Raw genomic sequence first — 66,923 nt, 5'->3', positions numbered from 1 at the left:
TTCTGTTGACCAGGACTGACATATCTATCTCAAACAGTAACAGTAAGAGCATCCATCCTTACCTTATTCTATATCTCAAACAGTAACAGTAAGAGCATCCATCCTTACCTTATTCTATACTCGATGGGCATGTATAAACTGTTTCCATTAATTATGACCAAGTAACAATTTGCTATAGGTTTTTGGTATATAGTTTTTTCAAGTTTAGGATAACTTCAATTTGTGAAATTCACATGGTTTATACAAAATCACAGATTGACTATCACCAAATTAATTTTCTGCATCTATTGAAGTAATTCCCATTTTTTTCTTTCAGTTTATTCATATCATGATTTACATATCACCTCTATGTCATACAATAATAGTCCCCAGTTCCTTGGGTTTTTATAATAAAAGCACTTACAAATGCATCTGCACATAATAATCAATAATACATTAATTATCCTTGTATTATTATTAGTGAATTTAATAAAATTATTTAAAGGCATAGATTAATATTAATTAATACATATTACTTTGATGGTTTTCAAACTGTACTCTTGGAGTCTTCTTAAACTCAATGAGGGACACTGAAGAGATTGTCCATTATTCTCCTTGCAAAACAATAACTTCAAACAGAGAAACTCTCCTCTTTATTTGTTTTATATATGATGCTCCTGTGTGAATTTTATTTATCAAAAAAATAATAGTTGAGTATTAGTGGTTTAATTAAATGTGTACATCTTTAATCAAAGCATCATTATTACAATTTTACCCATAAGAGATGGTTCCAGAATGAGATGAAATAAATAAATTAGGTGTAGCCTACAAGACACAACATTGCATGCATCTATCATGATGATGTTGTCTTTGTAAATATTTTCAATGCATTTCAATTAAAAAACTTGTATGTGAATTCGTACTCCCTTACCATGTTTAGATGACACTTGAGAAGTCGATCCACAGATGTTCTCCATTCTTCACGAGGTTATGGGCACCACCTGGACCAAGGGGACACCAGGCAGGCAGCTGCCAGGCTTGGCCACATGAGCTGCAGCTTGACTCTGATGGGCAACTTTGCCTCCAGGGGTCCTATTTCATACATAAGAAAAATATTAGAATTTATTTTACAATTGCGTATAAAGCAAATGCACTGATATTGTATTAAAACCACAAAGTTCTTCTATTTTCCTTTTGATTTCAGAAAAATGAAAACTTTTTCACCTGCTCCAAAGTTTGCTGAGCCAAAGGGATATGTTGGCAACCCAGCCCTGGGTAAAAATTCAAAAATGCATCATATCCTGTCAGGTATAGAAATGATTGAAACCAATTTTGTTTAGTTATTAATATTCACCTCCTGTGACAAGCAGACAAGAAAAGAAGAGGATATTATGGGGGAATGTAGAGATGATTCTAATCCATGGGCCAGCTGTAACTTAATCCATGATGGTAAAGGGCCCAATTTTTCAATGATTCTACTTTATTTGAAGTGAAGATGGAAATCCAGATTTAATATATCACTTGTTTAAAATATTGACCTCTAATTCAAATTTAAACACAATACAGGTAATCACGCTAAACAAAGCACTGCCTGCTGGATCTAGACTGTGGGCCTCTGATTTGCAGCCATATTTAAACAACAGAATGAGTAGGAAGGTCAAGAAACTGCTTTGGGAGCCAAAGGACAGTCCTATAAACAAATGTGCTGTCTCTGGACCTTGGAGAAGTCAGGTTCAGGGTTCCTGCTCTGGTGGTCTGGGTTTCTGATAAAATACTTGTTGTTGTTATATGTTGTCTCCAAACCCAGGCTCAATAACACGGAATATGATAGTTAAAAAAAGGCAGCTCTTGTGGACACTGTATTCACAAATTCCTGTTTCTCATCCATAGAGTGCCTGTTGGGAAAAAGCATATGTGACATGGAAAGGACCAATGATTCGTCTGGACAGAATTCATCCTGGTCGGGCTCTCTGCCCACCCAAAGGTCCAGGCACTTCTCTCTTGCTGGTTTTATGGATGTACCTGATGATCCTGCTGGGAAATGGAGTCCTCATCTCAGTAATCATCTATGATTCACATCTGCACACCCCCATGCCCTTCTTCCTCTGCAATCTTTCCTTCCTGGCATATGCTACACAAGCTCCTCTGTCCCACTAACTCTTGACAGCCTCCTGACAGTAAGGAAAAGTGTTTCCTTCTCTGGGTGCTTCTCTCCTATGCCATGGGGGCCAACAAATGTGTCCTCTTGGGCATGATGGCATTTGACCGCTACGTGGCCATCTGCTACCCACTGAGGTACCCCAACATCATGAGAAAGGCTGCCTATGTGCCCATGACAGCTGGGTCCTGGGTCCCTGGGCTAGTGGACTCCATGGTGCAGACATCTCTCACAATGCAGTTACCATTCTGTGCTAATAACGTCATTCACCACTTTGTCTGTGAAATCCTGGCTGTCCTGAAAATGGCCTGTGCTGATATTTCAACCAATGTGGTCAGCATGGTGGGCTCAACTCTGCTTCTTCTGGTTATTCCATTCCTAGTAATTTCCATGTCTTACATTTTTATTGTTGCCACAGTTATGAAGATACCTTTTAGTGAAGGAAAATGTAAGGCTTTCTCCACCTGCTTAGCCCACGTGACAGTGGTGATTATATTCTATGGAACCATCTTCTTCATGTATGTAAAGCCCAAGTCTAAAGATGGTGTTGGAAGAGATAAAGAAGATACCACTGAAGCCCTCATCTCTCTCTTCTGTGGAGTAATCACCCATCTGCTTAACCCCCTCATCTATAGTCTGAGGAACAAGGATGTGAAGGCTGCAGTGAAGAACATGCTGGATGGGAAACTCTTCTCTGTGGAGTAGGAGCTGACTGTGGGACTCGGCATTCAGAATTGTGGCAGACATGAAATTCAGAAAGGGGAAATCCCATGTGTCGTTCAAAACCATATGACAGAGATATTTTGTTCCTGTTGTTATTATTAGTTTTCTGTTCAACTAAACATGGTCAGGATTGTAAAATATGTGGAAATACAAAATGCTAAAAATACCTCAAGAATCTCCAGTGAGAATGAATCACTTTTTAAACTTTAGAAGGTAAACAAGGTAAAAGTTGCCCTAAAAAAATCTTTTGTGCCCTATAAGTGAGTACATGATTAATTATGCAGTATTAATAATCAACACATGACATTGTAGTACATATTCACTTTTAATTTTTAATTACTTTACTGTTTCTGTCTCCCAAGCTTATCAGATCCCTGCTGTTAGGAACCTGTGTGTTTATTACCCTCCAGCCTCCCAAAGGCCTAGAACAGAGTCTGGCATATTTTAGGTGCTCAGTAAGTATTTTTTGAATAAATAAATGAGTCTCATAATTTATGAAACCAGAAATGGATGGCTGTCATGATGAGGTAATATGTTATTCAAAAAGAGTTGACTAAATATATTATTTTCAAAATGAACTATATTGACATTGTGTCATATGAATAGCAGTCGATAGGGCATTGCCTTTTATTTGTGTGTGTGTGTGATGTGTACTGTAATGCAGAGGAACAACTTTATCCACCAGCTACCACAGCTTTTCTGAGATTGGTCACATAATAAGACTAAAACAGCTTAAAGAGTTCCCTGATATTGCACCCTAAGTTTTAACCTAATAAAATACACACTACATGGTAGCAGCGGTTCCTCTTGGATTTGAGAAGGGACTAGGTTGTAATTAGACCTTTTTTCTTCTGCATTCATCACAATATCTATCAAATGGCAAGCAGGTGACTGACAAAAGTTATAGTATGAGGGCAAGCAATGGCCAAGGAGAAAGGACCAAGCTGCTCTATGGACTGAGGAGCTTCGTGGTTTGGAGGATTGGAGACAAAGACAGAGAGGCCCAAGAGGGAGATCATCTTTATTGACTGAAGGTTGGTTCCATGTGACTGCACCAATCTGGAGAATGAAAGTTCCACTTCCATTGAGGAAATTGAGTCAGATATGCCAATAAAGGAAAGAAGCACTCTTCTTTATGGAAATATAGAATACAAATATAAAGTAAAAGACTGTACCTACTTCTAACTTGTAAGGGAAATTCCATAATATCTTCCTGTCTTGTTAATAGGTAATTATTGGTATTTGATTAGTTTGAGTTAATCCATGCATAGCCATTGGATATTTAATTAATATTAGTGTTGGATATGCTTTAATTGGTCATAAAGCATTAGTAGGCACAAATTGTCTCCTACTTTTTATGGAACAACTTGACTTTTCTATTTTCTCAGCTTAAACCCACTTTCTATTTTCTGCTTTGCGAGTTAGAGTCATGACACCAAAAAACATTTTTCCCTTTCCAGCTGGCTTCCATCAGACTCTACCAAAAGAGACAGAAGGAGATTTGAAGATTTGGCAAAGATATGGGACTTGCCTCTAACTTGTTTCCTGTTCCTGTCAGCATCACCCAGCTGTGGTTTTCCATTAGGGAAGTGGCAGCTGCTCAGCTGCTTCCAGTGTTGGTTTCAGTTTGCATTTTTTCCATACTCCTGAACCAGGAGCCTACCATTGCCAGATCTTCAGAGGTTGGAGTCTGTCGTTTAGCTTTCACTTCTGGTAAATTAACAGTACCATGAAGACTTTATCTTGAGGTGTCTTTAAATGAGATATTAATATACAATTCTCTGCTTGAGAGATGCAGTGAATCAGAAGACTGAACAACAGATTTGGTCAGACTATCATTTCCATACACAACTAAATATCAGAAGGAACTGGAGAAGACATTCATTTTTCTTCTGAAGATGTTTTCTTATTTCTAAAATGTAGATTATGAGTCTCTTTAGCATATCTAAAATAGCATCTTCATAATAATCACATAATCAAGAGAAAGAAGAAGATTGAACAGTTTATAAATACCCAGGAAAAAGGATAATCTTTGGACCTTGAGGAAAATAAACAAATAAACACAAATATAATCAGTTTTCTTCACTGATGAATTCTTAGTACCCACCTAAGTTCAATGCCTGGAACATGGTTGCTATTTCTATAGATTTGTTGAATAAGTGCATAGGTAATAAACAATAAAAAAAAAAAAAATTAGGAGTGTATGTATAGTTTCTAACACAAATTCCCATGTTTATATTACTGGACCCCCATGAAATCTCTTCAAGGAATTAATATTTCTCCAACTTTACAGAGAGAAAATGTAGTATCAGAAATGTGAAAATATTTGAATTCACAATGAGAATGTGGGATGTCTAACATTTGGACTCCAGTTGTTGAGTTTCCAGTTGTCCAGTTTCTCAGAAACTCACCCAAGACCCCTACTATATTAAATACAATACATAATATCCTAATGACTAATATAATTAAATATCTATTAACAGACTTCTGGGGAAGATGGCAGAGTAGGGAGCTCCAGGACTCAGTCCTCCTCCCAAAACAACTATTAAACAGGCAGAACTGTCTGAAACAACCATTTTGAAATTCCAGAGGCCAGAAGAACACTGCACAGCATCCAAGAAGAGCAAGAGGAAGAGGCTGATAAATTACGGTAAAGCTCTATAAATTGCTCTCTCTCCGTGGCAGCTACAGGCCACCATGGAGTCCAGCCCTTGGCTAGTTGCTGCTGCAGAAAGGACAAACATCCTTTCCCATGAACAGGAGAGAGCAACAGCCCATCACCAATCATGGCTTTTGATTAGCAAATTCAGATCGCTGGGTCCTGACTCTGGGACACTATTGTTTCAACTCTTCAGGACACAGGCAGTGGCAGCCATTGTTTCAACCCCCCCAGGACAAGGCAGAGGTGGTGGAGATTCAAGATGCAGGGCTTCCTCAGAGCGGTGGGGGAAAGTTAGCTGAAGGGCTGCATTTGCTGGGCAGGCATGGGAAGCTGGGCTTTGGGGAGCTGTCAGAGTTGTTGGCTCCCTTCCTGCCCCTCCACAGGACACTTTGGAGCCGGTCTGCCTCCCATTCATGGGTCGCTGGCTCTGTTTTGGCTGGGAAAGACCCAACTGGGAAAGTCCTCCCCAGGGTGACCCTCCTCTCAGAATTTGCCTTCTGGGTAAAGCAGCATTGACAAGAAAGAGTGCAAAAAGCTAGAGGCAGACAGTCTGGGACAAAGGCCTGCTGGCTTCAGATTTCCAGGAGAGGGAGGTTCCTGATTGGAGGGCTGAGACTCAAAAAAAAAAACACCTCTGAATTATCACCACTGGTTACAAAGCTAGGAAACAGACATTCCAGGAGTAAATCCAGAGTTGACATTTTAAAATATTAAAATGTACAATAAAAGAGTACAAAACAAACACAGAAACATCCCTTTGGCCCATCCAAAGGAAGAGGATAAAAATACAGAAAAAAAAACAAGGAGAAGACAGGGTTGTTCATTGCTAGTAAATAGAAATCCAGTTGATTTTTCTATATTGATCTGGTATCCTGTAAGCTTACTGAACATATTTTTTAATTTTAATAGTTTTCTTTAGTGAATTCTTTAGGATTTTCTCTATACAAGATGATGTCATCCACAAATAGAGATAGTTTTACTTCTTCCTTTCTAATCTGGATGCATGTTATTTTTTCTTGCCTAACTGGTCTAGCTAAACAGCCAGGAAAGCTGCTGAACAGAAATGAGTGTTACACAAATTGTTATTCTCCTACACAAAACATATCTTTGTGGGGGACATGATTCAATCTCCAAGCCAGGAAACTTACTGGTGACATTCTTCAAGTTCTGAGGCTCCTTGCCAGTCCATTTTCTTCTTTCCACCTTTCAGAGTCATTTTATGATTGTCTATTGAATAAGTTCAGGGTACTTAGTTGATTTAAAGGAGCAGGAACAGGAAAATGAATTTCTGCCATCTTGTTCCAGAACCAGAGCTCTGGGGTATATTACCTAAAGTAAATCCTTAATATGTGGTTGAATTCCATATTAAAATGGGAAAAAGAAAAATTAAAAATTAAAAATATAGAAATTTTCCAGAATGCACCCCCAAAAGACAAATAGTTGAAGACGAGGTAAAAATGGGAAGACTGTCTATAGTGGTGATTACATTCCTAAAAAGAAAGACTTGAAAGGAACAATGTAATGAAGGCTGTGGTTTGCCTTCTGCTCTCCATTCAAGACCAAAGTACTCATTCTGCAGCTGCTCAGACTGTTGACAACTGGTAGCTCACAACTGGGTTCCTCTCCAGAGATTGCCTTTGTCTAAAAAGACATGCCTTACCCAAGTTCATGTCCATTTCCAGGGTTCAGGCTACATGCAATGACTGGTTGATGCAGGAATATAAAAGACCCTTGCCTCAGTTTGGGGCAGTTCTGCAGAGCCATCCGAGCTCTAGAGCTCCCTGTGCAATCAGAGAGGCTTTGTTGTAAATATTTTCCAGCCAAATTCACTCACATTTCTCACAGGTGTTTACCCTATATATTCCCCCCAAAACTTCCTGCATGATAATCTCCCTTTCAGAGTCCAGTTCCTGGGCAATTTGATCTCCAACAGTGGAGGAAAATCAGCTTTTTAAGAAACACTGCCAAGAATTTTCTAAAATCAACCAAATATATGAATACTCAATTCAAAAACATAGTGTCTCCAAACTGAAGATGTAAATTTGCATATACATATGTGTGTACTGTGTGTGTGTGTGTGTGTGTGTGTGTGTGTGTAGGCCTAAATGCATCACAGTGAAATGAAACAATAAAACAAAGAAAGTATCTTAAAAGGAACTATTATCTACTAAAGAATGACAGACTTACAGAAAATTCTCTACAACAGTAATATAAATCAAGTCACTAGAAGAGTATCTTCAAACTATTGAGAGAATATCTAGAATTATGTACCCATCAAAGCTTTTTAAAATGAGGTTGAAGAATTTTAAGGAAATACTAAAGAAACACTTAATGGAAGGAAAATGACCCCAAATATATCATCTGGGATGCAAGACTAGAATTGTAAGGATGCATTAAATATAAATAAACATTATAAAATGGTAGGAGGAAATTTTGCCACCCAGGGGACACTAGGCAATATACAGAGAAATTTTTGGTTGTTACAACTGGGGAGCTATTACTAGCTTCTATGGCCAGAGACCAGGCAGGCTGCTAAACGTCCTGTCCTACAATGCACAGGCAGTCCCACCACAACAGAATTATCCAGCCCCAAATGTCACAGTGCCCCAGCTGAGAAACCCTGGTATAGAACAACAAAACAACAATGCCTGATTTGATAGAATTTTTTTAAAAGTAAACTAAAATACTGGGAAACGATATTATAAGGGAGATGATAGCAATTAAAGCCTTCTAAACCTATGCAGTGTCTGTAATGGAGGTTGATATTTTCCTTTAGACTTGTTTAAGCCTGGTTGTTTTGCGAGATTTCAAGAGTAACTACAAAAAAATAGAAAGTGGATTTATAACTTTCTGTAAAGGAAAAAATGGAATAATGAAGAGGCAAATTAACCAAAAAGAGCAATCAAAAAATGGCAATGGAAAAAAAGGAGCATAGACATATGAAAATTAAGAAGTAATATGGCAGAAATAAGTCCAGATAGATCAATAACCACAATCACTGTAAATGGACTAAACTCAGCAGTTTAAAAATAGTATTGTTCTACTGGATATGTAAGAAAGTTTAGCTTTCACATAAAGGCAAGTGGAGTAGGGAAAATGGAAACTAAACAAGACTGGCTCAAATGGGCTCCACGGTTAAAGGGAAGGAGAGAGCCCCTGAGTAAGCCCAGAGTTGGCTAGCTATAATCAAAGGCGGCAACTCTCGGTGGGAAATTTAAACTGGATGAGCTCTCTCTGATAGGCTGTACAATTTAAAATCCCAAAGGGGTCTAGTTAGCTCTCTCAGATAGGCTATACCCTCTGGAGTATCCGCCAATGGAGAAACAGGGGAGGGACTTGTGTGTTAGACTTAGGATATAAAATGTTGCTGTGTTTGTTGGCCTGCCTGCCACGTTTTCTTTGGTGGTGTGCCCACTCTTGCAAGATCGTGAACAAATTCTTTTCTCCTTCGGAATTGGGTGAGCTTTTTTTTTAGGTATAGTGCTTGTTTCTAACAGACATAACTATTTTTAACCTACAAAGATGTTATTTACAAGAGACATCTAATGCATAAGAAAATATACAGGTTAAAATGAAAGAAGAAAAAATAAACTAGGCAAATAATGTGGCAAAAGATTTTAAGACAAAAAAGCATTATTAATAGTAAAAGAAGTAGTTACATTATGATAAGGGGTTCATTTCACCAGGGAGATGTGTAATTCTAAACTTTATCCACATATAAAATTGCCTGAATATATAAACAAAACTTGCTTTAACTATCTCTCTCTCAAATATTGAAAGAACAAAGAGATAAATAGTTGCAAGAGTATTAAACATTTGAACAAAACATCTAACTAGTTTAACAAGCCAACTACAATGGAATATATGCTTCTAAGCATATTGCAAAATATATAGAAATTGATATTACATTAGGCTGAAAAGCAAGCATCAACAAATTTCAAGAAATCTATTAAACAGTCCACAGTCTCTTTCCTAAATACAATTAAGTTAAGGGCAATTTGTTAATTAATTTTAAAGATCATGCACTGGGATTTTTAAAACATACTTCTAAATGACTCATGAGTAGCAATATTCAATACATTTAACCACTGCTATGCCAAGTGCTCGATAAATCAGAATGCATGCCTGCCATAAACAACCAGTATTGCTGCCTTAATGTGTGCCAGCTAAATATTTGCCCTGCTTACTGGTCAGAAATAAAGGACCATGAAATTTAAGAGCACAAAGAACCAGCTGTGCCCACTGGTACAGCATGATAGTTAGTGACTGGTTGGTAGCTGACATACACAATTTTTTAAATACTTTGAATATCAATATCTTAGCAGAGATATCCATAGTATCAGGAGGACAATCCTAAGAAATGAAAATAATTGAATACTGCATATTAAAATTTGATGGAAACAGAAAAATCAGTTTTTTGAGGGAACTCTTCATTCTTAACTTCTTACAGGAGACCTGGCTTAAGGAGAGAGAAGACAGCAACAGGGAAAGGATGGCAATGAGAAGAAACTGTCTGGAGAATTTCACTGCTGTGCCAGTATGCCAGAAATTGTATTTTTTATTCACATCTGTTTTCCTCATTAAATCTACACAATAATCTTGCAAAGGATGTCTTCTGCTCACAATTTATAGATGAAGAGACTTAAGACTCACACAGGTTAAGATCACAAAGATGGTGAGTGGTAAAGCTAGGCTTTTAACCTTAGTCTTTTGAGTGCAAAATATATATTCTTTCCTATAGATGCCTACTCATTGGGAGAGAAATATCCTGAAATCTAGCACATCTAAGTTAAGAAAAACAATGCAAAGGTGTTAGAGGGCAGGAAAGGTAAGACGTCCTCACTGGATTTAACCTCAGCATTTCTCCAATGTTGTCAACTGGATCTATAGTGATCTCAGGGGACTGTTGTGATCAGGTCCTGCAGTGATTATGGGAGAGGTTCATGAATAAGAGTGGATGACAATTTTTGACCTTGATTTGACCCAGTATTGCATTGTCCCCCTGAGAAGCTCATGAAAATCCCTGTGCTAACAGATAATGGACAGGAAGTGCTAGGAAGCAAGGGCTTTAACCAACCAGAAAACCTGCTGAGTAAACCTAAGATCGTGGGTTTTCAGCATGATGCACTTGAGTGAAGATGAGATGGTTTAAGAATTTTCAGTTTGTTAAAGGATGCAGAAAACCACTAACTGGAGCAATCATACAGTCTAAGTTGGAATCTAACCTCTACATCGACGTCACTGACCTATAACCTATGTCAGTGATTTCACCTCTCTGAACCTGTTTTCTCATTGGTTATGAGGATTAAATGCACTAGTTCTTTCATCCACAGTTTATAGCACTTCTCTCACTCTAGAGGAAAGGTAGAAATTAGACAAACCAAGGAGGAGAAGGAATAGGGGGGAGTTCAATTATAAACAGGTGTGCGGACCCAGGGCCTGGACCCCACCTCCATTGTGATTTCACATAGCCACCTGCTTGACCGGGACAGAACTTAACAGTCATGAGACCTCCCCAGGGGAGGAAAAAATGTATTGTAAATGGATCACTGAAACTCCCCTCCCCTGATGACTGTTGATAATAAATTTCCCCACCCTTGTATCACAAGACCCTGCCAAAACTCTGCTCTCACACCCTCCTTGTCCTAACGCTTGTAAACCAAACCTGGCACCCTGTACTTTTGCAGAGAGCCAACTTTCATCTTTCCCAGCCTGCCGCCACCATGGAACAAATCATCTCCCATATGTAAGTCCTATTAAACTCAAGTCTAACTCTGTGCCTGGTGTGTACTTCAGTTTGGGAGCTAAGCTGGGTTGTAACAACAGGTGTTGCTTGGGTTGTCAGAGGGTGGGCATGCAGCTGGTATACAGAGGTGGAACATTAAACACTCATTATGAGCATTCAGTTTGGTGCTGGAGATAGGGTAATTCTTGGTACAAACATTTATAGATAATGTCTTTGCAGTATTTGAGAACAGCAGAGCAACAATTACAAACCACACTCCACTTTTAAGGGAAGAAAGAAAGGGGAATACTAAAAGGAGATGAATAGGCTTCCTAAGAGGTAGAAAAACACTGACTGTGTACTGTCACTGACATCACAAATGGGAGAGTCTCAGGGAGCCTAAAGAGGGACTTTAGGCAAGTCCAAAATTCTCAGAGGAGCAGGAGAACCCTAACCAAAGAGGAAAGAGCAGTGATTTTACTGAGCCTGCACAGCAAACCATATGACTATCGCTGACAACATGCCTTTCCTGTTGCAGAATAATTCAGGATGATAAAACTTCAGTGATCCACATTTTCTGTAGCTCAAGGAAGGCACCACATTAAACATCATGTATGTGGCAGATGCATTTAATCCTCATAAAAATCTAAGGAGATACATGATTTTATACAATTGGTAAAGTAGAGTCCAAAGAAGTTGTATGAATTGCCCTAGGACACATAGCTAGGAAGTAGCCCAGTGGGGAGTGGAGCGCAACTTAGACCCCAAAATCCATGCACACTTCCCAATATCCCATCATATCTCTCAAGGTTCTCCCTCTATTAAGAGATCTACCAAGACCTTCCTGTCTATTTCTTTAGCAAACAGACAATGACAACTTTTAGGTCTACATGACCTTCAACTATGTAAAACAGGATGTTTCCAAAGAGGCCAGGAGGCCGGGGAAGGCATTATTTCTCTTCTGCTTTTTACTACATAGGCTGGTAATCTCCTCCCGCAGGAATACACAGCACAGTCTAACATTTATTCCTGAGCAGGAACCACGTCTCAGAGGACATCATTAAAAGTTGACTGACCCACTTCTCTCTGACATCAGAGTGCAAATAGGGAACATAGGAATGAGGTCCCTTGTGCCTGACACAGTCTAAAACCAAGCATGTTAAAGTAAACTTGTAATTTTTAAACAACACGTTTCCCTCCACAAGTTTTCTGGAGAGTATCTGAGGCTGTTCCCAAGAGATCCGTTTCTCCTCTTTAGTTACAACCAAACAAGAAAGAAAGAGCAGGTGAGATCATCATGTGGAAAATTCTAAAAGTGGAATCACTTAATTTTGAGAAGAGAAAGCAATGTGCTACATGCTGACAATACCAAGTCATGCAAAAGATGTAATCAGAGTGAAAAAGACATCTCCTAATGAAAACATGGAGCAGAGAGTCAGAGGTAACAGATTGGTGGGAAAGGGAATACGACAGCATGTGAATTTTGTAGCTACATGGAATTAAGGGATTTGCCACACTCTTCACCCCTCCATATTGTTTCACACCCAATCTGTTTTACTCAAATACATTAATTATATAGTAGTAGATATAGTTGAGATTGTGACTCCCAAAAGACATGAAATTATGCAGTCAGTTCATACTCATCTTGGGAGATTAATTGAGAGTCCAAACAATTAATGTTGTGATTTAAAAAGTAGAATTGTTAGAAAGTAGAATGATGCAACTTTGGAAATGAAGAGTTCTTTCATCTGCACTGTTCACATAAATCCAGGGCAGCTGTGGGTTAGGACACTACAAGGTGAATTCTGCAGCCCCCAGAGTAGGAAACAATAAATATTTAGGGTATTCCCTAACACTGAATTTATGTCAACTACAGTGAGATATTTAAAGATGGCACAAAGCAAGTGTTCAGGGACAGGAAAATGATGAATGGCCCATAAGTAAAGAATGGTAAAGAAATGATCATACTAATCTGAGCACCTTTGTAGCATGGCTATTTATCACATCCATTTAGAATCATGCTGCAATAATCTTGACTACCTCAAAGAGCAACCTGTTCAACTAGAGTTCTCTTAGAGAAGACAGATAAATTCTCTGTATCTAGTGAGCTTTGTGAGCATCTATTAAAGAAATGTTAAGACGTAGGTGCCTAAGGTTTTAACAGTGGTCACATGGTCAGATCTCCATGAGATAATCCATCCAGAGTCTATCTGTGCTGCAGATGATACAAATATGAGGCCGAGGACCAGGGTCAATTCAACCACCTTACCTTTGTTGGGAATTTTTCATGATGGTTCAAAATTGTCATGTAATTTTAGAGGACTTAAATATGAACATCCCAAATGAATTTACTATTTTTAACATGACTTAGCACCAATCATGATTAAAATTTTTCAGTATCTGTTTCCTTGACCCCTGGTAGCATTGGATACAGGCACCTGCTGTGAGAAGGCAAATGGGCCATGCTGACCCAGGAGGAACTGTGTTCTCTTATCAGACCCCTCCGTCTCACACTCTGCTCACCACATATCCCCAGTCTCCACAGAGCTCCAGGAGAAGCAGTGTGTGCTAGCTCTGCCCTGGATGCAATAGAACACCAAAGGTGAGCATGGAAGTGGTTTGAAAGAGCTCATGTCTTTAGGGAGCTGAGAAACAGCTGGACAGGCTTGAAAAAAGGTGGACACTTAGAAAAGTCTGGAACTTTGGATACAAGGCAGCAGACAGGAAACAGAATCTTAATTCATAACAAAGGGTTAGAACCAGGTAGCCACCCAGAAAGAAGAAACTGGATCAGGAGCCCATATCTGCCAATAAATATAAACATACTTTGCAGCAAGTAAAAGAAAACCTGACTTTCAATGGCTTAAAGCAATAAGGTTTATACATCTTCTCCCCCCATTATACATCACATCACACATCCAAACCAGTCAAAGCTGAAGAGAAAGAATGACAATACATATGATTCTTCCAAGCCCAGGTATACTACTAAGTCAATAAGAAAAAAAAAGAAATCATAACTTTTCTGATTCCCTGGTCATCCTCCAACCCCCATGACAACATAATATTTTCAAAACAAAGAAATTCAAATGACCAATATGCTTTTAGAATAATTTTTCACCCTTACTAGTATTTTTATAATTAGACAATAATGAAATTTAAATGTATCAATAAACAAAAATGTATAACATGCATTAATAAAAGCTAATGCTTAAACAGAATGTTCATAAGAACATAACGAAACCAGCATTGTACATGGATCATGGATATGGGATTTTTGTTTTGTATTTGTAAGAACTTCCTTTTATAACAAATGCAGCACTAATAGTTAGCCATATGTATACCCATTATTTAAGGACCGCATCCTTTATGATACTGGAGTATTGGTTCCAATATGGAAAAGGTACTTCTTTCAACAATTGCTAATTATTTTTAGTACTCCCCCTGACATAGCCTCAGCAGTAATGTAGGTCTTACAATGCTGATTTTCTAAAGAAGCTCAGAACATATGATAAATAAATCATAATCGTCAAAGGGAGCCAATCTCCTGTTCAAAAGGATTAGAATTGGACTGTATCCTTTCCTGAGTTCTAACCGGTATCTGATTACATGTCATAACTTGTATATGAGAAGGCAATTGGGCCATGTTGATCTATTAGATCCTGTGTTGTTTGTCAACCCATCCCACCTCCATACCCTGTTCTCTAAGTACCCTCCATCCACCACGGAGGGCACTCCCCCAGGAGAAGCAGGGAGTCCTGGCTTGATCTTGGCTGAAGATGAAAAACCCAAAAATGGTTTGAAGTACTTCTTTGTCCTGGTACTGAATATAATGAAATTAGCACATCCTCTGTATGGAGAACAGTTTCCTTCTACCAGCTTCAAAGAAATGATATCATGAAGCAGCTATTGCCAGGAAAGGAAATGTTCATGATGACAGAAAGCAAATCTATAATTTGATTCATTTGACATCCAGAAGCTAATACTCAGCAGTGGCACTCAACCTGGTACCTAGTTTACAGCAGGTCACACCAGCAGGTGACTAGGATAGTGAGGAGTCCCAAGGCTCAGAATGAAGACACCTGGCTTAAGGCTGTTTGGCTTTTCTGTGGTCACAACTTGTAAAGATTTATCTACTTGCTATTGCTAAACTTTTCTCTCCTTCACGTCGTGGATCTTGCAGGTAGATCAGAGAAAATAAAGTTGCCATGGTCCATGTTTTTTCCTATACATTTAACTCCCTTGTTATTATCAAGTTTAAAACTGGGCCCTGTCCTAAGGTATTAATTAAAAAGAATTTAACAAACAAGGTAGAGGCAACGACCAATCAGAAAAGAAACAAGATGATGTGACAATAGTGAATGTTAGAGAATTCACAGCTGTGACCCTTGAAAGCATACTTCTTCCCAATATTTCCAACTTCCTTTTTAGGAATGTGCACTGCACATTAAATTAGAGAACACCTAGTTAGATTGCAGCTTCCTCTCATACTTGAGACAGATTACACTGTATCTGCTGATAAGCCTTACAAGTGTCAAGTTGCAGCCACTCTCCTGTTTAGTATGGATGGAATTTCCTATGTAATTTTTGTTTTTTTGGTTTTTAAATGTATTTTGGTGGATTTTACAAACACTTTTTAAGGAAATACTTCTTCATTTCATCAGCTTTATCAGAAGCCTCTAAAATTTTAATTTAAAATGAACTCAAGCAGGTAGCCAAAGCTTTAATTCACCTTGTGTATTATCCTAGTTGAATCACTGCAGTCTTGACTGTTATGAATTGAATGACTTAGAACCATGGAGATGATCTAGGATCTGTGATAGTAAGGGACGTGGCCTAGCAAGGGCACTTCATAAATGGCTGTTCAATCTAGATGTGGTCAAGATGAATAGGCCATGGTGCCCACTGCTTTGTTGGGGTCACCATCATTAGGAAATATCCAAAATCTATCAGTCAGGGTTATCTAGGAAACAGAACTGACATATTTATATATAAGATTTTGTTACAGGAATTGCCTCATGCAAGTGTGGGGATGGGTAAATCCAAATTCTGTAAAGGCAGGCTGCAAGCTGGGAACTTCAGTGAAGGTGTCTGATGAATTTCCCAGGAGTAGCTGGGGGCTGAAGTAGAGATGGAGCTAATGGGATATGAATCTCCACAGTGCACCAAACTACTGGACCTTTGCCAGATTTAGTATATTGGTCATTTCAGCCCTATGATGACCATACAGTTTTGGAGATACCTAGGCAAATAAAACCATATTTGTCAAGTGGGAATCCCTCTAGTTGTCTCGGAAGTGAATGATTAAATTGATATTTTTATCCTTCATAAAGAGATTGGATTCATTTTGCTTGCCATTTTTTTTTTTTTTTGCATTTTTAAAATCAGGGAGAGGTACTGAATTTTGCCAAATGTCTTTCAGATATCTGTCAAGTAGAATATATTTTTCTTTTGACCTATTAATGTTGGAATCTTATTAAAATATGTCTAAATGGAAAATCATCCTAACAGCCCTTCAATAAGCCATACTTAATTATGGTGTATCATTCCCTTAATGTATCTATATTCAATTTAATATAAGATACACAGGTTTTTTTGCTGTATCCCTGCTGATTTGAGGTTGTTCTTCTCTTGTCTCCAAAGAAAAAAGGTGCCAATTTGACTTGGATTCATGTTATTGGATCAAAATATTTTCCATCAAAATTAAATGTGATAACCCTTTACTCCATTCACGAGACAGAAGAGAACCCTGGGGAGAGTCTGGGCTTCAGAATCCAGTGTCTAGGTTGCACTTCTGGGGAGCAGGGAGAGTTCCTTCAATGAAGTGAAAGTTTGTCTCCCTGTGGCTTCTCACCATCTCTAGGTTCTTTTCAGTTCCCAACAAATTCCAAGACTAACCCTGACTCAGTCTCTTGAGTTTAAATCCTGATTTAGTCATTCATTTACTGTGTTGCCTTGGGTAACTTCTTTAAATCTCTGAACTTTGATTTACCCTTTACCTCACAGAATTGTAGAGGCATTAAATTACAGTGGAAACTGCACGGCATATTAGAGAGGCACTAAGTAGTGGCTAGATCTACAAATAGAGTGAAGGTAAATAGGAGTTGTTCGTTAATATGATGTTAACACTGCACGGGAAAGTAAAGGCTTCCAAAATTTGAGCCCACCGTCAAAGAAAATTGGTGCCATCAACAGATACAACAGAATCAGGAAAAAGAGCAGATTTTGAAAGAAAAAAAATGAGTTTGAGAGAGGATGAAAGGACCAGAGCAGATAGGAGACAAGTGTAGCGTTTAGAAATGAAAAACTATCTGCACTGAAGTGATGGAAATTGATGAGTCTAGGAACTGCTCTTTCGCGAGCCTTGGTCCCCAGTCGGATCTGGGGAAGCGGAGGAGAGACTTCCCCACACGCTGGCTGTGGTGTGGGGCAGGATTGGCTGCCGCACCGCCAGAGTTCCATCCCGGAAGTGGTTATTGGTCTTCTCCATGCGCCGGTTCCTGGGCTTCCTGGAGCCTAGGCGTGAGACTGCGGTCGGGAGACAGAGCCTGGCGGAACGCTGAGCGCTCTCTGCTGGGGATGTGAACCAGTCCGCCTGCGGGGCTGGCCCCGGCGCCTTCGTGCTGCTCCTGCCAAGTGTTGCTGGCGGCCAGCGCACCACCGTAACCCACGTTCTGACCTCTGGAACTGGAGGATAAGAAAGAGTTATCAAAGGAGTCAGAAGATGAAGAATTGCAGTTATATGAGTTTATCATGCTGAAAACACTGATCCCAAAGACAGGAAGAACCAGAAATTATATTGCAGTTCTTGGATTTGCGCATGTAGATAGAAAGCTACACAAAAGACAGATCAAAGCAGCTCATAAAGCAATGGTTTTAAAACATCATGCAGACAATGGAAAGCAATTGGTGAACCAATAAAAGAAGGAGACAATGACTACTTCACTTTGCATAACCAAAGGTTATGAACTGTTGTCCCATCCAGTGAAAAGACAAGCATTTAACAGTGCAGATACTACTTCCTGATAACTAAATTCCTCCAAAAGTGAAGCAAAGGACAATTCCTTTGAAGTTTTTCCCCCAGTGTTCAAAGGAATTCCAGATGGTCAAATAAGAAAAATGTTTCCTCAACTGGTGGTATGAATTTGTCATTTGAGGATGTCGATGCATTTTATTCCTTCTGGTGTATTTTGATTCCTGGAGAGAATTTTCTTATTTAGATGAAGAAGAAAAAGAGAAAGCAGAATGTCATGATGAGAGGTGATGGATTAAAGCAAATATAGAGCAACAAGGGCACAAAGGAAAAAAGAAGAAATGAACAGAATAAGAATGTTAGTTGATAATGCATATAGCTGTGATCCAAGGATAAAAAAAAAAATTCAGGGAAGAAGAAAAAGCCAAAAAAGAAGCAGAAAAGAAAGCAAAAGCAGAAGCAAAACTGAAGGAGTAAGAAGCTAAAGAAAAACAAAGACAAGCTGAATTAGAAGCTGTTTGGTTAGCTAAGGAGAAAGAAGGGAAACTAGACAGCAAGCATTGTTGGCAAAGAAGAAAAAAGATAACAAGAAAAATGCTGTTAAAAAGGAAAGGTAAAACTTTGAAATTCATGTAAGACCTGGAATCACTTTTCTGAAATGAGGCAGAGTGGGTAAAAATGATGGAAAAACTGGAAAAACTTTGTGATCGATGAGCTATCAAGCTACATGCTTGAATGAAACATTATGAAAGAAGTAGGAAAGGCTGCTCTGAAAAAACAGATAGAAGAAATAAATGAGCAAATTAAAAAAAAGAAAGAGGAAGCTCTCATACATGACAAGCATCTAGGAATGCTGAGAACCAATTGGCAGGGATGGAATGGCAGAGAAAATTGGTCAGAAGAAGATCTACAGTTACTGATTAAAGCTGTGAACCTCTTCCCTGCTGGAACGAATTCAAGATGGGAAGTTGTTGCCGACTACATGAATATACGTTCTTCTGGAGTCAAGAGAAGCTGCCAAAGATGTTACTGGCAAACCAAAGAGTCTCCAAAAACTGACCCTCATCAAAAAGATGACATAAACACAAAGGCTTTTGATAATTTTCAAAAAGACATGAAGAGGTGCCTCAAGCAGACAATGCAAAACCTTCAGAAGATTTGAAGGGCCATGGATAGATTCTAACCCCTTAGACTACAGAAGAACAGAAACTTTTGAAACAGGCTTTGAAACGTGCTCAGTGAATACACCTGAAAGATGGGAAAAGCAGAAACAGTGTCTGGCAGGACAAAGAAGGACTGCATGAAATGATAAAAGGAACTCTTGGAAATAGTAAAAGCAAAGAAAGCCACTCAAGAGCAAGTACCAAGTGCAAGTAGAACCAAGAAATGATTTAATGACAATCTTTGATGGTGTGCATTTTTGTAATAAAACTGAAAATATTGTAAAAAAAAATGTGATAGACGTTGTTGTATTATCTTTTGGTGTTGCAAAGAAGAAATCTAACTCCAGTCTAATTTTTCTTCTTCCTTTGTTAGTGTAGCAGATATCTGTTATACTTGCCATTTCAATGCCTTTGGACTCTTACTTAATATTTTGGCTGTTTCCCCATTGTTAATTATAGTTTGCAAAGACTGACTCCAACAAAAAACTATAATTACCAGGTTCCCTTGATTCAAAAATGAGTGTATGTTTAAGTTATGTTCATCTTATGCATCTGTATAAATATTATGTTGGCTCTAATTCTACGTCAAAGCTAGTACTCATATGATAGAGGGTGGACTATCTTGTTTTCTGCTGGTTTACAATTTTTTCATTTCTGAACTAGAAGGTAGACGGGGACAACAGGATGTGTTCTGGTTTGCTAATTTTTCCGTTATGCAAAATACCAGAAATGGAATTGGCTTTAATAAAGGAGGTTTATTTGGTTACAAAGTCACAGTCTTAAGGCCATAAAGTATCCAAGGTAAATCATCAACAACAGGGTACCTTCACTGGAGAAAGGCCATTGGTATCTGGAAAACCTCTGTTAGCTTGGAAGGCATGTGGCTGGTGTCTACTTGCTCCCAGATTATGTTTCAAAATGCCATTCTCCAAAATGTTGTTTTTGGGGCATTTTGTCCTCTGTTAGCTGCAGCTCTTCTCCAAAATGTCACTCTTAGCTACTCCAAGCTCCTTCTGTCTGTGAACTCTTTTTATAAGGACTCCAGTGATTTAATTAAGACCCACCCTGAATGGGTGGGGTAATACCTCCACAGAAATTATCCAAGGGTCTCACCCACAGTTGATTGAGTCACATCTCCATGCAAACACTCAATCAAAGGTTCCAATCCAATCAACACTAATACATCTGCCGCACAAAATTGCATCAAAGATAATGGCATTTTGGGAGACATAATACATCCAAACTGGCATAGGGTGGGAGGATAATGATGAAGGGCCTTCTAACTTTCTTTCTTCCTGAGAATTATGTTCTATGTTATAATCAGAGGTACACACATTGTCCCACATAATGTGGAACATACTTCTCAGGATGAGAGAAAGTAAGTAGGCCCACATCACCCTCCATGATATGATTCCTCTATTGGTATATATATATATATGAGATTGTTCATATACTGTACAACTATCCAAAGATCCAAAGTGTACAAAGTGTACAATCAATTGCTCATGTACCATTGTACAGCTGTGCAGCCATCACCACAATTAATTTTTTTCAATTTTTTAGGACATTTTCATTACTGCAGTAAAGAAATAAAGACAGAAAAAGGAAACTCAAATGCTCCCATACCCCTAACCCCACACCCCCTCCATTATTGATTCATAGTTTTGGTATAGTACATTTGTTATTGTTGATGAAAGAATGTAAAATATGACTAACTGTAGTATACAGTTTGCAATTTTTCCTATATGCCTCTCTATTATAAACTTCTAGTTATAGTGTCATACATTTGTTCTAGTTCATGAGAGAGACTTCTAATATTTGTATATTTAATCACAGGACATTCTCCACTACAAGACTCACTGTTTTATACATTCCCATCTTTTACCTCCAACTTTCCTTCTGGTGACATACATGACTCTGACATTATCCTTTCCAACACCTTCACACACCTTTCAGCACTGTTAGTTATTCTCACAACATGCTACCATCACCCCTGTCCATTTCCAAATGTTTAAGTTCACTCTAGTGAATATTTCGCTCATAATAAGCAACCACTCCCCATTCTTTAGCCTCATTCTATATCCTGGTAACTTATATTTCATGTCTATGAGTTTACATATTATAATTAGTTCATATCAGTGAGAACCTGCAATACTTGCCTTTATGTGTCTGTCTTATTTTACTCAATATAGTGCCCTCAGGGTTTCTTCATCAACCCATTTCTTTTAAGATGCTTTTGTTCACACACCATACATTCTGTCTAAGTAAACAGTTGTTGATTCCCTGTACAGTCACATATTTATGTATTCAGCAACCATTGCCACTATCTATATAAGGACATCTCTATTTCTTCCACAAAGAAGGAGGAAAAGTCAAAGAAGGCAGAGAGACAAAAGAAAAAGAAAGAGAAAGAGAGAGAGAAAAAACAAAACTTGACAGCTAGAAGAAAGCAAAGGAAAGATAGCATTAAACTAAAGTAGAATAAAGAGTCAGACAACATCACCAATGCCAGGAGTCCCATACCCTTCCCCTATATCCCCCCATAAGCATTTAGCTTTGATATATTGGCCTTTATTATATTAAAGGAAGCATAATACAATGGTTTCTGTAAATTATAGTCTCTAGTTTGCATTGATTGTATTTCCCCCCATCCCACCCTACTTCTAACACCTTGCAATGTTAACATTGTTCTACCTCACGTAAAAACATATTTGTACCTCCTATTACAATTGTTGAGCACCCTAGGTTTCCCTGAGTTACACAGTCCAATCTTTATCCTTCATCTTCTGTTCTGATGTCCCACATGGTCCCAACCTTTCTCTTTCAACCATACTCACAGTCATCTTTGTTCATTGTACTTACATTGCTGTGCTACTATCTCCCAAAATGTGTTCCAAACCTCTCACTCCTGTCTTTTCCTTCTGTCTGCAGTGCTTCCTTTAGTGTTTCCTGTAGAGCAGGTAACTTGTTCACAAACTCTGCCATTGTCTGTTTGTCAGAGAATATTTTAAGCTCTCCCTCATATTTGAAGGATGGTTTTGCTGGATATAGGATTCTTGGTTGGTGGTTTTTCTCTTTCAGTATCTTAAATATATCACCCCACTTCCTTCTTGCCTCCATGGTTTCTGTTGAGAAATCTGCACATACTTTTATCAAGCTTTCCTTGTATGTGATAGATGGCTTTTCTCTTGCTGCTTTCAGGATTCTTTCTTTATCTTTTGATGTTTAATAAACTGATTATTAAGTGCCTTGGCATAGGCCTATTCAGATCTATTCTGTTTGGGGTACGCTGCACTTTCTGGATCCATAGTTTTATGTCTTTCATAAGAGATGGAAAATTTTCATTGATTATTTCCTCTATTATTGCTTCTGCCGCTTTTCCCTTCTCTAATCTTTCTGGGACACCAATGATATGTACATTCTTGCTTTTTGTTTTGTCCTTAAGTTCCTGGAGACATTGCTCATATTTTTCCATTCTTTTTTCTATCTCTTCTTTTGTGTGTAGGCTTTCATGTGCCTTATTCTCCAGTTCCTGAATGTTTTCTTCTACCTCTTGAGATCTACTGTTGTATGTTTCCATTGTATCTTTCATCTCTTGTGTTGTGCCTTTCATGTCCATAGATTCTGCCAATTGGTTTTTGAACTTTCTATTTCTACCTTATGTATGCCCAATGTTTTCATTATACGGTTCATCTCTTTTGCCATATCTTCCCTAAACTTTTTGAATTGACTTATTATTAGTTGTTTCAATTCCTGTATCTTAGTTGAAGTGTAAGTTTGTTCCTTTGACTGGGCCATAACTTCATTTTTCTTAGTGTAGGTTGTAGTTTTCTGTTGTCTAGGCATGGTTTCCTTGGTTACCCCAATAAGGTTTTCCCAGACCAGAACGTGCTCAGGTCCGAAAAGGAAGAAATAGTCAGTATCTGGTTTCCCTGAGGTAGTGTCTTAGAAAATTGGTACACCCTGTGATGCCTCAGGTCACTGTGCTTTTCTGTCCAGCAGGTGGTGCCTGTCAGCCTATAACTCCAGACTGGTGTAAGGAGGTGTGTCCTGTGGCTTGTTTTCCCCCAGGCTCTGGGGTCTGGTTCTGAATGTAAGGCAGGTAGTAGAGCTGGGCCCCACCCCTTTCCTCTTAGGGAAGATAAACCCCCCTAGGAAGAGGTAATTAGCATTTGAATAGACTCTGCCTGTGCTGTCTCCACCCTTGTCTGGGTCAGAGCTCTGGGAACTGAAAATGGCTGAGGCTTTCTCCACTGAGCCAAAACAGGGACAGAAAGTCCCCTTCAGGGCTAGTCTGCAGCCACTCTCTGGCTGTCCAAAGTCAGTCATCACCCAAAGCCTCTGTCTGCTTGTTGGGGATTCATAGCTCTTAGCGAATTATATTCTCTTAGTGGGGGAGAGCTTCACTCTAGTACCACAAGGCTTTGCAGCTCAAGCTGTGGGGGAGGAGGGGTATCTGGGCTTGGATCTGCAGTTTTTACTTATAGATTTTATGCTGCAATCTCGGGCATTCCTCCTAATTCAGGTTGTTGTATGATAAGTGGACAGTCATGTTTGTCCCCCCACAGTTATTCTGGATTATTTACTAGTTGTTCCTAGTGGTTTATTAGTTGTTCCAGGGGGACTAGCTAGCTTCCACTCCTCTCTATGTCACCATCTTAGATCTCCTCCTCAATTGGTTTTATTGATCCAGTTTTAATAGAAATCTCTATTGTAATCTAGTAGAACTTAAACTATCAGTCCTGATTTTTTTTGATGAATTTTTATCTTTTTATATTTTCTCATATGCATTGGTTAGCAAGATTAGAGAGCTTACCTGAGAGACCTCTAACCGTAGTCATTCATCTATTCAGTCAAATATTTATTGAGAACTTACTGCATGCCAGACACTGGAGATGCATTAGACAGCTAGATCTCTACCTCTATGAAATGCTCAGAAAATGGAGGGAGGTTAAAAATAAATATAGAAGTAAATCAAAATACTGATACAAAGAACTAAACAAAGAAATAGAGTGCTAAAATGGAGGATAATAAGAAAGAAGAGGGTAGGGACTGGCAGGGAGGACAACCTTATTTGAAGGGGGTGCAGAGAGAGCCTCTCAGAAGAGATACACCCAATCTAAGACTTGACCATGAGAAGAAGCCATCCATGCAAAAAGTTGGGAAAATAATATGCATAAAATGGGATTGAATTTAATCTGGATTTCAGGGCCTGATCCGAGCTGTGCATTACTCATCCTTGTGTCTCCCATGGCCCTCTGGTTTGCCAATGGGCCTGCTGAATTAAATTGACTTGGATAGATTTATCACAAAAATGAGCCTCCTCTAATTTAGATGGAAATATCTTAAATAACTTGTAAAGACACTGCATAATCAAATTCATTAAGGTAGATATTTTTCTCATACAAGTAATCTGTATTTCCCCCAACTCATCAAGGAATAGATTTCATACTTGGATAGCAGTTATTCATTTTGATACTCTTTCTATTGATTTCTATAGCTTCATATTGAAGCAGAATGATTATACATCTGTTTTATTTACCAAAACCAATAGGAAGTGATTATCTGTAGCATCAACAGATTCACAGATTCATAATCAAATAGAATAACATTATTTGTCTTTTATGAAGTGCCTATTAAATACCAATAACTATGATAAGCACCCTTGAAACCTTATTACATACAAGCCCTGCAAGACAGTTATAGTACTCATTATACAGCTTAAATAGCCTACTCAAAGCCACTATGCTACCAAACCAAAAACTGGGATCCCAACCCATGTGAATCCAACTCCAAAGCCATTCTGTTTCTATCATGGTTAGATGCATATTTATATTGTTTGATATATTTAAAATAGTAAACAACTTTCATTAACTACTACCCATGCTTCCATGACTATGTGTGTCCTCATTAATCCTCAGAATAACAACACCAGCTAGGAATTTTTTGGTCCCTATTTTACACACATGGAACCTGAGGCTTGAGAGGTACAGTGACCTCCCTAAGGTCATAGAGGTGGTGCTTGACAAAGCTGGGTCTCAACACCAGACTGTCCAACATTTCCATCATCTGTCTCCTGAATGACAATGAATGCTTCAGTTCCTGCAGAGCCAGGAAAAATTTGTAACTAAAAGCAGAATGCTTAGAAGGGGCCTGATTTGTCACAAAGAACCTCACATTCCTAAGATATTTCTTCAACAATACATGTTTTTAATGATTTTAACAAAATAAGGGGGGAATGGCTGAAGGAACATGGGATTGTAACCTGGAGCAAGAAAGGCTCAGGAACAGTTGCCTATAAATCCTTGAAAAGGTATCATCGGAAAGAAGCATAAACTTGTTTTTGTTGTTCTATAGAGGTTTATGTTTCACAGGGAAGAATGGCCATTGCCATATGTATACAGTTGAATGTAAAGAACTTTCTAGTGAATAGAATCACCCAAAAATGACCTGTGTGGCTTCAAAATAAAATGCTCTAACCAGCAGTGGGGATTCAAAGCAGAAGTAAGGTTACTGACAGCATACTACAGATATTTCTGTTATTATAAGGGTTAGAACTAGGTTAATTGTAAGATAACTTCAAGGTCCAAAAACCCAATGACTTCAAAATTGACTATTTCATTGGTGTGATTGTATGTACAAGTATACATTTAATTGTCTTTCCTCCACTCTCAAAATTCATTATGGAAGTGATTTGGATTATTCCAAAATAAATAAAGTAGAACCATTCCTCTTAAAGAATAAGCTATAATTTTATTAAACATTGTTTATAAAAGTAAATACAAATATATTAATATAAATAGAATACATCATCTACTATATGACCATTATCAATTATATGTTCCCTGAGTATGTGTAAAAACATTATGATGTAACATTGAATAAAAGAGGATACAATTAAAGATAAAAGGAAAAATTTTATGACATAATATTTCTCAATTTTGTAGTTAAATTAAAATTTTTGAACCTTTATTTTTCTATCAATGTTAAAAATGTTTCAATTGATTATCCTTATATAAGATTAAAAAGTTTTAAGTTTATGCTTCCCTCTCTATCCCCTATACCATCCTTTATCTTCAACTCTACCTTCCTGCTATGTGCTGAAATAATCCAGAATTTTACGTACAGGTTGTTTTAATTGTTGTTGTTTTAATTATCTTGCATGATGAACTTTACAGTATTTTTGTGTTCTTACTTCATAATAATAATTATTTAATCCAACTATAGGGTTCAGAGGTTTTCTTTGTTTACCACCATATCTTCCATACAATCTCTTCCCTGCACTTGAGTTCCTTTTGGGAAGGTTTATAGATTGCCTTGAAAACTTCAATAAGTATTATTAGGATGACTAAGTGAATAATATAATTTTGGATTCCTTACATCAGTTTGAATATGTCTATCAATTGCTATCAGAGATTAATGAGATAAAGTAATTAAAAGGAAAAAAAAAACTATGAATCACTTCCACATCTCTCATGAATATAGAGGTGAAAATCCTCAACAAAATATTAGCAAATCAAATTGAACAAGGTATAAAAATATTTATACAACACAATCAAGTAAGATTCACCTTAAGAATGCAAGGCAGCTTCAACATTTGAAAGTCTGCCAGCGCAGTCAACTATATTAAAAGGATAAAGAAGAAAATGCATATGATCATGTAAATTGATGCAGAAAAAAGTGTTAGACATAAGCCCAAAACTCTCAACATTCTAGGAATAGAAAGGAATGTCCTCAACTTGATGAAGAACATCTACTAAAAACCTACAGCTAACATCATACGTAATGGTGAGAGACCTGAAGTTTTCTACCTAAGATCAAGGATAAGTCAAGGTTGTTCTCTCCCTTATTCAGCATCATACTGGAAGTTCTTGGTAGTGCCAGGAAAAAAATGTATGTTTTGTAAAGGAAGAGATAAAACTGCATATATTTTGAGATAGTATGACTGCCTATGTACAAAATCCAAAACAAGCAACAAAAAACTTTCTTGGAACTAATAAGCTTGTGTAGCAAGGTCATAAGATACAAGGTCAATATGTAAAAGTCAATTGTTTCCTACCTACCAACAATGAACAGTTAGAATTTGAAATTTAAAAATCAAAATCATTACTGACTGTGTGTTAAAACTTCAACTTCCATGTGAGACCAAGGGAAGAGATGTTTAGTTGGTACAGGACCTGTATTTCCTAAACAATTTACATACAGTTTGCTCAAATGTCGTAATTACATGGAACTTTGATTAGGAAGTGAGACCTGGTAGGTTTGTACAGGTTAGTGTGAAATAGTGACACATCCCAAAGCAATTTGGGCAGAGAACAAAAATATATATTCTCCTCCTGAGGAGCTGGGGGAAAATGCGGAGGTGTTGGGCCTCCTCACCTGGATTGTTGCTGATGTTCTCACAAACATTGAGGACTGGCAGTTTGGTGTGCTGAGCCCTCTGTCTCGGGACTTGCCTTTAAGAAGTTTGTTACTGCAAAGGAGAGGCTAATCCTGCTTATAATTGTGCCTTAGGCTCTCCCCCTGAGTACCTATTTGTTGCTCAGATGTGGCCCTCTCTTTCCAGCTAAACTGATTTGGCAGGTGAACTCACTGCCTTCTCCGCTATGTGGGATCTGACTCCCAGGGGTATAAATCTCCATGGCAACACAGGATATGACTGCCGAGGTTGAATCTGGACTCGACATTGTGGGATTGAGATCATCTTCTTGACCAAAAAGGGGAGGCAAAATGAAAAAAAATAAAGTTTCAGTGGCTGAGGGATTCCAAATGGAGTTGAGAGGTCACTCTGGTGGGCATTCTTAAGCACTATATAGATAACCCTCTTTAGGTTTTAAGGCATTGGAATAGCTAGAAGTAAATACCTGAAACTATCAAACTGCAAACCATTTGCCTTGACTCTTGAAGATGATTGTATAATAATGTAGCTTACAGGGGGTGACAGTATGATTGTGAAAGCCTTGTGGATCACACTCCCTTTATCCAGTGTATGGATGGATGAGTAGGCAAATTGGGGAACAAAAACTAAATGAAAAACAGGGTGGGAGGGTGGGATGATTTGTGTGTTCTTTTCTACTTTTATTTTTATTCTATTTTTACTTTTTCTGGTATAAGGAAATGTTCAAAAAATAGATTGGGTGATGAATGCAAAACTATGATGTGTACTGTGAACAGTTGATTGTACACCACGGATGATTGTATGATATGTGAATATATCTCAATAAAGCTGAATTTAAAAAATAAAGAAGTCAATATCATTTATAATAGTATCAAAAGTAAATGAAATACTTAAATATGAATTTAACAAACTACTGGATCTATATGCAGAAAACAACAAAACGCTCATGAAAAATACTAAAGATTTAACTCATGCAGAGATAATCTGTGTTCATGGATTGGAAGATTTAATTGGATGGCATGTCAACTCTTCTCAAATTGAACTATAGATTCAACCCAATCCCAATCAAAATCCCAACAAGTTCATTGGACATACTAACAGACAGATTCTAAATTTTACGTAAGAAATCAAAAGTCCTTAATAGCCAAAATAATACTGAAAAAGAACAAAGTTGTAGAACTCACACTGTTTCATTTCAAGACTTATGGTAAAGGTGTAGTAATCAACACAGTATGGTGTTAGGTGAAAGAATAGGCATATAGATCAATAGAACAGAATAGAAAGCACAGAAGTAGACCCACATTAATAGAGTCAACTAATTTTTGACAAAGGCACAAAGGAATTCATTGGAGAAAGGAGAGTCCTTTCAGCAAATGCTGTGGAACAATTCATGCCACATGACTCTAGACACAATCCTTACACAAAATTAACATAAAAAGGATCAGACACCTACATCCAAAATTACAAAATTTATAGAAGAAAATATAGAAGGAAGTCTACATTAGTTTGAATTTGGTGATGAGTTTTTAGATACAACATCAAAAGTGTGATCCATGAAAGTGAAAAATGATAAGATGGCCTTTATTAAAACCAAAAATTTTGCTTTGCAAAAGATCATTTGTTAGCAGAATGAAAAGACAAACCCAACGAACTATAAGAAAACATTTGCATAGCATACATCAGATAAAGGATTTATATCAAATATAGAAAAATATTTAGCAATCAACAATGAAAGGCCAACAACCCAATCAAAAATATGCAAAATATCTGATTGCAGTGTGGACTTTAGTACATGTTGAGGCATCCATGTTGAGGGGTAGCCAGGCACAGGTGTCAGAGAGCAAGCATGGTGAGAAGGGCACCCAAGTGACAAGGGAGCCCTGGGAAGGGAGACCTAAGTTGGGTAAGAGGTGTCTTCTTAGACAATCAGCCTGGCATGGGTTGGGTGGACAGAAATGAGGGCTGGGAAGTGTCTGTGTAGAGTAGCCAGCACAAGTGCTGGAACTATGAGTGAGCTGAGTGGGGGATCCCTGGAAGAATGGGCATGATATTGGATAAAGAAGGCATCATCAATGAGGAGGAGACTTGCATGGCATGTTGAAACCCAAGTAGGGTGGGGATGGAATCCACATAGGGAGTGGCATGGGACGTCAGAGACCAGTGTGATGGGATGTGCACACATGCTGGGGTAAGGCTCACTGTGGGTAGCCCAAGGCCAGGTGAGGTGGAAAGGGTGTCCATGCAGAGAAGCAGGTCACTGCTTTATACTGGAGTGCAGGTGGGGTGAGCATCTGCATAGGACATTGACAGGTTATCAGAACCTAAACAAGGAGAGGACAGCGCATCCACCTGGGAGGGCTGATAGGCACAGAGCGTCAGAGCCTGTGTTAGGGGAGAAGATTTAAAAGTACAAGTGAGTTATAGAGGTCTTCTTTGCTGGGGGAGGAGGCAGCATAAAGTGCTGGAACCTGAGCAGGATAAGGAAGGAGTCAACATGGAATGGAGACCCCATGCAGGGTCAGAAGGTCCCCCCACAGGGAGGTTTTTTTTCCCATCTAGGGTTTGTCGGGTTGTCAGCGTCCAAACATGTTGAGGGGGGTGTCCACACAGGGGGTCTCTGGTATCAGGTGGAGTAGCATCTGCAAAGGAAGGCTTCCCAACAGAAGTTATCAGAATAGGAGCAGAGTAAAAGGAATGGCACACACTAGCCAGTAGAACCCATGCTCTGTCTTGCCCATGCTTTCCCAATCCCAGGCAACCACAGTTCTCATTTCTATCACCATAGATTAGTTTACCTGTTCTAGAGTTTCATGGAAATGAATTATACAGTATGAACTCCTTTGTTTCTGGCTGCTTATGTTCAGCATGTTTTTGAGATTCATCCGGTTCTGTATATGGGTAGTTCATTCTTTTTATGGGATTAAAGATAAAGCTGTGTATGCTTGGACTACTCTACATGACTCTTTTGTGGCCATTAGTTTTCATTTCTCTTGTTCTATATCTAGGAGTGGAATTCTGGGTATGGGTAGCGGGTAAGTACATGTTTAACTTGATAAGAAATGGCCAAACAGTTTTCCAAAATGGGATGTATAGTCTTAACATTCTCACCAGTGTATGTGTGAAGATTCCACATCTTTGCCTTTTGTATTGTCATTTTAATCTTAACAATTCTAGGTACTGCTGGAATAGGTATCTCATGCAGTTTTCATTGCATTCCCTATGACTTAGTCCAAGTGCTTTGAAGAGTGGATTTTGTCTGTTTTATTTGTTGCTGTATTTCCTGCACCTTAGAATAAGGTGGGGTGCCCAATTGGGAGCTCAGTGAAGATTTGTTGAATGATAAGATTCACTGTAGATATAAATAAATTAGAGTGGATTCAAGGTACTATACCAGAGAACCCTCTCTATGTATTGGAATTTGACTTTTCTTGCGGGGAGTGAAAAGGATTTCCTAGAATGAATTGCCTAGGAATCATATTTAACCACAGCCCCATTTTTACCCTCCCAAACTGACATTTTAATAGTCGTGAGATAACTAGAACTTGCCAGTGCTTTATTTACCCAAAAATTACTTCATAATTTTTTCAAAATACTTATGCCTTATGACTGTATGGACACATTTGAAACATTATAGACTTCTATAGCTTAGAGGGAAAAGGGGGAAAATTAAAAATAAAATTTATATAACTGATTTAAAATTATATTGGGTCTATGTTTTCCATGAGCACTTATTGATATGCTTAAAATACTTAAAGTGCAATACTGAAATGTGACATGAGTTTTCAAACAAACTATTTATTATTTAAAAAAAAGGCTGGGAATAGAGGTGTTAACTATAAGAATCTCTGTAGTAAAAGATTTCTGTCTAACTTGAAGGGAAAAATGTGTGCTTTAGGGGGGGGAAACTGCCATTGGTATAGCAAGACACTTGCGTCATCTGATTCTCATTCTGTTTGGGAGCCTATTTATAACTGATAGCACTGTAAATAAATTTTGGTCTATGGAATGCAAATTCTGTCTTCTCCAATTGACTTTCTTCCTCCTCTGTGGAAGATGCTAGCGTTGCCTCCATTTGCAAATTCATTTCAATATTCCCGATCTATAAATAGTTTGGTTAGAGTATCCTTTGAAACAGTTTATAACAGCTTGCAGTCTTCCTCATGAGTTTTTAAAAATCTAACATACATTATTTTTTTTTATCTGTATGAGAGTCCAATTTACATTTTGGAGAAAATCTTTAGTCAAATATTAGTTAACCAGTTAAATAATTAGCTCACATGAAAGAAGCATAAATTAAGCTCTGACTTGGGTGTGGTCTACCTCTATATCATCAGCAGAGACAGGATCCTTGGTTGAGGGGTTCTGGTTTATCTGTTGATTTTTTTCCCCACAAGCTGATCAGATTGTGAGTAGATAATTGAGATGATATTTGATCAGACACTGGGTCTTCATTCCAATATATATGGGATCTTACACCCTTTAGAAACAAAAGTTGTCTAGGGTAGGCTGCCTCTTGAATATTGTTTCTGTGCTTCAAAGTACATTTTAGACAGTTGGGCAGTTAAAAAAGAGGCCACTAACTCAGCACGTCCTCTGAGGGACTGTCCAAATCCTTCGAAATAAGGTGTCCTGGCAGGAGATTCTGGCCACAAAGCGGCCTGGACAAACTCTCTTCAGACCCAGAGGAGCCACCATGCCCAGAGGCCTGAGCAGATTTAGCTTAAGGCATCAGGAGCCCTAGGTCAGGTGGTAAAACAAATTCCAAGAAGCTCTTTGGGCAAAACTGTACCACCCCAATCTCTGGAACAGTCTTTCCAGGGAACACACCTCTCAGGTGCACACACTGTGTTGAACTAAGCATGATGCTTATCTTTCTCTAGGATCTGGATTCAGAGTGAGGACCCCTGTTTCTTCTTAATACTATGGGACCCACCTTCAGCAACTCTTACCACTCAGATGTAAGGGAAGTACCAATATAATGTATTTGTGGTTCAATTAAATAGTTACTCATACAAGGTGTTCAATTAACCTCTAAAGTAAGGCAGCTGGAGCACCCAAATGCCTCATCGACAGAAACAGTTGAGGAAGTCTAGGAGCTACCCCTGTATATACCTTGGTCAGAATCTGATAAGTCTCACAAACATCTTTTGAGTGTCTTAATGGTAGTTCCAGGATGGAATCTCTCAGATTGAAACTTTTCTGGCCTTGGCACAAATGATGAATTAACTTGTAAGCATTCTAACTGTGCCCCTTTTCTCACTCGGGTTTAAAAATATAATTTTAATCTTAATGTTGTTGAGCACTTTGCCATCTATCATCACTCTTTTCTTAATGTTCTTGATTAAAAACTAAAATTGGAACAAATATAAGCATTTAAAAATAGCTGAAAGATTGGGAATTAGGTGTATGAAGAGTGATACACAGGGAAGTGATTACAGCAGACCGACCATTGCATAGGTTCTTTATTGGATCCTTAGTTAACTAGGATGTGGCTTAGTATGCCAGGTATTAGTTGTGTTGGGGTTTCCCACATGATTGCGAATAGATAATTGAGATGTTATTTGATCAGAAACTTGTTCAGAAATGAAATCTTCATTACAATTGACATGGGTTTTTATGCTCTTTAAAACCAAAGTTGTTTAGAATAGTCTAGCTCTTGAATATTTTTTCTGTGCTTCATAATATGCTTTAAATGTGGCTTCTATGCAGACTGCAAAAACTTCAGCAACTTCTGCAACCAACTGCAATTACTGGAGTAACTCAATTCTGGCCTGGAGTTAGGCACAGCACACAGGTTCAGGGTGGTTTTCCACAGAACTGGCCTCACTCAGCTCCAGCCACAAATTTTCCAGTCCCCAGGGCCACTGACCCATCTGACCAACCAGCTACAGATTTGAGGGATCCCACTAAAGACTCACAGAAGTCACTGAAAGTGCTGTACCTACAATGAGAGTTTTGCGTAGTAAAAGGATACAAATAAGAAGCATCCAAAGAAGCGAGCACAGGGCCAGGTCCGGCCGGGTCTGAGAGGTGAGCATCCCTGTCCTCTGCTGGTGGAGTCAGAGCACCCCCCATCCTGGCACAGGGATGTGCTGATCAACTGTGAAAGCTCTTAAACTAGTATCAAAAGACGATGAAAATCACAGAGAAGTATTGATGTAAAGTGGCAAATGCTAATTAAAATTTATCAATGCCACAATTACATTGGTCTAAAGAAAAATATGTTTTACCCAGTATTAACAAAAAATATGAAAAATAAAAATAGTTTAAAGGAGTGGAATGACCATTCTTTTATTTAGGATTCTGTTAAGGTTGACCTAGTATTATTTATGCAATCAATAGAAAAACTCTTGGGGAAAGTTTGTTTTCTCAGAACTTTTTGACATAATCTTTGAGCTCCAATTTGTGCATAAAGCCATCAAGTACAAATACATTCAACAAAAACTCCAAGAGTTGTATGGCTGGGGAAGTCTTTGTGTTTTTATAAGTCAAGATAATTGGGTCTTTGGGATGTTCAAAAGTCAGAAACGTTATCCCTAGAGAATTCTAAGTTCCTGACTTACAACCTTAGGGACCAAAATGCTTTGTAAAAATAAGTGCTAAATTGACTTCAAAAGAATCTGAGTTTCTCTCAAGTTCATGACAACTTTAGGACAAACCATGGAAAAACTAGAGTTTCATAGTTGATCTTTATGGTTAATATGTTTACTTCCTTTATGCTGTCTTCCAATCAGGTAAAAATTATGTGATTTTAGCTATTCTTTCTCACATTTCTTTTTAGGAAACAGGAGAAAATCTCTTTCAAACTGAGGATCATCTGATTTCATCTGAAACATGCAAAAGAAATTCAAAATCCTAGAAAGTTTTTCTACTGTTGAATGGAATGGAATGATGTGGATGATTTTTAAAACTGTTGGAGGTAAGAGAAAAAGATTTTATTATAATTGTTTCAAAAGGAAAACATCCTTTCAAATATAAAGATTTTTGAACTTAGCTTGTTGTTTCTTGTGGGATTTAAAAAATTTGAATGGATATGTAAAGGGGGAAAAATTAAAAACCCATGCAGCATGTTATTTAATTTTTTAAAATATCAAAATAGTCCATGGAAGACTCTATTAAGAAAAAGTTGCTTCCAATGCATCAGACCTTTATAAATAATAGGCTAATGTCTACAGTATGCAAATATCCGGTTGACTAAAATAATAAGGAATAGTTTTCTGGAGAATGTATACATGTTGTTTTATATATAATTCATACACAAGTTATGTCCAATAAGGTTTTGAGGAAACATACATTAAAGATGTTTATAGTAAAAATAGGATTCAAACAAATAATAGGTAACAGAGGGGCGAGTAATTACAATGAACATTTCAGTCAGAGCCCCAGGCAGCCAAGACAGAAGAAGAAATATTAAATATCAGAGTTCTCATTTATATAATAATTAAATTCCACTACATCATACCTTAATTTCTGACACTAGAAATGAGAGGAGTTTTGGGTATAATTTTATCTGATTACATTGTTATGGAGAATGTCTTCATACATGGTTTACAAAAGAGGCAACATATTTATCATGTGATATTTATTATATTTATCCTTGAGGAAAGTGCACAGCATCTTTTTAAATTATGGTTTTTAATGAAATTTTTATGTAAATAATGGAACATGCAGTATCATGGTGAAATAGGGGCTGGGAATCAAAGATCTGCATTTAAATCACAATTCAGAGATTTAAGATACTGAAAGTTTTATGTAACCTTTGAAATCTCAAAGAAATCTCCTATGTGGAAAATAACATAGTGATATCCAGCAATTGGCTTATTTTGAAGATTCAAATGATGAAATTATAGAAGCATAATAAATACAAAAGCCTTACATAATATCAACTACCCTTAAGTTTGGGAGCTAAAATAACCCCTCTTTCCTCATGATCTAGCATCAGGGTCAATTCCCAACTGGAGTTTCCATGGGGAGCAGTATAATCTTTGCCAAATGACTGTCAGTGATAGAAACAGCAAATCCTACACCCTAACCACAGCCATTGTTTGAAAAATATGTCAGAACTCATCATTATTCATTTTCAGTAGGGATATATTTACAGTTGGGTAGAATATCATGAGGATTCAGAGATTTTTAAAATGACATTTTGTGTTTCATTTGCTATAAACAGAATGCCTCTCCTGCTAATATCTAGTCTTGAAATTTTTTAAATTGAAGTCATTTGTTCCATGCTTTTGAATGCAGAACTTGGGCACTTGAAACTGACCAAAATTCCTTCTTTAGAATAATATTAGCCCTAACATCACCTAAACAAGAGGAGGAGGAATGGCTTGCATAAGTACAGGGATACAAAGCATACTCATCTGCATGCAATTTTTTTGGCTTGTATATCTAAAATCTAAAGTTGGCAGTAACTGCACAGGAGTCTCACCAGAGTGGCAGTCTACTATCCAATTCCTATGGTGCAGACAGCTGAGGCACCGGTAGTGCTCTCCATGGTACTTGATGAAGATGGTCTAAGAGGCCTTGCTACATTTGTGTAGACAAGCAGCACTGGCATCACCTGGGAACATATTTAATTAACACAGATATCAGGCCCCACCTCATATCTGCTTTCTTAGAATCTGCATTTTTCAAAGATTTTCCAGGTGATACATCTGCATACTAAAATCTGAGATGAGCTTGATTAGATCAGTGGCTCTTGTCCTCAATTACACATTAGAATCAGTTGGAGACAATTACAAAGACTGATGCCTGATCCCCACTCCTTAGCCAGTTTTCATAATTTTTGCGAGAGCCATGAGGTACAGTTTTTAAAAAGGTGGATTTAAAGTGAGAAAACCTAGATTTGAATAGCAGCTCACGCACTTACTATGACTATAGATTAGCTTATAACCTTTTCAACTTCACTTTCCTCACAGAATTATAGTGAGGATAAAATGAGTAAGGGACATGAATGTATTTCTAAATAATAAAACCCTAAGCAAATGTCATTGCTATTGATTGTTACATAATAAAATTGAAAAAATATTTGTTAAATGAATAAATCCTACTCTCTCCATAACATTGGCTTTCAAGGTGGAGTTTCGGAATCACTTGAATTGCAAATAATAGATGCTCATTAAAATGCAAATTGTTCTGCCTTTCCTCAGCCCTTGTTCAACACCATCTCAGGAAACAGAATACAGAAATCTGCATTTTAAGAAGCTACCCATGTTAATTATTACTTGCCTGTGATCCACTCCCTAATGAGTTAGAAGAGGAATCCCCAAAGCTACTAAGATCTGTTACCACCACAGCAGCTAGCTGACACACTTGTTGTCCCTTCTACTCCAGTTACATCTTACTTCATATGATAACTCTGTACAGACTCAGTAAATGCACATGCAGGTTTTTTCTTCTGTCTTGCTCCAGGAATAACAAAGTAATATGGAAAGGACCAACTGGACAACTGAACTTGAGTTCATTCTGCAGGGACTTTCTGAGTGCCCCAGAATTGAAAAGGTCCTTTTTGTGATATGCTTGGTGATGTATCTAGTAACCCTCCTCGGGAACAGCACCTTGATCACCCTAACGCTCCTGGATTCCTGCCTCCACACGCCCATGTACTTCTTCCTTGGTAATCTTTCCTTTTTAGACATCTGGTTCACCTCCTCTTTTATCCCTTCAATGCTGATACACTTCCTATCAGAGAACAAGACCATATCCTTCATGAGATGTGTTGTTCAAATGTCTGTCTCTTATGCTATGGGGTCCACAGTGTGTGTGCTCCTGGCAGTGATGGCATTTGACTGTTACATGGCCACCTGCAACCCTCTGAGGTACCCCAGAGTCATGAGCAAGTCCCTGTGTGTCCAGATGGCGGCTGGGTCCTGGGCACTAGGCTTTCTCAACTCACTGACAGAAACTCTGCTCACCGTACGGTTGGCCTTCTGTGGAAGAAATGTCATTAATCATTTTACTTGTGAAATATTGGCCTTTATCAAGCTGGCTTGCACAGATATTACCTTGAATGAGATTGTAATCATGCTGGGCAACGTAATATTTTTGCTTACTCCATTACTGCTGACTTGTATCTCCTACATGTTCATCCTTTCTACTGTACTGAGAATCAATTCAGCTGAAGGAAGAAAAAAGGCTTTTTCCACCTGCTCAGCACACATGACAGTGGTGACTCTGTATTATGGGACAATCCTCTTCATGTACATGAAGCCAAAGTCCAAAGACCCCACTTCTGACAAACTGATTGCTCTGTTCTATGGAATTGTCACTCCAGTGCTGAATCCTATCATTTATAGCCTGAGGAACATGGAGGTGCATGGGGCTGTGTGAAAATTGATGAGTAGACACTGCTTCAGGAGGAAAGGATGAGAAACCAACACCTTTGAGTTCATGCGCAAAATAAGCTCAATATTCTGCGATGAGGGTTTTAAACATAATAAGACAAAATAAATGAAGGTAATATAAAGAATCACAAACTTTCCGAGTTAGAAATTTCTAGACTGATCATCTAACTTTATTACTTCATGAAAATGACCATGATCCCATAAAATGTAGGGGCCAGCTGCCCAAGAAGTACCAGCAAACTTATGGGACCAAGAAAAACTATTTGAAATTAAGCCTTTCCAAGAAAATCCAAGATATTCAGATACTTAAATAAAACACCTATTTTTCAGTCCTCTCTGTTTGGAAAGCTATTTGATTTTATGATTTTTGTTTATTGTTGCTCTTTATCCTACCCAGTGACCTGATGTGGCCCCAACCTGCATTTCCAGTTAGTACTTCACCTCCTTTCCCACATTTCCCCCACCCCCTTCTCACATACTGTGTTCCATTCACGGTGTAGTTACCTAATCATTTCATGTTCTTTCTTACCTAAGGACAACTGCATGCTATTTCCTCTGCATTGTGGCATTTATTCTCCTTCTCTAGTGAAATCCTAGCAGTCTCAAAAGAGACTGGTCAAGTGTCACTCCTCTTGAAGCCTTCCAACACACCCCCAGAGTTAGTTTACTCTCTTCCCCAGGAGGTGTGTATTGTCCATGTGACCCAAAAAATACTGTTTACCTCTAGCTCCCATTCTTTATCAAATGATGGTGAATGTATTTACTCTTATGTTTCTCTGTGTAGTTGAAAGGAGAACAATTAAATTAAATGAATGTTCACATACAAATGTGAGATAGACAGATAGATATAGATATAGATATAGACATATAGATAGTCCAGCATTTTGCCTAGTACATAACAAATTATTAATAAATGAGGTCTCCCTCCATTAGGTCACAAAAGCCTGGAAACCCTGGATCATTGATAGATGGTCCACTACTGATTATCACATTTTAATGAGGCCATTAGATTTGTGTCACTCACCATTCTGGCTCTCCTCTTCTACTCCCAGTCTTTCCAGAGGCTGATATGAGCTTTCTGACACAGATCACTACAAATATTCATATCTTTCTTCATTTAGGCTTCTATTGCTTCTCCAAGAACTTTATCCTCATGGCTTGTCAAGACTTTATGCGCCCCTGTGTAAAGCAGCCAGCCCAAATCCTCTCCACATTTGCTGGGTCCCCACATCATGGTTACCCCCTCAGTGTCTCTCAGTGCGGAACTTCACATGATGCCTTGGTGAAGAAAAATCAAGGCCACCTGGAAAGAACTTCCTCATCTCCTGCACCTCTTCCCTTTCTATATTTCCATAGAGACTCTGAAAGAGAAAACTCCCATTCTCAAGGGGAAAATGTCCACTAAAGTCTTCTAGAAATTCTTCCTTCCCTTGTTTCTGAATGTACACATCCTCACACTTTCTCCTGCCACCAAAGCAGCTTCTGACCTCCTTTGGTGATTGCACATTTTCCTTCCACCCTAAAATAGTGTGGACATGAGGCTGCCGGCTAAGCCCACTGCTTCCCTCACCCATGGCATTTGATCACCTTATGACTATACAGTCATGACCTCCACCCAGTCAGCAGCCTCTGCTCTTCTCTCTCCAACTTTATTCTTGTAAGTACAAAAACTTGCTAGACATCTTCCTAAGTGATTTGTTCTTACTTCAGACTCAATACATTCATAACTGAAATTCCTAGTTTCTCAGCCCATTTGCTTACATGATTTTACTGTTACCTTTATAAGGAATGTAAGTTCCTTCCCCCTCAATTTGAAAGCATTACAAGATAACCAAGCTGTCAGAGACCATTCTTCCTTATTATGTCATCTATATTGTGCTAACTATGATCAGGAAATATTGGGAAAAGGGGTTCTGCTACAGATAAGAAGGAAAATACCATGGCACACTACAATCTGCCATAAAGACAAGGAGGAAAGTGAATAAACTAAAAATGTACAGATTTTGGGGGGTGTGTTTTTAGATATCAGAAAGCATTAGCTGCTAGATGCAAAGATAGTACAGGATCTAAATTCTAGTGGCTGGTAAACCTTCCTAGGGGAGCAGAGATGGAGCTTTTTTTTTTTTTTTTTTTTTTTTTTACCCTGAAGGCATTTACCAAATTTGGGCATTGCTAGGAGGGAAATACTGAGGGAGCAAAGAAAATCCAGCAGGACTTTCAATGGTTTTCATGACAAATTGGTCTAGATCTACCATCTTGTTGTTGATTTTCCATCTGTCCCATCTGATTTTTGTTACCATTTCCCTCTTTTTATGCCTGCTTTTGATGTGATAATTTTTTTATTTTTCACTTAATTGTTTTGCTGGCTTATTAACTCCTTGTTTGTTTCTTTAATGATTCCTTTAGTGTTCATAATATGAATACTTAATGTGTCACAGAGTGTCTTCAAGAAATATTACACCATTTTATGTATAAAAAAGAACCTTACAATAATATATGTCCCTCTCTACCTGCAGTATTTGTGATGTTATCATACACTTTAATTCTACATATGTTAAAAATGACACACACCATTGTCATTATTTTTTCTTTAATGAAATTATTTTTAAAGATTTTTTAAAGAAGAAAAAGCTTTTCGTCTTTTATCATATTAGCCATTTCCTTTATGCAAACAAAATTTCCATGTGATACTATTTTTCTTCGGCCTGAAGATTTTTATTAAAATTTACCCTACTGTGGATTTTCCACCTATCTTACATCTGGAGAATCTTTTTTTTTTTTTTTTTACTTTGAAAGACACGCTTTGGATATAGGCTTCTAGGTTGACAGTTTTTTTTTTTCCTCTCAGTACATTAAAAATGTTGCTCCAATGTCTTCTGGCTTGATGTTTCTTAGAGAAAGTCTGTCATTTTTATCCATGTTCTTTTCTAGATAGGTAATGTTTCTGGATTTATGAAATTTTATTATGTTTTTCCTTTGAATACTTCTCTTCATGTTTCTTATCCTTCAAGTCATTGAGATTCTTATGTCTGTGATTTTATAGTAATCACTGAATTTTGAAAATTTCCATTCATTATTTTTTAATATATTTTCTGCCCCTTCACAGTGGCATTTTTCCTTTAAGGATTCCACTTACATGTATATCAGGCCATAGGATGTTTTCCCACAGCTAATTGATGATATTTTCACTTTTTCCATCAGTTTTCTCTCTGTGCTTCATTTTGAAGAGTTACTATTATGATTATAACCTCACTAATCTTTTCTCTTGCAGTGTTCAATTTGTTGTTAATCCCATCCAATGTATTTTTCATGTTGGATGTATTAGTCATCTCTGGATCTTAGATTTTGTCTTTTTAAAACTTATTCTCTCTATATTTTATGTTGTATATCTCTAGATAACTTTTTAATGCCTTGTCTAGTAATCTTATCACCAGTGTCATTTCTGTTTGGATGCCAAATATTAAAAATCTTACTTTGTTGGGTGCTAGATATATATGTATTCCTATAAATAATATTGAGCTTTCTGCTGGGGAACAATAAAGTTACTTGGAAATAGTTTTAATCCTTTTGCATCTTGCCTTTAGGCAAGACCAGAGACTTTAGTCTCAGGCTAATTTTGGCTCACTCATGAAGAAATATACTTCTGAGTCCTCTACCTGATGCCCAATAAATTACAGGGCTTTTCTTTTCTGTCTAGTGGAAATAAAAAATATCTACAGCCTTGTGTGAGCTCTGAGAATCAATCCTTCTAATCTAAAAGGGTGGTTCTTCCCCTGGCCTCAAGTAGTTTCCCCACATGTCTATAAGTACATGATCGGTACTTGGCTGAAGACTCAAAGGGTATCCTCTTCTGATCACCAGAGCTCTTCTTCTGTACAGTTTCCTCCTCTCTGTCATTTGTCTCTCTGCACTCTAGCTGCTTTGGGCTCCCTGGCCTCTCAAATCCATCGCCTAAATTCAAGGATAGCACCCACTGCCACATGGCTCTCCTTTCACTGTGCTGTTGCCTAGAACCTCACTCCAGCAGCAAGCTGGAAAAATTATAGGGTTTGCCTCCTTTTATTCTCTTTTCTCAGGCATCACTGTCCTGTGCTGATTTATATCCAGTGTTAGAATTTTGTTTTTCATGTTTTGTCCATTTTCTTAGTTGATTCAGGTAGAATATAAATCTGGTCTCTGTTTCTCCATCTTGGTCCAAGACAGAATCCAAATCCTCCTCACCTATCTATCTTCTCCAGTGGGAATTTTTAGTACATTACAGTGTAAGTGGCTGTGAGCAATGACTGGGAAAGAGATGGAGGGGTGGTGGAAGACAAGAAAGAGAGAGAGATTGGTCTCCTGGGGTATCTTATGCACATATCCCTTAGTACTGCCAGAGGAATGGCCCTGAACTGGTGATACTGTCAGCACAGGCTTTGCTCTCAAGATATCTGGAACCAGAAGGAAACTAAAGCAACAGTTCAGCCAGGATCCAGATAAAAAAACTGATTAGGTCAAAGTGATAAGCCAAACACCCCAGCTGCTTAGACAGGAGGTCTTTTGGAATTAGCAGAAAAGGACTTTAAAAATTACTATAAATATGTTAAATAAAATAGGGGAAATGATGAACAAAATGAATGAAAAGACAGAGAAATCAACAGAGAAATGGAATCTCTTGAAAAGGACGTAATGAGAGGTCTAAAACCTTCAAAAAGTATCTGAAAGTGAGCATTCACTGGATGGGGTAAGCTGAATGGCAGTAGAAATAGGTGAACTAGAAAAGAAGTCAATAAAAACAATCTTAACTGAAAGACAAAGAAAAACTTTTTTGAAAAAAAAAACAGAATAATGAATGAGAGACATATGGGAAATATCAAATTGCTTTATATAGGTATAATCGGAGTTTCACAAAGGAAGGAGAGAGCATGGAGCAAAAGAAATATTTAAATGGATAATATATGAGAACTTTCCAAAATTGTTGAAACAAATCAATCCAAAATAAACCATATCCAGGAATATCATATTTAAATAGCAGAAAACCAAAAATAGAAGAAAACCTTAAAAACACAGAGGAAAAAAAATACATGTTTCATTCCAGGAAAAATAAGAATTACAACTGAAATTGTGGAAGACAGAAGTTAAGGAACCAATGCATTTAATGGTCTATTGAAAAAGTATATATCCTATCAACATAGAATTCTATATCCAATGACAATATCCATCAAAATTGAAAGCAAATAAAACAACAAATAGCTAGGACTTTATTAACAGCAGACCCATACTACCAGAAATACTAAAGGAAATTCTTTGCTTGAAGGAAATAAATTTAAATGAAACACTAAACTGGAAGAACAAATGAAGAGCACTAAAAACTAAGTATAAACTACTGTGGTGTTTTTTCTTTTTTTAATTTTTAAAGGCTTGACTTAAAACTACAAAGATGTCTGCATAGTACTGACTTAAAAGTTATATGGAAATAAATATATGACAATAGTGCAAAATATGTGACGATGGTAAATGGAATTATTCTTATATTGTTCAAGAAATGGTAAAATACTAATTCAAACTAGATTGCAATACGGTTAATGTGAATATTGATCACAATCTCTAAAACAACCAAATAAAAAATACAAACCAAAAACTCAGTGGAGGGGCCTCCGTTTCCATTCAGGATGGTGGAATATTATTCCTCCCTAGACTTTCTGCTTACAAATAAAACTTGACATACATTTAAAAATTAGCATAGGAAGACTCTGAAAGGTAGAAAAAAGAAAGAGGACTGGCCAGGTACTGACTTGAGTTCCTTGTGTTCTCCTTTGCTTCCCACATATCCCGGATTGGGCACTGGAGAAGCCTGCAGTGCAGAACAGCCAACAGGCACAGATAAAATGGACCCCAAGGAAAGCCTGTTCCCTCTATCCAAAGTACCAGGAACAGGGTTACCTAGCACAACAGGATACCTTTTTACAATACCCATCCTACCCCAGCTAAGCACAACAGAAAAACTGTGCTATCACTGAGGCCAAGTGAGGAGTTGAACTTCTACTTCTTGCCAACTGAAGTAATTTACACTCTGGTTTCCCCACCAGGGTTGTGCTGATCCACTAATAAGTTGGGCTTTCACCTTCACCTGTCAGCAGCGAAGCAGAATGAGGCAGTACTAGTTGGTTCACTCCACCTCTGTTAGTGGGGTTCCCCACTCAGCAGAAACAAGGCAGAATGAGGCTTTGGAAGGAAGAGATAGTCAGCTGTCTCCTCTTTCCATCCTAGGTATCAGCAGGGTCCAGTAGGAGCTGAACTTCCACCCTTACCCAACAGCAGTGGGGCAGAACAAGGCATTGCTAGACGGAGCTAGTTGACCCTCAACTTCCCCTCCCAGTATCCCCAAATAATGCCAAGTAAAGATGAGTACTTCTTCAGAGGGGGATATAATTATTTTCCATTAAGTACCAGACACTGTCCTGGATTTATTTTCATATACTGTTTTTATTTAATGTTTGTATAACTATGTGGTGTTTTCATCATTCTTGTTTTACAGAAGAGGAAATTATACACAGATATTTGAGAAATTTCCTAAAATCACTCAGCTTATGTAGAAAAAGCAAATTGATATTCTACACTCCTTAACCCAAGTTTATTGTTCTTTCCCCTATACCACAGCTCTGACCAACTATAGGAAAACATAACCCAACTGTTTTACAGATATTTGCCCTAAATTTCTCTCTAGAAAATATCATCCACACCTAGGACTCAATTTCTATCTCTATGTAAAGCCTTCCAAATCTACATCTTTTGCCCTGATTTCTCACCCAGATTTAACTGATTTGTGTCTTCACCTGGATATCTGATCACCAACCCACAGTCAACTGGTCAACCAACTTACACCCTTATCTGTGACATCACCATCCTTAAGTATCTCCTCTCATCCAATCAATGGTGTCATTAGAGGTCTTTAATTGGAACCAATTGAATCATCTTTGATGACTGCTTGTTTATGCTTGAGAGCTTCTCAAGCCCAATCCTACTTCCCTATATCTCCCATATGCATCCTATCTTCTTCATTCCACTGACCTGTTTTTAAGTACTCATTGTTTTTTTGTGGGTACTGTTACAATGGTCCTCTAACTCATCTCTCCCATTTTCAACCTATCCTCCATACTATCAAAAGACCAGCCTTTCTAACTTAAGGCTTTGACCTGATCATATCACAAGAGTGTGAGAAATCTTCACTGGATGTCCATTTTCTACAGAATAAAGCCCCAACACTGGTGCCTATCTTGCAAGACTTGACAATCTGGCCTCAACCAGTCATTCCACTTTTGTCTCTTCAATGAATGCTGGTCAATATTCTAAAAGGATCTCTCCCTTTCCTTGCCTTTGTGAATTTGCTTACAAAAATGTTTCACTCACTTCTCAGCCTATTAAAATCCTAAAAATCTTTTAAGTTCAACTTAAAGATCACTTATCTGAAAACTCTCCTGAAGCAATTAGTCACAATCACACTGTCCTCCCCTACCCCCACCCCCATCTGTCTCTCTTTCCTGAGAGACTGTAGCTTTTAGAGTTCCATCACAATGTTTAATACCCTGTTCTAGTTTCCTAATGCTGCCGGGATGCAAAACACCAGAAATGGATTGGCTTTATAATGGGGGTTTATTTGGTTACACAATTACAGTCTTAAGGCCATAAAGTGTCCAAGATAACACATCCACAATCAGTACCTTCACTGGAGGATGGCCAATGGTGTCTGGAAAACCTCTGTTACCTGGGAAGGCATTTGGCCAGCATCTGCTCCAAGTTCTGGTTTCAAAATGGCTTTCTCCCAGGATGTTCCTCTCTAGGCTTCAGCTCCTCAAAAATGTCACTCTTATTTGCTCTTGGGGCATTTGTCCTCTCTTAGCTTCTCCAAAGCAAATGTCTGCTTTCAAAGTCCATCTCCAAAATGTCTCTGTAAGCTGAAGCTCCACTCTCAGTTCCAGTGCATTCTTCAAAGTGTCCCTCTTGGCTGTAGCTCCTCTTCAAAATGTCACTCTCAGCTGCACTGAGTTCTTTCTATTTGCCAGATCATTTATATGGCTCCAGTGATTTAATTTAGACCTACCCTGAATGGGTGGGGTAATATCTCTGTGGAAACACCTACAGTTGGGTGGGTCACATCTCCATGGAAACACTCAAAGGATTCCAATCTAATCAGCACTAAAATGTCTGCCCCGCAAGATTGCATCAAAGAACATGGCTTTTCCTGGGGGACATAATACATTCAAACCAGCACATGCCCTTTTCTATAACCCTGGAATCAGTGAACAATATGTAGAAAACTTTTATAAAATAAATTTTGAATGTATGAGTGAATGAACACAAAGGTGTTCCCAAATAGAACTTGTACATTTTCCAGATCAAAGGAGCTAACTATCATATTTCTTCCTGACATTTGAGACGGTCAATCACTTGACTTAAGCTTAAATTCAAAAGAGGAAAGAAAAAGCCATCCTCTTAGCCCTTGCTCTTCAGCTAAAAGCCTTCTCTCCTTATCTTGTTTCTTTATTGCCTCTCATTGTTAGGGGGTGCACTTATATATCTGTGGAAATATGTAATCTGCATTACTCTCTTTGGTTAATGGTGCTTGATGTCCAGTAATAACATGTAATTGGAAATTTCAGATTGAACTTATATTTATTTATAAATTATATTTCCCTCCCAACTTCCTCCTAAGTATATTCATGAAACATGGCATGCTTCAGAATTACAAGCAATTGCTAAAGAATAGAAGATAATTCATTAAAATGAAAGTACCTTCAACTTATAAATTAATATATAACTATGGGAGAGTAAATGGCAGAGTATGTCAAAGATTTATAGACTTACTGAGAATATCAAAAATCAAGACCAAGATTCTTTTGCCAACTCGAATTCCTCCTTCTTCCTTTCAAATAAACATATCAGGAGAAGCTTAAAAAAATATGGCACTGAATAATAACACTAGATGTCACCACCCTGATGTATCTGTCTAATGTCTCTAATTGGACCAAGACATATTTGCCAGAAATCTTATAAGCCACAGCCTCATTTTTCTCCTTCAAACAAAGCACACAAATGAACACTCTTTGATAATAAAAAATATAGTAACAGTTGTTTTCTGTTTTTGAATTTTTGTCCTTATTTGATTGTCATATCAGCCTCAGGAGGTAAGTATTGATGTGCCCATCTGCCAAATGAAGTAACCAAAGTACAAAGAGGTCAACGCACACCTTTCCAAGTTCACACAGATAAGAAGAACAAGAGTAGGAGTTCAATTCTGAGTTCTTTGGTTGTAAAACCCATGATTTTTTACTCTACCACATTGCTATTTCTGTAGCACCAGTAACTAAACTGGTAAATATTGACTCGCAAAAGAGAAACATAAAAATATTTTCCAAGGATTTTTATTTCCTCAATAGGAGTGTATAGTACTTTAAAATAGAATAATATACTTTCTGATTCTAACTCAGATCAAGATTGCAATATATTTTGTTTTGCTAATGAGGGCTCAGTGGTAAGGATAAGGAACAGGATTTTCTAGTAATATCTATTCCCATTTGAGCATTACTTCTTACTTTGTTCACAAAACCTTTTCATTTTTCATAATATGCCCCTGTTGCTTCTTCAATACCGTGTTATTCTATGTTTTAAGGCCTTGATTATTTCTGGTATAGAATATCCCATTAACCTTGACTTCCAATCTCTCTTTTTCATTTTATCTAAAAAAATTGGTAAGTAATGCTAACCCCTTTCCTGCTGTTCAAAAGAGACTATTAATAGGCAACATAAGAATGAGATCTCAGTGGTGATCCTCTGTGTTGAAGTTGGCTCAGTCAGGCAGAGTGAACCAAATTACCAGTGACTCACAATCCTATCAAAATCCTTAAGAGGACTTCACCAAGTCAAAGTACTGTCATAGGCTTATAGATATTTGGAAGTCAGTTATGGAAAAGTACACACCAGGAAATAATAAATCCAAGACAAGACACCAGAAAATTTTTAGAAGAAGATAAACTTTATTCAGGAAAGTTCTACATATAATAGAAATTGTGAGGCTTAGACATCCTACCTCTCACTCATATGTCAGATTTGCCCTGTCCTCATGCAGGCAGTGAAGTCGAATCTTTGAATGAAGGTAAATGAGTGAACATGCTTAGTTGGACTCAGTAATTGTTTTAAACCCAATCACTGTGCTAGTTTTTACTCATGTATACTTTCCTTCCTCCTTCACATTTGAATGAGGGTCATTCTTCTTTCCTATTACCTCTATACTCTTACTCTTCTTTTAATCTTCCAGCAGCCATATCAGTAATCCATTGAGCCTGACCTACCTACCTGCCTTGATGAGGTTATCACCCTTTAGATGGACTAGTTCAAACTTTGGTATGATTTTTTTCACATGCCCTAAGGTTAAGCCCAGTATAGCTTCTGTATCTTTCTGCCAAGGGCAACCCTCAGCCTGGGCTACAGCCACAACCACAATTCCATTAACTCTGATGACAACTGCATAATAAAGAGCAAATAAGAGTTGCATAGCCACCTCACATTTATTCGACTGGTCCAGAGGGATACACAAACACTATAAAAGTTGTCCGGGGTATCTCTTACAATTTTTATATTGTGATTGGTATAAGATATACTCATATATTTCAATATTTTATACAATTTATTGGGTTTTGAGTATTGTAAATTCTATAATATAGAGATCAAAGTCTTTTCTTTTTAAAGGGCCAGTGAGTCTATTTATTCCCTTGGATTTAGGGAATTAGGCAGCTGGGGGAAAAAATAGAGCTTTTTATTTCTAGTTTCTATTCTAAACTACCAAAGGCTATTAGTAGTTTCCCTAGAAACCCTGTAACTCCTTTGGGTTTATGAAATATTGTCAGCAGTCTAAAATCAACAATATACACTAAACTCTCTGATTTTTTTTTCCCTGATTGGCCCTCTTCTACCACACTTCTATTCAAGAGTATATTTGTGTACACCGTTAACAATTATACATAGACATTCACATCATGCCCACAAATGTAAAACAGAGCCACACATTTATAGAATTTGTAGACTAATTCCACTAAATTTGGCTAAGCTGAAAGAGATTAATCATAAATTATTTCAAAACTCTGCTATAGCTATTATGTTTGTATATTGCATGTGTAAAAGGTTGAATACTCAGCAGTAGACTACCAATGTTTAAAGTTAATTTTATACTCCTTATAACACAAACAAAATAAAATGAAATGTCTCCTCATGAAACCTTCTTTTATAAAAGTTTCATATGTATTTATGTAAGATATCTTTATGTTATCCAAGAGTTTCAATGGTCAGTTAAGGAAGAGACTTAGGAAATCACACATCTCATTTAAAATGAGTGTCTCTCCCCATCACTCCATTCCTTTAATGTACATTGACCACTTTACATCCCTTTGATCAATGTTTATCAATATTGTTTGCTACGATGGTTAAGTAAGCACAAAGAGGATTTCTAAACAGCAGTTTTTTCACAGCTGTTTTTACCTCTTTATTCCTTAGACTGTAGATGATAGGATTCAACACGGGGGTCAAAACTATGTAGAGTAAAGCCATAAATTTATCCATTTCCTGTGAATCTACAGCCGAGTGCTTCAAGTACATGGAGAGAAGAGAGAGCTGTGACATAGACCAAAACCACTACAGTCAGGTGGGCTGTGAATGTTGAAAAGGCTTTGCTTCTTCCAACTGCTTAGCTGATTCTCAGGATGTTGGAGAGGATGAAGGCATAGGAGACACAGATGAGGAGCATTGGGATGGGAAGGAGAAGTATGTTAATCACCAGCATAAGAAACTCTACAATGGAGGTGTCTAAACAAACCAGTTTCAAGACAGCTAGAATTTCACAGGTGCAATGATTGATGATGTTATTATCACAAAGAGAAAGCTGTAGCACATACACTGATTCCACCAAGGCAACGAGGCAGACTGTCCCCCAGGAGCCAGCTGCCATCTGCAAATAGACCCTCCTGTTCATGATGATGCAGCATCTAAGGGGGTTGCAGATGGCCACATACCAGTCATAGGCCATCATGGACAGGAGCACACACTCCATGGAGCCCAGAGCAAGAGAGAAGTATGTCTGAGCAGCACATGCTGAGAATGAGATGCTGTTTTTCCTTGGAACAAAGTTGGCCAGCATTGGAATGAGAGCAGAACAGGTGTGGCAGATATCCACAAAGGAGAGGTTGCTGAGGAAGAAGTACATGGGTGCATGCAGGTAAGAATCCAGAAGGCTGATGGAGATCAGAATAATACTACCCAGCAAGGTGATCAAATACATTAGCAAGCACAGCACAAATATGATGATCTCAACTCTGGGATAGGGGGTAAATCCCAGGAAAATAAAATTTGAAATGGTTGTCCAATTTGTCTGGCCCATTTTATTCTTTCATGTTCATCTGTAACAGTGAATAGAAGTGTATATTGTATATGTTAATTAATTTAAACTCTACCAACTTTCAAATAACTTTTAGGGGCACTTCAACAGGGTCATTGTCCTGTCAATACCATAGAAACATCAGGTTAACTTGTCATTCATCGCTATAAGGCACCCAGTATATCTTGAGGTGAATTACACAATGTCTGCCCTCAACTAACTCACAATCAAACAGAGGACATAATCAAGTAAAAAGCAATTATAATATCATGATATAAGTATGTATGAGGCTGCTAGGCAAACATGGAGTAAGAATCCTAGCTCTGTGTTGGGGGAAGCTGCGCAATGATTGTTTCTGAGACTTAAGATGAAAGATCCACTGGACCAGTTTCAGGTTATGGAACAGGTGTGCTGGACAAATAGTTTTTGTAAAAGTTGCAATGAATGAGGATTTGCTTGCAATTCATAAAGCTGATAGCTATTTAACATGGCAGATGTATATGCTTCACACTAAGGACTATTAGGAGATAAGGCTAGGAACTAGGCAAAGTCAATTTCTGTCCTCAAGAAGGTATTTTTGAATATGGAAATATCTTGAGGCCACTGTTTCCTTATGAAGGAAATCATTTTCACCCTTCAGTATTTTATTATTTGAATGATATTAATAGCAACATATCTCACAATGGATCACATATTGAGAGGTGCTTAAATAACACTGTCCTACAAGATAGAGTTCAAACGAAGCTTCACATACAGATGCCTCATGTTCTCATCTTTGCCTACTTCTCCAGCTCCATCTCTCCACACTCCACCCCCAAATAAACTTTATGCTCCAAAATAGCAACTAACTTGTGGTTTCTCATACCTGCCATGCCATTTTACATTTCGACGTCTTTAATATACAGTTTGCTTATCCGGAATGCTTTTCCTACCCACTTCCAATCTTGTTTTTCTTGAATATTTTCATCTAATTGTCAAAACTCCACACCAAAATCTTAATTAGGGCTTCACTCTTTGTACATACATATATTATTCAAGTATTTCACACTGAACTATACATATATGTGCACAGTCCCATCTCTTCCACCACTGGACTGTGAGCATCTCAAGAGCTTGTTCTAGCAGTGATAGCAACATAACAATTTGCATTTAACACTTTTAGTAATAGGTTGCTTCCACACATGGTAAGGTTTTGGTACATGTTAAATTGAATAAAATATTACTACAGTTCTGTGTATCAGCATTAAAACCTTGTCATTCACATCTGCTGTCTCAAATGTGACTTTGAGAAGCTAGCTGAATTAAGAAACAAAGCTAATGGGCTCTTAGCCTTAAATATTTAATGCAGAGTCACAGAGGGTGAAGGTAATGGCCACTTGTGCTCTTAGAAGAGGTGAAAGTGCTTCTCAAATGAACACCTTCTATGGGGAATAAGAGCACTTTCCCCAGATTTTAAGATTTATACTCCAAATCTGACCAGGCTATTTATTGTTATACAATGTTAGGCAAATCACTCCACTTCTTTGAATCTTGGCTTTCTAATCTTTACCATGAAGATAATAATTCCTGTCTTATATAGATCTCAGAGATCTAGATTAATTTGCTTTAAAATTTCCCTCAACTACCCCACAATTCCATGGCCTCTCCAAGATTTCAGAGAATCACAGAGGACCTATGATTTCATGGTCTCCCTGCTTTTGGGGACTTAATTCCACATATTCTATTCCAGTACTGGTTCACATTGACTGAGATAAAATAAGCACCATGGGGGCATGGGAAGGGAGTTAAAAAAAAAAAAACAAAAAAAAAACCTAAGCACCTTCTTACCCCAGTGGAATTGCAATCCCTAGTCCATGAGTGAATATGAAGTGCTTTACTGACTATTGCCAGAGAGAGAGGAGTGTTAGACATTTCTGGTCTCCTAAGTCCATTCTTGTCAGCAAACACCACCATTTCCACTGAGGGCTTTTCTACTGGCCCTCTCACACACAGCTCTGTTTTCTTGCTTTGGCTCTGGCTTCTCCTTCACCCTCTCCTTTCTCTCCCATCTCTGCCAGTCTCCTGTTCTCCCTTTCAGAGAAAAAAACAGTAATGTCTTCTCCTTTGCTCACGCAGAGGTGTTACCACCCATTCCCTCACCCTTACCTTACCTCCTTGCCAAAGACTTAGCTCTCCTAAGAAAATTTATCTAGACGTTTTCCTCCCTCTAAAACGATGCTTGATTCCAAGATAAGTTGCTAACTAAATATTTTCCAGCACATTCTCTTCTTTCTTTTCTAGAATGTCAGAACCAAATGGACTCAGAGAACTTCAAATCCAAATCTCACATTTTAAAGTTGAGAGGTGCTTGAAGGTGTTTAATGACTAGCCTGAGGTAAAGAAGCAAATCTGCATTGTGAAGCCAAACATTCTATCCCAAGTTCAATACTTGTTTCTCCAAGTCAATATTTCTTCCCATCAACAAGGCCCATTAATAAGTTTTGTACACCTGAAAATACAGGAGGGGAGAATAACTTCTGCTCCCATTTACCTCAGCACATGTGATGAGTATCTTCTTTTTGGATTAACCTATATTTCAGTGAGTAAAGTTGATCTTCAGCTGTGAATCTGGTGCAGCACTCAAAAGAGAAAGAATCTGAATTTTGTAATTATGTTGACACTACATTAAAACTATGTCAAGATCAGTTGTGTGGAGGAATTTTTATTCAAAAGATTGCAATGGAAAGGGATCTGAACTGTCTTAGTTTGCAAAGGAATCAACCCAAATCTTGCCAGATTCATAGTCTCAATATACATAGCTCCCATTGATTAAAAATGAAAAAATAAGTTTCAAGAGAAATCACACCATGGCATATATTCTATCAAAATTGCCATCTATGTTCTGCTCCAAGAAACTTTCAAAGGGTTGTCCATAGAACTAAGACTACTGTTTAAGTCTCCTGTTGCTTTAGGGACTTTTCAACTCCCTTAACAATTTACTATTGCGATTCTGACACATAAAGAAATTAAGAAACTCTCCAGTTCTCCAGGGTATGATTCCACAAAGTTTTATTAACTAATTGGGAACAAAAAGAACAACAAAAACCTAGGCAAAAAGTTTAAAACATGTCAAATCATTTGGGCCAGTAGAAGGCTGATTCTTGAACAGAACCAGAGGAGACTGTTTTGCCATTCCACTCCTTCTGCAGATTGTCCTCCAATCACAGGGAAAATAGTACAATTAATTTGATGTGTCAGACATGCCTTTCTATACGGTCTCTCCAACTGTCTCAGTGATCTGAGTAACAAGTTATAAAATCCTTATTGAGCTTTTAAGTGACCTTGAAGTAAAGAGAAAGAGCATTGATCAATCAAATCATTTATTACTATCAAATGCCCCTTTAATAGTGCCTGAGACAGTATTTGTGATTTTTAAGAACACTTTAACATAGTAAATATAATCTTGACCCCAAGGAGTAGAGTAGTAGAATGATTACTGGACTTGCAATAAACAAGACCTGGATTGAGCCCTAGCTCTGCTACTGATCGGCCAAGTGATCTTATTCAGTTGGGGTTTAATAATTGTATTAATTACCCCAATTCATCATCCTTTCTTGGGTTTTTCCACTCTGACTCTGGCCCAAGGTATGTCACTTGCTTTCATCACTGGAGTGTTAGCAAACAGAACGCAAGCAGAGACTTGAAAGGTACTTGCACAATGAAGTGTCCTTTCTCTTGCATTTCTGGTATTGTCATGAGAAAATGCCCAGCCTAGTCAACTGGACCATGAAAGGCATCTGAAGCTGGACTAAGTCACCCAGGGCTCTAGCCAAGGCCATCCTAAGTCAGCCAGCATTCGATCCCCAAAATAGTGAGTGATTAACTGAGCCAACTTGCAGCTAATTTGAGATGCAAAGTTAACCCATTGGTGACCCTGTGGCTCCAGCCCAGTTCAGACTAGTGATAAATGTTAATCATTGCATGCCACTGAGGTTTTTTTTTAATAGTAAAGCATTTTTTTATTAGAGAAGTTTTGGATTTACAGAAAAAGTATTCATCAAATACAGGGTTCACACATATCACCCTACTATTAATACTTTGCATTAGTGGGGTAACTTCGTGACAATTGATGAAAGCATATTTTTATGATTGTACTAACAATTATTGTCCTTGGTTTAACTTAGGATTCACTGTTTGTGTTGCACAGTTCCATGGATTTTTTTTAATTTTTTTATTCTACTAACATATATACACCCTAAATTTTCCTTTTAACCACACTCAAATGCATAATTCAGTGCTTTTTACTATGTTCACAATGTATTGTTACCATCACCTTCAGCCATTACCAACACTTTTCAGTCATCCCAAACAGAGACTGTACATTTTAAGCCTTTACTTCCTGTTCCTTACCCTCATCCTGGCCTCTGGTAACCTACATTCTAGAGTGTCTCCATGAGTTTGCTTATTCCATTTACTTCATATCAGTGAGATTATACAATATTTGTCCTTAATAAAGCAATTCTGATGGACTTTTCTCTCTGGATCTTAAAGGATGCTAATCCCACATTTGAAATTATACTCAACTTCAACTTGGTTATTCAGATTAATAATCAGGTATTCAAATTATATACCATTCCTTGATCATAATACACTTTGAAGAGACACATATTTGGTGAAGGCTCACAATTGTTTAAAAAGCATTTCTAAAAATAATTTCCGGTAGTTATCACCACAATTCCAAAGACAACAAAGACTATTGACTCAGCATCTCAGGGAAGAGAATTGAAGCAGATGCGTGTTGAGTGTCACAACGGGGCCCCCAGCTGGAGTCGGAGGGTCTTCACTGCCTTCTTGTGGGAGTTCCTTGGTCTACTGAAAAGGGTTGGTCTTTTGGCTGCCAAAATGAAGAATGTTCTTTGGGAATATTTTCAGGTTCACTCAGCCTTGGCCTGGGAGAGGAAGAATTCTGGATCAGTTAGCTTTTGCTGCATAGAAAACTATTCCAGAATGTAGGAGCTTTGAATTAAAAATCACATATTTATTCAGAATTCTGCAGCCAAGCAATTTGAGCTGGGATCATCTGTGTGGTTCCTCTCTTGGTTTTCCCTGGCTCATTCATGTGGCCGCAGTCAGGGCTCTCATGTCTGGCACTTGGTGCTGGTGTCCACACCCCTTCTCACCCTCCAGCAGGTTAGTCCTGTCTCCTTATGTGGAGGTCTCAGGGCAGTGTTCCATTGCGGAGAAGATAGAAACTGCAGGCATCTTGATGCCCAGGCCTGGATCTCAACTAACATAACTTCTGCTGCATTGTGTTGGTCAAAGCAAGTTAGGAGGTCAGGGGATCCATCTCTGGATGGGGAAGATGCAAAGTCACATTGCTAAGGGATATGAATAGAGGGATGGGAGGAATTTTTGTGGCTATCTTTGCAAACAATATACCCCAAAATCATTGAATTATAAATCAACTACAATTACTTGTTTTGATTTCAATACATGATTTATTTCTTTGGGGAAATCATTCTTTGAGGTGAATACACTGGCTCAGAAGCTGAGCTGACCTCATTGATGACTAACTGCATTGTAGCCTGGTATCTTTTGCAAAACCCAAACCACTAGAGTGTTAAGGGCATCACATCACAAATGGATATTTGGAATGTGATGGAGGGAGGATATACTCTGGTACCTGGCCTCACTCATTGCCAGATACTTTGCATTGCTATACTTCTTTTATGATTCAAATCTTGCATGAGGAGTTCATCTATCTTTGATAGGACCATTACTAATCAAGCAGAAAAAAGTTTCAAAAGAATGAGTATTTCCAAACATTGAAAATGTTTTTCAGCCCTCAAAGATAGTCAAAAAGAAAATTTTATCTTTAAAAGATTTGCTTTGATTTTAAAAGAAGACCATCACTGGCAATTAAAAAATAAGTAAATAAATAAGTTTTTAAAGCTTCCTTGACCAGCACTAACACACACCATGCTAATACCGTGTATATTTTCATATTTATCACCCAATTCCCTGAAAGTTACTTTGACCATAAGATTCTAAACACACACTGTGGCAGCCCCTGGCCTGAAAAGAAAAGGCCCGTGGACTTTGGTGCACAGCAGTCTGTGAGACCTAGGCAGCTAATGTTTAACCTATCATCTTTGTAAGCTGGTAAAGAGAAAAGAGTAAATTAACCTTAAAATATAACTTTAAAATGTGAAAGGGGAAGTAAGCAGGAGATGAGAAACTCCTGATCTCACAAAAGAACAAGATGTAAATGTACCCCAGACCTCCCACTGTCAAATGTTAATCTTGTCTGCCTGCTTCTTGGCTCCCAAGTGTTGTCATTCCTGGTTGTCTACTAAACCCCAACATATAATTCTCCTCTGCTTCTTGAATCACCCCCATGTCACAGGACCCTGTTCCCACATCTATACTCTCCCACCGTTAGGAATGTCTTTGTCTTAAACCCTTATAACCCACTTGACCAGCTAGCTTAATTGCATGGTCAACTTCCCTGTGAGTGCAATGCCCACCCCATGTAAGAGAGTCATCGCGATCTCTTCGTGACTTCTCACCCTGTTGGTAAGCCCTGAATAAAAGTTCATGGATCAGAAAATGCCCGGTGTCTTTTTTGGCCTCTGCAACTGGCAAATTCCTCGTGGTCCATGACATACATACTGTATTTTCCCAAAGTTGCCAAACTTTGCAAACCAGCAACAACAACCAGTAAAAACTCTCTCTTCAAGTTGTCTGTGATCAAGGTCTAAATTGCAGGTGATGGTGGTGATGAAATTCTTATAATTTAAAGGGCAACAGACTTACAGTGCAAGCTACATTTACTGGAGTTTTTTTAGCATTTTAGTTCTATTCAAATAGGCTCATTCTTTTATTCATAAACTAAGGGTTTTCTTTATCCTCCCTTTCTTCCTTTTTTTCCTCTAATGCAATTTTATTGAGATATATTCACACACTGTACAAACCATCTGCAGTACACGATCAAACTCGGTGTTATCACATAACTGTGAATTCATCACCATGATCAATTTTAGAACATTTTCATAACTCCAGAAAAGAAATAAAAGGAAAAAAGAAAGTCCAAATCCTCCCATACCTCTTACTCTCCTTATTATTGACCCATAGTATTGATGCAGTATATTTGTTACTGCTGATGAAAGAATATTAAGATATTACTGTTAACTATAGTCCTTACTTTGCAATTGGTACATTTTCCCCATATATTCCTCTACTACTGACTCCTAGTAATAGTGGCATACATTTGTTGTAATTCATGAAAGAACTTTTTTATGTTTGTACAGTTAATCATAGCCATTGTTGTCCAGCACAAAATTCACTGTGTTTATACACTCCCATGTTTTAACCTCCAGTTTTCCTTTTGGTGGTATACATGACTCTAAACTTACCCTTTCTACCACATTCACACACAATTCAGTACTGTTAATTATTATTATAATAATATGCTACCATCACCTCTATCCATTTCCAGTGTTTATGTGTGACCTAGTTAAACATTCTGCACATAATAAGCAACTGCTCCAAATTCTTTAGCCTCATTCTATATTTTATATCTAGGGTTTTACATATTTTATTTAGTTCATATCAGTGAGATTATACAATATTTGTCCTTTTATGTCTGACTTACTTCACTTAACTTAATGTCCTCAAGGTTCATCCGTATTGTCATGTGCTTCAGGACTTCATTTCTTCTTACTACTGAGTAATATTCCATCATATGTATATAACATATTTTGCTTATTCATTCTTCTGTTGATAGACACTTGAGTTGTTTCCAATTTTTGGCAATTGTGAATAATGCCAACATGTACATCAGTGTGTAAATGTCTGTTTCCCATCCCTGCTTTCAGATCTTCTGGATATATACCTAGTGCAGGATTGCCTGGTACTAAGGGAATTCTACACTTAGCATCCTAAGGAAATGCCAAAACATCCTCCACAATGGCTGTACCATTTACATACCCATCAGCAGTGAGTAAGTGTTCTATTTCTCCTCATCCTCTCAAAAAGCAGTTTCCTGTTTCTTTAATAGCAGCTATTCTAGTAGGTGTGAGAAGATACATCATTGCCCTTTGGATTTGCATTGCCCTAACAGCTACTGAAGCTGGGCATCTTTTTTCATGTGCTTTCTAGCCATCTGTATTTCCTCTTTGAAAAAATGTCTATTCATATGTTTTGTCTATTTTTAAATTGTGTTTTTTGTCTTTTTATTGTTGAGTTGTAGGATTTCTTTTTATATTCTTGATATCAAACCCTAATCAAATATGTGGTTTCCAAATATTTTCTCCCATTGAGTCATTTGCCTTTTCACCCTTTTGGCAAAGTCCTTTGAAGCTCAAAAGTATTTGCTTTTGAGGAGCTCCAGTATATCTATTTTTTCCTTCATTGCTTATGCTTTGAGTGTAAGTAAAGTCTAAGAAACTACCACCTATCGTTAGAACTGGAAGATGTTTCCCTACATTTTCTTCTAGGGGTTTTATGGTACTGTTTCTTATATTTAGGTTGTTGATCAATTTTGAGTTAATTTTTGTGTAGGGTATGAGAAAAGGTCCTCTTCCATTCTTTTGGTTATAGATATCCAGTTCTCCCAATACCATTTATTAAAGAGATTGTTCTGCCCCATTTGAGCAGACTTCAGAGCCTTGTCAAAATTAAATTAACCATTGATCTGAGGATCTATTTCTGAACTCTCAATTTGATTCATTGATCAGTAGGTCTATCTTTATGCCACTACCATGCTGTTGTTTTTTTTTTTTTTTTTTTTTTTTTGAATCTTTGCATTGTTTTTATTTTTTTTATTTTTTATTTTTTTTATTTTTAAAATTCAGTTTTATTGAGATATATTCACATACCATACAATCATCCCACACTGTACAATCAGTTGTTCACAGTACCATCATATAGTTGTGCTTCATCACCACAATCAACTATCAATTGATTTTTTTTTTTCATACAAAACAAATTGTACTTTCGATTGTTTACAGTACCATTACATAGTTGTACATTCATCACCTAAATCAATCCCTGACACCTTCATTAGCACACACACAAAAATAACAAGAATAATAATTAGAGTGAAAAAGAGCAATTGTAAAAAAGAACACTGGGTACCTTTGTCTGTTTGTTTCCTTCCCCTGCTTTTCTACACATCCATCCATAAACTAGACAAAGTGGAGTTTGGTCCTTATGGCATTCCCAATCCCACTGTCACCCCTCATAAGCTACATTTTTATACAACTGTCTTCGAGATTCATGGGTTCTGGGTTGTAGTTTAATAGTTTCAGGTATCCACCACCAGCTACCCCAATTCTTTAGAACCTAAAAAAGGTTGTCTAAAGTGTGCGTAAGAGTGCCCACCAGAGTGATCTCTTGGCTCGTTTTGGAATCTCTCTGCCACTGAAGCTTATTTCATTTCCTTTCACATCCCCCTTTTGGTCAAGAAGATGTTCTCCATCCCACGATGCCGGGTCTACATTCCTCCCCGGGAGTCATATTCCACGTTGCCAGGGAGATTCACTTCCCTGGGTGTCTGATCCCACGTAGGGGGGAGGGCAGTGATTTCACCTTTCAAGTTGGCTTAGCCAGAGAGAGAGGGCCACATCTGAGCAACAAAGAGGCATTCAGGAGGAGACTCTTAGGCACAAATACAGGGAGGCCTAGCCTCTCCTTTGCAGCAACCGTCTTCCCAAGGGTAAAACTTATGGTAGAGGGCTCAACCCATCAAACCACCAGTCCCCTATGTCTGTGGTCATGTTAGCAACCATGGAGGTGGGGTAGGCGAATACCCCTGCATTCTCCACAGGCTCCTCAAGGGGGCACTACATCTTTTTTTTTTTTTTTTTTTTTTTTTGTTTTCCTTGTTTGTCTTTTTTCTTTTTTTTTTTTTTTAACTTTCCCTTCTTTTTTAAATCAACTGTATGAAAAAAAAAGTTAAAAAGAAAACAAACATACAATAAAAGAACATTTCAAAGAGACCATAACAAGGGAGTAAGAAAAAGACAACTAACCTAAGATAACTGCTTAACTTCCAACATGTTCCTACTTTACCCCAAGAAAGTTACATAATATAGCAACATTTCAGTGAACTTGTTCCTACTACATCCATCAGAAATTAACAGACCATAGTCATTTCTGGGCATCCCCAGAACGTTAAATAGATTATCTGTTCTTCTTGGATTATTGTTCCCCCTTCCTTAATTGCTCTCTACTGCTAATTCCCCTACATTCTACATTATAAACGATTTGTTTTACATTTTTCAAAGTTCACATTAGTGGTAGCATATAATATTTCTCTTTTTGTGCCTGGCTTATTTCGCTCAGCATTATGTCTTCAAGGTTCATCCATGTTGTCATATGTTTCACCAGATCGTTCCTTCTTACTGCCGTGTAGTATTCCATCGTGTGTATATACCACATTTTATTATCCACTCATCTGTTGAAGGACATTTGGGTTGTTTCCATCTCTTGGCAATTGTGAATAATGCTGCTATGAACATTGGCGTGCAGATATCTGTTCGTGTCACTGCTTTCCGATCTTCCGGGTATATACCGAGAAGTGCAATCGCTGGATCGAATGGTAGCTCTATATCTAGTTTTCTAAGGAACTGCCAGACTGACTTCCAGAGTGGCTGAACCATTATACAGTCCCACCAACAATGAATAAGAGTTCCAATTTCTCCACATCCCCTCCAGCATTTGTAGTTTCCTGTTTGTTTAATGGCAGCCATTCTAATCGGTGTTAGATGGTATCTCATTGTGGTCTTAATTTGCATCTCTCTAATAGCTAGTGAAGCTGAACATTTTTTCATGTGTTTCTTGGCCATTTGTATTTCCTCTTCAGAGAACTGTCTTTTCATATCTTTTGCCCATTTTATAATTGGGCTGTCTGTACTATTGTCATTGAGTTGTAGGATTTCTTTGTATATGCAAGATATCAGTCTTTTGTCAGATACATGGTTTCCAAAAATTTTTTCCCATTGAGTTGGCTGCCTCTTTACCTTTTTGAGAAATTCCTTTGAGGTGCAGAAACTTCTAAGCTTGAAGAGTTCCCATTTGTCTATTTTCTCTTTTGTTGCTTGTGCTTTGGGTGTAAAGTCTAGGAAGTGGCCTCCTAATACAAGGTCTTGAAGATGTTTTCCTACATTATCTTCTAGGAGTTTAATGGTACTTTCTTTTATATTGAGATCTTTGGTCCATTTTGAGTTAATTTTTGTGTAGGGGGTGAGGTAGGGGTCCTCTTTCATTCTTTTGGATATGGATATCCAACTCTCCCAGCCCCATTTGTTGAAAAGACCATTATGGCTCAGTTCGGTGACTTTGGGGGCCTTATCAAAGATCAGTCGGCCATAGATCTGAGGGTCTATCTCTGAATTCTCAATTCGATTCCATTGATCTATATGTCTATCTTTGTGCCAGTACCATGCTGTTTTGGCAACTGTGGCTTTATAATAAGCTTCAAAGTCAGGGAGTGTAAGTCCTCCCACTTCGTTTTTCTTTTTTAGAGTGTCTTTAGCAATTCGAGGCATCTTCCCTTTCCAAATAAATTTGATAACTAGCTTTTCCAAGTCTGCAAAGTAGGTTGTTGGAATTTTGATTGGGATTGCATTGAATCTGTAGATGAGTTTGGGTAGAATTGACATCTTAATGACATTTAGCCTTCCTATCCATGAACATGGAATATTTTTCCATCTTTTAAGGTCCCCTTCTATTTCTTTTAGTAGAGTTATGTAGTTTTCTTTGTATAAGTCTTTTACATCTTTGGTTAAGTTGATTCCTAGGTATTTGATTTTTTTAGTTGCTATTGAAAATGGTATCTTTTTCTTGAGTGTCTCTTCAGTTTGTTCATTTCTAGCATATAGAAACATTACTGACTTATGTGCATTAATCTTGTATCCCGCTACTTTGCTAAATTTGTTTATTAGCTCTAGTAGGTGTATCGTTGATTTCTCAGGGTTTTCTAGATATAAGATCATATCATCTGCAAACAATGACAGTTTTACTTCTTCTTTTCCAATTTGGATGCCTTTTATTTCTTTGTCTTGCCGGATTGCCCTGGCTAGCACTTCCAGCACAATGTTGAATAACAGTGGTGACAGCGGGCATCCTTGTCTTGTTCCTGATCTTAGAGGGAAGGCTTTCAGTCTCTCTCACCATTGAGTACTATGCTGGCTGTGGGTTTTTCATATATGCTCTTTATCATGTTGAGGAAGTTTCCTTCAATTCCTACCTTTTGAAGTGTTTTTATCAAAAAGGGATGTTGGATTTTGTCAAATGCTTTTTCAGTATCTATTGAGATGATCAATTGATTTTTCCCTTTCGAGTTTTTAATGTGTTGTAATACATTGATTGATTTTCTTATGTTGAACCATCCTTGCATGCCTGGAATGAACCCCACTTGGTCATGGTGTATGATTTTTTTAATGTGTCTTTGGATTCGATTTGCAAGTATTTTGTTGAGGATTTTTGCATCTATATTCATTAGGGAGATTGGCCGGTAGTTTTCCTTTTGTGTAGCATCTTTGCCTGGTTTTGTTATTAGATTGATGTTAGCTTCATAAAATGAGTTAGGTAGTGTTCCATTTTTTTCAATGTTTTGAAAGAGTTTGAGTAAGATTGGTGTCAGTTCTTTCTGGAAAGTTTGGTAGAATTCCCCTGTGAAGCCATCTGGCCCTGGGCATTTATTTGTGGGAAGATTTTTGATGACTGATTGGATCTCTTTGCTTGTGATGGGTTGGTTGAGGTCTTCTATTTCTTCTCTGGTCAGTCTAGGTTGTTCATATGTTTCCAGGAAATTGTCCATTTCTTCTACATTATCCAGTTTGTTGCCATACAGTTGTTCATAGTATCCTCTTATAATTTTTTTAATTTCTTCAGGATCTGCAGTTATGTCACCTTTTTCATTCATTATTTTGTTTATATGGGTCTTCTCTCTTTTTGATTTTGTCAGTCTAGCTAGGGGCTTGTCAATCTTGTTGATCTTCTCAAAGAACCAACTTTTGGTGATATTTATCCTCTCTATTCTTTTTTTGTTCTCTATGTCATTTATTTCTGCTTTAATCCTTGTTATTTCTTTTCTTGTACTTGGTTTAGGATTGGTTTGCTGTTCATTTTCTAGCTTCTTCAGTTGATCCATTAGTTCTTTGATTTTGGCTCTTTCTTCCGTTTTAATATATGCATTTAGTGCTATAAATTTCCCCCTTAGCACTGCTTTTGCTGCATCCCATAGGTTTTGGTATGTTGTGTTCTCATTTTCATTCGTCTCTATATATTTAGCAATTTCTCTTGCTATTTCTTCTTTAACCCACTGATTGTTTAGGAGTGTGTTGTTTAACCTCCAGGTATTTGTGAATTTTCTAAGTCTCTGATGGTTATTGACTTCTAATTGTATTCCATTGTGGTCAGAGAATGTGCTTTGAATAATTTCAATCTTTTTAAATTTATTGAGGCTTGTTTTATGTCCCAGCATATGATCTATTCTGGAGAAAGTTCCGTGAGCACTAGAAAAGTATGTGTATCCTGGTGATTTGGGATGTAATGTCCTGTAGATGTCTGTTAAATCTAATTCATTTATCAGATTGTTTAGGTTTTCAATTTCCTTATTGGTCTTCTGTCTGGTTGATCTATCTATAGGAGAGAGTGATGTGTTGAAGTCTCCCACAATTATTGTGGAAACATCAATTGCTTCCTTTAGTTTTGCCAGTGTTTCTCTCGTGTATTTTGTGGCACCTTGATTGGGTGCATAGACATTTACGATTGTTATTTCTTCTTGCTGAATTGCCCCTTTTATTAGTATGTAGTTGCCTTCTTTGTCTCTCAAAACATCCCTGCATTTGAAGTCTATTTTATCTGAGATTAATATTGCTACACCTGCTTTCTTTTGGCTGTAGCTTGCATGAAATATTTTTTTCCATCCTTTCACTTTCAGTTTCTTTGTGTCCCTGTGTCTAAGATGAGTCTCTTGTATGCAACATATTGATGGTTCATTTTTTTTGATCCATTCTGCGAATCTATATCTTTTAATTGGGGAGTTTAATCCATTTACATTCAACGTTAAAACCGTGAAGGCATTTCTTGAATCGGCCATCTTATCCTTTGGATTATGTTTGCCATATTTTTCCCTCTCTCTATTAATATCCTTTATTGTACCCATACCGAATCTCTTTAGTACTGAACCTTTCTCCAAGTCTCTCTGTCCTGTCTTTGTTTCTCTGTCTGTAGGGCTCCCTTTAGTATCTCCAGTAGGGCAGGTCTCTTGTTAGCAAATTCTCTCAGCATTTGTTTGTCTGTGAAAAATTTAAGCTCTCCCTCAAATTTGAAGGAGAGCTTTGCTGGTTAAAGTATTCTTGGTTGGAAATTTTTCTCAATTTTAAATATATCGTGCCACTGCCTTCTCGCCTCCATGGTGGCTACTGAGTAGTCACTACTTAGTCTTATGCTGTTTCCTTTGTATGTGGTGAATTGCTTTTCTCTTGCTGCTTTCAGAACTTGCTCCTTCTCTTCTATGTTTGACAGTGTGATCAGTATATGTCTCGGAGTGGGTTTTTTTGGATTTATTCTATTTGGAGTTCGCTGAGCATTTATGATTTGTGTATTTATGTTGTTTAGAAGATTTGGGAAGTTTTCCCCAACAATTTCTTTGAATACTCTTCCTAGACCTTTACCCTTTTCTTCCCCTTCTGGGACACCAATGAGTCTTATATTCGGACGTTTCATATTATCTATCATATCCCTGAGGTCCATTTCGAGTTTTTCAATTTTTTTCCCCATTCTTTCTTTTATGCTTTCATTTTCCATTCTGTCATCTTCCAGGTCACTGATTCGTTGTTCAACTTCCTCTAGTCTTGTACTATGAGTGTCCAGAATCTTTTTAATTTGGTCAACAGTTTCTTTAATTTCCATAAGATCATCCATTTTTTTATTTAGTCTTGCAATGTCTTCTTTATGCTCTTCTAGGGTCTTCTTGATTTCCTTCATATCCCGTACTATGGTCTCATTGTTCATCTTTAGTTCTTTGAGTAGCTGCTCTAGGTGCTGTGTCTCTTCTGGTCTTTTGATTTGGGTGCTTGGGCTTGGGTTATCCATATCGTCTGGTTTTTTCATATGCTTAATAATTTTCTGTTGTTTTTGGCCTCGTGGCATTTGCTGAACTTGATAGGGTTCTTTTAGGGTTTGTAGACCTATTGAAGTCCTTATCTCTAATTTATCAGATCTACAGCTTCGTGGAGTACACTTTCTCTAACTAACCAGCAGGTGGCGTCCACGAGCCACCTGTTATCCACAAGCCAGATCTCCCCTGCTTAGCCTTTTTGGTGAGTGGGGGAGTGACTCTTGTGGGGCCCAATTGGTGTACCAAGCTTGCGTGTGTAGTTGGTGTTGCCTGCCCTGTATGTGGGGCGTTTTTCTGGGCAGTCGGGGAGGGGGGGTGGCCCTAACAATCAAATCTCCCTGATGATCCTAGAGTTTTAAAGCTGCTGCAATAGTCTAATCCTTCAGTTCAGTCCTGCCACAGTTTGTCTCTGCCACTGACCCACAAGTCTTTGGTATTGGCGTATGGCTCCTGAGACTTGCGTGTGGGTCCCTCTTCCAGGCTGTGCACCCCGGGTCCTCTGTTGAGGGATGACTGTGCTATGTCACAGGTGAGTGCCGTCCCCCCAGGGGAGTTCTGGGCTGCTGGGCTGTGTAGGGAGGCTCCCAGTCTGCTCAAATGATGGCTGAATGGGGCTTTGTTAATTCACACTGCTCCACCTTCCCAGCTCTGGGACATTCAGCTGAGGTTGCAGGGAAGGCTAATGTCCACGCCCAGTTTTGTGGTGTGTGCCTGTTATTTGAAGCACTTCCGTCACACTGGGTTGTCTGGGGCAGCTCTGGGCTATGGGGCTGGCGATGGGCAGGAGTGTTTCCTGTCCACCAGGATGGTGGCTGTGAGCGGACACCCCCCTTTTCTTGGGAAGTTGTGTTGTTTAGTGAATTTTCTCAGCCACTGGATTATTGCCTTTTGTCTCAGAGCTCTCTTAGTTCTGCTCTTGACTTGACGTGCCCAAATTGCAATTCTTTGAAGCTTTCTGTATTGAGCTTCTTAGAGTAATTGTTTTAGAAAAAGCAAAAAGGATTTAAAAAAAAAAAAAAAAAAAAAGGGCCCTCCTCAGAGATCTAATGGGTTATTGAAATGCTAATAGACAAAGCAACCAGGGCCATTAAGGAAAGGTGCACAGGGCAGAGAGATCAGCTTTGCTTCGGGATTTGCATATGCGCCTCAAGGCCTGAGCTCCGCCCTTCCCCTTTCTGTGTTCACCAGAACTCCAAAAATCCTCTGCTTTTATTTTGGAGTTTTTCGTGTTGTTTTTTTTCTATGCCTGTCTCCTCTCTGCTGGGCTGGCTGCTCTCAGAGTCT

At 38.0% G+C, this 66,923-nt stretch overlaps 1 protein-coding gene and 3 pseudogenes across 1 annotated transcript; 3 read left to right on the top strand and 1 right to left on the bottom strand.

The window, feature by feature from the left end:
• The first annotated feature begins 1,898 nt into the window (after nucleotides 1–1,898).
• Nucleotides 1,899–2,842, top strand: LOC119545368 (annotated as a pseudogene).
• Nucleotides 2,843–17,870: 15,028 nt separating this feature from the next.
• LOC119505500 lies at nucleotides 17,871–19,607 on the top strand (annotated as a pseudogene).
• A 17,600-nt stretch (nucleotides 19,608–37,207) lies between these two features.
• LOC119505721 (olfactory receptor 13D1-like) lies at nucleotides 37,208–38,110 on the top strand. Its single transcript, XM_037798606.1, has one exon. It carries the CDS (start codon nucleotides 37,208–37,210, stop codon nucleotides 38,108–38,110), a length of 903 nt encoding a protein of 300 aa, XP_037654534.1.
• An 11,438-nt stretch (nucleotides 38,111–49,548) lies between these two features.
• On the bottom strand, nucleotides 49,549–50,530 carry LOC119545367 (annotated as a pseudogene).
• Nucleotides 50,531–66,923: the final 16,393 nt, after the last annotated feature.

The sequence above is a fragment of the Choloepus didactylus genome, chromosome 10 (assembly GCF_015220235.1).
Source record: "Choloepus didactylus isolate mChoDid1 chromosome 10, mChoDid1.pri, whole genome shotgun sequence".
Lineage (NCBI taxonomy): Eukaryota > Metazoa > Chordata > Mammalia > Pilosa > Megalonychidae > Choloepus > Choloepus didactylus.
This window is presented reverse-complemented; position numbering and strand designations above follow the sequence as displayed.

Coding starts and splice junctions, on each gene's coding strand:
- LOC119505721 (XM_037798606.1), top strand. CDS start 37,208: ATGGAAAGGACCAACTGGACAACTGAACTTGAGTTCATTCTGCAGGGA.